Source organism: Mauremys mutica, chromosome 6, assembly GCF_020497125.1.
Source record: "Mauremys mutica isolate MM-2020 ecotype Southern chromosome 6, ASM2049712v1, whole genome shotgun sequence".
In the NCBI taxonomy this organism is placed as follows: Eukaryota; Metazoa; Chordata; order Testudines; family Geoemydidae; genus Mauremys; species Mauremys mutica.
Window position 1 is genome coordinate 30576661 of NC_059077.1, and position 72089 is coordinate 30648749.

The 72089-nt window shown below is 41.0% G+C and overlaps 1 protein-coding gene and 1 long non-coding RNA gene across 4 annotated transcripts; one reads left to right on the forward strand and one right to left on the reverse strand.

Moving 5' to 3' along the window:
* Positions 1 to 4554: 4554 nt before the first annotated feature.
* On the reverse strand, positions 4555 to 17831 carry LOC123372218. The gene is made up of 4 exons (XR_006580171.1): positions 17674 to 17831; positions 12981 to 13094; positions 12261 to 12351; positions 4555 to 5350 (listed from the first exon to the last, which is right to left on the reverse strand). It is a non-coding gene; the product is annotated as an uncharacterized LOC123372218 (long non-coding RNA).
* Positions 17832 to 21093: 3262 nt separating this feature from the next.
* On the forward strand, positions 21094 to 33886 carry ISL1 (ISL LIM homeobox 1). 3 transcript variants are annotated; one of them, XM_045020216.1, is made up of 6 exons: positions 21094 to 21385; positions 22167 to 22356; positions 25142 to 25401; positions 27650 to 27936; positions 29361 to 29528; positions 31646 to 33886. In XM_045020216.1, exons 1-6 carry the CDS (start codon positions 21358 to 21360, stop codon positions 31760 to 31762), a joined length of 1050 nt encoding a protein of 349 aa, XP_044876151.1. In that variant the 5' UTR covers positions 21094 to 21357; the 3' UTR covers positions 31763 to 33886. The 3 variants fall into 3 exon arrangements, with proteins under 3 accessions (XP_044876151.1, XP_044876149.1, XP_044876150.1); XM_045020214.1 differs by lacking the exon at positions 21094 to 21385 and adding an exon at positions 21446 to 21501; XM_045020215.1 differs by lacking the exon at positions 21094 to 21385 and adding an exon at positions 21446 to 21501 and having other exon boundaries at positions 27653 to 27936.
* Positions 33887 to 72089: the final 38203 nt, after the last annotated feature.

The following is a 72089-nucleotide window of genomic DNA, read 5'->3' on the forward strand; positions in this document are numbered from 1 at the left end:
ACCTCTCCAGCACATCATCAACGATCTACAACCTATCCTGGAAAACGATCCCTCACTCTCACAGACCTTGGGAGGCAGGACAGTCGTCACTTACAGACAGCTCCTCAACCTGAAGCAAATACTCACCAGTAACTACACACCACACCACAGAAACACTAACCCAGGAACCAATCCCTCTAACAAACCCCATTGCCTAATCTGTCCCCATATCTACTCTAGCGACACCATCAAAGACCCAACCACATGAGCCACACCATCAGGAGCTCATTCACCTGCACATCTACTAATGTGATATATGCCATCATGTGCCAGCAATGCCCCTCTGCCATGTACATTGGCCAAACTGGACAGTCTCTGCATAAAAGAATAAATGGACACAAATCAGACATCAGGAATGGTAAAATACAAAAGCCAGTAGGAGAACACTTCAATCTCCCTGGACATTCTATAACAGATTTAAAAGTAGCGTACTTCAACAGAAAACTTCAAAAACAGACTTCAAAGAGAAACTGCAGAGCTACAATTCATTTGCAAATTTAACACCATTAATTTGGGCTTGAATAGGGATTGGGAGTGACTGGCTCACTACCAAAGCAATTTTCCCTCTTTTGGTATTGACATCGCCTCATCAATTATTGCGAGTGGACCACATCCACCCTGATTGAATTGGCCCTGTCAGCACTGGTTCTTCACTTGTAAGGTCACTCCCTTCTCTTCATGTGTCAGTATATGTTTGCCTGCATCTGTAATTTTCATTCCAAGCATCTGAAGAAGTGGAGTTTTTTACCCAGGAAAGCTTATGGCCAAATAAATCTGTTAGTCTTTAAGGTGCCACCAGACTCCTGTTGTTTTTGTGGATACAGACTAACACGGCTACCCCTCTGTTGCGAATTATACCTGTAGGCCACACACCGTTCATTTCTAGGCTGAGGCACAAAAACCAAAGATTTACAGAGTGTCCAAACAACAAAGTTTTATTGCGCAAGGTTCAAACAACGTTCAAACATGGTGTCCCCCTGCTAGTCAGGGAGAGACCCAGGCTGCAGATTACATAGAAGCTATATACCTTTTAGGAGTGCATGCTACCCTCGTGGATCGGAAGCCTTAGCCAATAAACAAGCCATTTTCTTATCTTTAGCCTATTACAGCTAGTCATTGTCCTCGTGCTGGCTAGTGCACAGTCCAGCTGTTACCTTGCATACTAGAATTTTTCCTTAATTATGCTGTTGCAGCTGTTTTCCTATCCTCTTTCCTGTTTCTGGCTTTATCTTTCTTTCATGCTGCCCTTGGGAGCTTTGTACGTGATGTGCTCGCTTTTAGTTAATGATGGATACAAAATAGGGGAACTTACAAAATGGAGTCGCTCATGTTAATTACCCTTAACACCCTCTGATACTTGACACCATGCAGGGCACTACATTTAGCCATATGAAGTGTAAATCCATCAACCTCATCAAAAAACTTGCACAGATACAGACATGCATCATCTTCCTCTGCAAGTGCAAACAAATGGATATCATACCAAATGGACTGAAGGTAGAAAAATCCATTGCAGTCGACATACTACACTACTATGGTGAGAGACTGTGCCACACACTCTCAAAGAAACTGAGGAACCACCTGATCAGTATCCTGTACAGCAAACAGGAGAAGATCAAGAATGAGCTCTCAAAACTGGAGACTCTCATACAAAACCAACCTTCCACACATTGAATTAGGAAATTATATTAATGAGACATTAAGACCTACATTTAGAATCACAAAATATCAGAAAAGGGAAATTTTATGCATTATTAATTCAGCCACGTTGCAAGTAAACAAGCCATGCTGTGGGGGACAAAGAGGGGTAGTCTGTGGAAATCAGAGGGACAGTGGGGGTCATAATCCTACATCACTGACCAGGGAACAGCAGTAAAGAGATTATGTATCCCTACATAGTAGGCCACACAGCTGCTATAGTACACACATTGTGGAAAGAGTTGGCTAGACAGAACTGAACCAAGCTGTTGAAATGGTACATAGGGAGAAAACTGGTCTCTGCGGTTGATTGACTCAAATCATGTAGGGCTTTATAGATCAAAGTCATCACCATGAATTGACCTGGAAGTAAACTGGAAGCCAGTACAGTCTACAGGTGTAATATGCTCCATATGGCTAGCAATGCTAAATAGATGAGAAATTGTGTTGTGAACTAGCTGTAGATTGCAAGTGGACTTCAAAGCTAAACCAAGTAGAGAGCACTGAAGTAATCCAGTGGAGTCACAAAGGCATGAATAACTGTGGCAAGGTCCATATCAGAGCAAATGAAGGCAGAAAAAGGCACTCCTGGAAATCTTGGCTACCTGATAATCCAGAAACAGCTGTGCATTGCAGACTATGAACTCAGGGTAGACAAGAGGGACACAGGTGTCACCTCATTCTCTCCTTCTAGTTGTATCATTCCAGCATCCTGAAGGATTCATCCCTATCTCGTCTGGACTGAACTAATTTGCTGGTACTGAAGTTAGGTTTACCAGCCTGTAATTGCCAGGATTGCCCCTGGAGCCTTTTTTAATAATTACATTAGCTATCCTTCAGTCATCTGCTACAGAGGCTGATTTACATTTGATAGTTCTACAATTTCATATTTGAGTTCCTTCAGAACTGGTCACCATCTGGTCTTTGTGACTTATTACTGTGTAATTTATTCATTTGTTCCAAAACCTCCTCTACTGACACCTCAATCTGGAACAGTTGCTCAGATTTGTCACCTAAAAAGAGTGGCTCAGGTGTGGGAATCTCCCTCACATCCTCTGCCAATAAGACTAGTGACAAGAATTCATTTAGCTTCTCCACAACAGCCTTGTCTTCCTTGAGTGCTTGTTTGGAACCTTCCTTGAGTGATTCTTTGGCAAACTTCCTATGTCTGATGTAATTAAAAAAAAATTCTATTAGTTTTTGTGTCTTTTGCTGGTTGCTCTTCAAATTCTTTTTTGACCTGCCTAATTATACTTTTATGCTTGACTTGCCAGAGTTTTTGCTTCTTTCTGTTTTCCTCACTAGTATTTGACATCCAATATTTAAAGGATGCCTTTTTGCCTCTAACCACTTCTTTTACTCTGTTTAGCCATTATGGCATTTTTTAGCTTTTCTTATTGTTGTTACTTATTTATTTGGAGTATACATTTCATTTGAGCCTCTATTATAGTGTTTTTAATAGTCTCCTTGCAGTTTGCAGGCATTTTATCCTGGTGACTATTCCTTTTCTTTTCCATTTGACTAGCTTCTTAATTTTTCCATAATTTCCTTTTTTGAAGTGAAATGCTACCGTGACAGGTTTCTGTGGCATTTCCTCCCCCCTTTCCTCCCCCCACCCCCCGCCCAAGGATGTTAAATTCAATTACATTATGGTCACTATTACCAAGCAGTTCAGTTGTGCTCACCTGTGCTGCATTTAGGAAGACTTGCCTCTTCCCTTGTGGGTTCCAGGACAAGCTGCTTCAAGAAACAGTCATCTACGGTGTCTAGAAATTTTCTCTCTGCATCCCTTGTTGGGGTGACATATACTCAGTCAGTATGAGGATAGTTGAAATTCCCCATTACTATTGCATTTTCTGCCTTTGTAGCCTCTCTAATCTCCCTTGGCGTTTTACAGCCTGGTCAGGTGGAGAGTAATATATTTTTACTGCTGTACTCTTATTATTCAACTATGGAATTTCTATCCATATAGATTCTATACATTATTTAAGACTTTTACTATATTTGACTCTATCCTTTCTTTCACATATAGTGCATGACCTACTCTGTCATTTCTATATATTTTGTACCCTGATATTACCATGTCCCATTGATTTTTCTCATTCCACCAAGTTTCCAGGATGCCTGTTATATCAATGTATTCAATATCCTTGTGCATAGCAGACCCAATCTTACAAACTATTATTCATGTGAGTAAGGCCTATACACATGAATAAGAATTTGCAGGCTCAGGCCCACAAAGCCCATACCCACTACTCTTCTCAAATTTCGGAATACTGTAAATATTAAGGATAATCTTAGCTTTCATTTAATACAGAGGTCCTGTTTCTTTGCAGTGATAGCCTTGAAAATGTAAGCCAGTGAAAATCAATGTAAACTGATAGCTGAGGCTAGAAGTTTGTCACTGTGATTTTTTCAATAACTCATATGTTGCAGGGTTACTCTTTGTTGCCCTGTGAAGATCACAACATGTCCATGTTTGCGGGGAGGGGGAATGGGGAGGAATGCCAGACTAGCTGGTGGCTACAGTGGACTCAGGGCTTCCTAGGCAGCCATTAATGGTGCTAACGTCAACAGTCTCCCTCCCAGATACCAGGCCACAGCTGAACTCCACCTCTGCTGAGCAGTGAGTGATCCTCTGATCAAATAGGGAACAGCTCAATAATGTGAGAAGCAGTGTAGACTAGGGGTTTGGAAACAAGGGACACCTGAATTCTAGTTTTGGCTATCCCCTGTTGCCTGGACCTAACTTCTCTGTCCCAATTGCTCCATCTATATATTGGAGCTAATAATATGTATCTACCTGACAGCATTGATATGGCTAGTGAGTATTAAAGTATTAGTACATTGGGGGAGAGGGGTGATGCAGGAAGACTTTGAAAGACAATAGTGGCCTAAAGACAACAGCTGCTCTAAAGTTGGCATAAAAGGAACATAGGTCAAGACTGAGGCCACTACAGCGAATATCGATACTGCACTCCCCATGCAGTGACACCCCCACTGCAAGGGGCATTCAAGGGTGGAGTTAAGGGATGGTCAGGGAGTGGAGGGAGATGCAGTCAGGGTATCCCTCCCCCTCATCTATTCTCTGTTGCCTCAGCATCCAATCAGGTGATAGCAGCAGGGGTTGCAACTGAAGGTGGCCCTTAAGGCTGCCCAAACCTGCATCAGGGACTGAGCCACAAGGCCACCTCCTCTCTAATCCTGTGTAGCGCCCCACAAAACCCATAGCTAGTCCAAGGGTGAATTTAATTGAGAGAAAATAGTACAAAAAGTGAAAAGAAAGAAAACGGTTCAGAGATGGATTGAACAGGCAGGATTCCATTAAGACGATCCAGGGCCATAGTCAGATCCCATACAGAGACCTTTGAACCTCTCCCCCTCCACCATCATGGCCACATGCTCTGCTTTAAGGAGCTGGTGATAAGGGCCTTTAACTAAAAAATCATTGAGGTGGTGAGGGGATCCCACATCTCTTCTTCAGACAGGCTGGGGCCTCTCTTCCTCAAGCCCTGGCTCCTTGTCTTTGGGCAAGCTGAAGAAAGGAAGCAGAGGACTTTATGTTGGGGGGATGGTGTTGGGGGTAGTTCTGCTGTCATCCCAGCAAAGGACTCTGATTTGTGAAAAAGGACAAAGAAAATCCAAAAAATATAACTACACATAAACTACACACACACAGTTACTGCATATAACTGCCTACACTGGTCCATATTGGTTCCCAATGCAATTACAGAATATCATTATATATACTTAAATTAGTTACATGGTCATCCTTCATTGTAAACCAAAACAGAGATGCTATAGTTTGTTTAGGATGTCGTTTAACACCTTTCCAGTTCCTGTCCCATTCCTACTACTTTTCCATCTTTTTTTAGTGCCATCATAGCTTGAATGAAGATGACATTAAAGAATTCATGAAATTATACTTCATCTTTCTGATATATTTTAAGCCTAAGAATTCCATTCTCAACAGTATTTTGACTGTATCTGAGTCATTTCCAGTCCTAATTTTCTTTTCTGAAAAACCACTTTTGTTAATTGTCAGAACAAATTGGGTTTGTCTTAAGTACAATTTTAAGTAGCTATTACAAATTTTGTTTCTGAAACCAGACACAGTTTAAAAATACACTCAACTAATGCTGGAGAGAAATGCTAATGATAGCACTGTGCTTTGGTTTGTGACTTTTTGAAAAAGATTTACATGTGTAGTGTATATATGAAAAAGAAAAATATATATATCAAGGGCTTTGTCTTACAACCTTTATTCACATAAACCTTTATAACAAATGGCCCAATCCCATGTGAATAAACCAAACCATACATATCAGTAGTCCCATCAACATCAGTGGGACCACTCACATGAATATGTGTTTAGTTATCAGAATAAGGATTTCTAAGCTAAAGCCCAAAACCAGGTCTCAGTACAAACCTGAACCTGGCTCAACCTTACTCATCCAAGTACTCTGTAGTCATGCTTTTGACACAGTCCTACATTATAAGCAAACTAGGGAAATGTGGTCAAGATGAAATTATTCTAATGTGGGTGCATAACTGGTTAAAAGACCATTCTCATAGAGTAGTTACACTCTCCCAGTTTGACAGTGGATCATTGGTATCTACTGGAGCGTCTCAGGGGTTAGTCCTGAATTAGGTATTATTCAATATTTTCATTAGCGACTTGGATAATAGAGTAGAGACTATGCTTTTAAGAGTAGAGGTTGATCCCAAGATGCGAGGGGTTGCTAACACTTTGGATGACAAGATTAGAATTCAAAAGGACCTTGACAAATTAGAGAACTGGTTTGAAATCAACAAGATGAAATTCAATAAAGACAAGTGCAAAGTACTTCGCTTAGGAACCAAAAATCAAATTCATGACTACAAAATGGGAAATAACTGTGTAGGTGTTCGTACTGCTGAAAAGGATCTGAGGGTTTTAGTAGATCACAAATTGAATATGAGTCAACCACCTGATGCAATTGTGAAAAAGACTATTATTATTCTGAGGTGTATTTAAAGGACTGTTGTGTGTAAGACATGGGAAGCATTTTCCTGCTCCACTCAACACTGGTAAGGACTCAACTGGAGTTCCTTGTCCTTTTCTGGGTGCCACACTTCAGGAAAGATGTGGATAAAATGAAGGGAATCCAGAGGAGAGCAACAAAAATAATAAAAAGTTTAGAAAACCTGATCTATGAGGAAAGGTTAAAAAAATGGGCATGTTTAGATCTGAGAAAAAGAAGACTGAGTGGGGACCTGATAACAGTCTTCAAATATGGTAAGGGCTGGTAGAAAGAGGACAGTGATCAATTGTTCTCCATGTTCCTGAAGGTAAACAAGAATGAATTTAATCTGCAGTGAGGGAGATTTAAATTAAGAAAAACTATAAAGGTAGCTAAACTCTGGAATAGGCTTCCATGGAAGGTTGTGAAAACCCCATCATTTGAGATTTTTTGGATGAAGATATGTCAGGGATGGTCTAGATTTATTTGGTTCTGGCTCAACACAGGAGGCTGGATTTGATGACGTCTTGAGGTCATTTTCAGATCTACATTTCTATGCAACTGGACCCTGAAATCTGTTTGAATATGAATTACTCACAGGGGGAAAGGTTTGCAGGATCTGAAGTTGGGCCAGGTTTACAAACAAGGGCCAACATCCAAAAGAATCTTATCTGATTTCTGATCAATATTTTATGGAGTCCTTGCAACATTCAGCTATTTTACAGTTATTCCCCTGAAACCAGGCAAAACTTGCCAGTTCCAGAAACTCTCTTTGAGTTTTGGGGTTCACATGAACCTCCAAATTCAAAATGAAATTAGGTACTGCAGAACCACATAAACTAACTGCCTCGTCTCAAAAACAGAAAGCAAAATTTCACACAGATCCCAGCAAATTGAAATCAATCAGATTAAAACAGACCTGTTAGACTTTGTTCTTACTGTGTCATTGCTTAGGCTCTTTGAGCCTGATTCTCCACTCATGTACACTAGTGTAAACTGGGAGTAACTCCAAGGAAAGCAATGAAGTTATTCTGGAGTAAAATCATTGTAAATCAGGATAATCAGATAATGTGGATAATCAGTGCCCTTCCTCTTCATGTGTGGTAAAAGATTGCTTAGTCCAAATGTACTTTCTCTTGGATAGTAGAGGAAGTCTACTGTTGAAACAAAGATGGTCAATGAGATTCCCAGTCAGAACATTTCCAGGAACTGTATGTCTCTGTAACTATTGTTACAGAGACATACCAATTCAGCTCATCAGTGAAATAAAAATAATGGCTGCTAAAAACACAGGTCCAAATTCTGCCCTCAGTGGCCTGAATTGTGCTTTTTGGGGATAGTGATAGTGAGAAGCAGGGCAGGATCCAAATCTAGGACTCAAGAGGACATGGTCTGCTGCTATTGTGGATATTCATGCTGCTTCTTTTGAAAAGAGCAGCAGGATGGCTCTTGCTTTTCACTAACACACAGCTGGTTATGCTCTGCTCCTCTCCCTCTTTCTTTCCCCAGTGTGGTTCCTAGGAGTAAGGGCAGGATTTCACCCAAAGTCACAAAAATTGCTACTTTATCATCACAATAATATGTAAACAATCTTGTAAACATGTAAAGATGATAGAGGCCTGGGTTCAGCAAGGTACTTAAACATTCACCCTAACTTTAAACTTGAACATAATCCCACTGACTTCATGGAGACATGAGCTCAAAGTTGGGCACATGCTTAAGTGACTTGCTGAATTGCGATCTAACTGCAAAGGAGTCCACTGGGTCAGTAACCAGAGTCACGGGTTATTTTTTACACTGTAAAGAAATGGGGAGAAATCAGAAGCAGGAAGCCTGCTAAACAATCAGTGTGGTCACTAGATGACTGAGGTGCTTATGGAGCACCCAGCAAAGACAAGGTCATTGCGGAGTAACTAAATGAATTCTTTGCATCGGTTTTCACTGCAGAGGATGTGAGGGAGGATCCCACACCTGAGCCATTCTTTTTACGTGAAAAATCTGAGCAACTGTCCCAGATTGATATGTCAGTAGAGGACGTTTTGGAACAAATGGATAAATTACACAGTAATAAGTCACCAGGACCAGATTGGATTCACCCAAGAGTTCTGAGGGAATTCAAATATGAAATTGCAGAACTACCAATATCTGGTATGTAACCTATCACTTAAACCAGCCTCTGTACCAGACGACTGGAGAATAGCTAATGTAATGCCAATTTTTTTAAAGGCTCCAGAGGCTATCCTGGCAATTACAGGCTGGTAAGTCTAACTTTAGTATCAGCAAATTAGTTGAAACTATAGTAAAGAACAGAATTATCAGATACATAGATTAACACAATATGTTGGGGAAGAGTCGACATGGCTTTTGCAAAGGTAAATTCATGCCTCACCAATCTATTTGAATTCTCTGAGGGTGTCAACAAACACGTGGATAAGAGTGATCCAGTGAATATAGTGTACTTGGACTTTCAGAAAGCCTTTGATAAGTCCCTCTCCAAATGATCTTAAGCAAAGTAAGCTGTCATGGGATAAGAGGGAAGGTCTTCTCAGGGATCACTAACTGGTTAAAAGATAGAAAACAAAGGGTAGGAATAAATGATCAGTTTTCACCATGGTGACAGGTAGCAAAGTTCTCCAAGGATCTGTGCTGGAACCTGTGCCATTCAACATATTCATAAATGAGCTAGGAGAAAGGGTAAACAGTGATGTGGCAAAATTTGCAAATGATACTCAAGATAGTTAAGTTCAAAGCTGCCTATGAAGAGCTACAAAAGGATCTCACAAAACCGGGTGCCTAGGAAACAAAATGGCAGATGAAATTCAATGTCGATAAGTGAAAAATAAGGCACACTGGAAAACATAATCCCAACTATACATACAAAATGGCAGGGTCTAAATTAGCTGTTACCACTCAAGAAAGAGATCTTGGCGTCATTGTGGATAGTTACTCAATGTGTGGTGGCAGTCAAAAAAGCTAACAGAATGTTAGGAACCATTAGTAAAGGGATAAATAATTAGATAAAAATATCATAATGCCACAATAAATCCATGGTACGCCCACACCTTGAATATTGTGTGCAGTTATGGTTGCCTCATCTCAAAAAAAATCTATTAGAACTGGAAAAAGTACAGAAAAGGGTAATAAAAATAACTAGGGGTGAGAACAGCTTCCATATGAGGAGAGATTAAAAAAACTGGGACTGCTGATATTAGAAAAGAGAGGAGTAAGGTGGAATATGATAAAGGTCTATAAATTCATGAATGGTGTGGAGAAAGTGAATAAGTAAGTGTTATTTACTCCCTCGCATAAGGCAAGAGCCAGGAATCACCTAATGAAATTAAGAGGCAGCAGGTTTAAAACAAAATAAAGAAGTATTTCTTCACACAGTGCACAGTCAACCTGTGGAACTCATTACCAGGGGATGTGGTGAAGGCCAAAAGTATAACTGGGTTCAAAAAAGAATTAGATAAGTTCATGGAGGATAGATCCATCAATGGGTATTAGACAAGCTGGTCAGCAAGGCTGCCCCATCCCCTGGGTGTCTCTAAGTCTCCAACTGCCAGAAGTTGAGACTAAACAACCAGGGAATGGATCATTCAATAATTGTCCTGTTCAGTTTATTCCCTCTGAAGCATCTGGCACAGGCCACTGTCAGAAAACAGGATACTGGGCTAGATGAACCATTGCTCTGATCTAGTATGGCAGCTCTTATGTTCTTATTTTCTTAAACAGAGTCAAGATTTTTGTTTTTACCTACTTGCTGATCAACATATACATAAATTCAAGATCCTGTGCAGTTCATATTTACAGATGTTGATGAATCTCAGCAAAAAATGTATGTACAATAGCTTTGCTTTTGTTAAGTGCATAATTATTGGAGCTCATACCAAAGCATAACATTGTAATAGGTTCTAATGCATATATATAATTTCAATGCGGGTATTTATTTTCTAGAATTTATCCAGTATCATACTTTAGCAATAGTGGAAAAGCAGTACTGTTTAGTTATGAAAGGTGAGTAATCTGCCCCTAATTAACTGTGTGATATTAGTCAATACACAACCTTGTTCCATTTCAATCAGTGGCAGAACTCCCATGACTACAATTGCAGTAGAACTGGGCCCTTAACTTTTTGTGATTTCGCCCATCTGTAAAATGGGCATAATAATAATTTCCTGCCTCACAAAGCTGTTGTGATGACTAATCTAATGTATCCCAGTCCTGCAGTCCTTATTTGTGTGAAGGCCCAGTCCTAAGCACCTTCTACTCCTAACCCAGTATTAAGAACTGGGGCCTTTAATATTTAACAAATGTAATAAATGTTTAAAGCACTTTGAGATAATCTGTTGAAAGGCAATGTGTGAGTGCAAAGTATTGTTATCATTAAGGCCAATAATTAAACTATTGTTAAAAAGTGAATGTTGATTTTTAAAATCCTTCTTCAGTGATTCCTATAAATGAATGTTTTCACTATATTTATGCTTTGTACATATGAAATACATGATATTTGTTTTGAAATTTGTGGGCATAACCTTTTCTAGATCTATGGACTGAGAGGGCCAGATCCGCAGCTGGTGTGAAGAGCCATATATCCATTAACATCAGTGAAGTTACATTGATTGACCCCAGCTGAAGAGCATAGATTTTAAGGCCACAAGAGACCACTATGTTCATTTATTCTGACCCCTGGCCATTGAATTTCACCCAGTAATTCCTGCAGTGAAGAGATCTTTTCCCCCTACTTTGTAAGTGTACACTATCACCCCCCCTCCCCCATTTCAATATCAATAGAATAACATTTATGCTTCAGACTAATTAGATGTACAGGATGCTGACAATAAATGAGGCTGACCCCAATTATCTTTGAAAATGCAAGTATTACAAAATATAGCAACAATAAAAACATTCATATCTTGACACACGTGGGTGGGAGATGGTGCAGTGCAACATGTGGTGCCAGTATTAGGGTTTCTCGTGTCATACAGCAAATCAATTTCTAAATTAAAAAAAAAAGTAATTTCAGGTTTTAAAAAATCTGATAAGAATTCTCCATCTGCCATGTGCCAGAGTTGACAGCTGCTTCCTTTTACATAGCTAAGATCAACCTGACCTTAGCCAATCAGTCTGTGTGGGATGTATGTTCATTGTTGAACATATTAGTAGAGAAGTATTAAAGCTTGGCAGAATTTTCTGTTCTGTTCCCTCTGTCTTTTGCACTGATTAATACTTATTCCCCTCTATACTGTTCCTGTCTGTCTCATATTTCTTCTCCATGGTAGATGCCTTTTAAAAGTAGCTTGATTCTGGCTGTAGCTGACCTTTTATGGGGTAGTGCTGATTCACATCAAGCTTTTATAGGCCTGTTAGTTTCTGCACATGTGCAAACCAGGGATACTCTCTGACCTACAGAGAAGTTTTTTCTGAAACAACAGTATTTTATTTTATTTTTTTAAATCCATGTTTAGGAAAAGAGAAAATGCTATGCAAATCCAAGCATGACAAATAAATGTTTATACTTACGTTTTGTCATTTGTATTAGGAGTGTTTGTTGAAAAGAATCTAAACAGACAAATGCTTTCTGTTAGAAGGGAAATGGGGAAACTTTCGCTGTCTAATGCAAAAAAAAAAAAGAAAGAAAGAAAATCAGATTTGGCACAGCCTCAGATGCCAAACGTAAACATAAACACTATCTCCCATTCCCTGCCCTTCCCTCCCTCTTTAATCCCTTGATCTTTCCCCATCTCTCCTCTCTCCATTTCTTATTCTGTCATCCTCATTCCTTTATTTCACCCTTCACCATCTGTTTCTTTCTTTCTTTTCTGTTCCCTTTGGCACTGGGATCAGTTTAAGATCTTAGTTCACCTCTTCACCTCTCTGGTTCTACTTATTCCACTCCACCCCTTCCTCTCTTGTTTTCCCTACTTCATTCATCCCTTTTCCTTCCCTAGTTCCACTTTCTTAAATCCTTATTCCTATATCTTTTTACTTCTCCATGCACACAAGCTTCTTCCATGCACATAGGTGTGGCCTTCTGATGATTACCACCTTTCTTACCTCCATTCAATTAAGCACTCTCAACTACAATGGGGATGAGACACACTTTACCCTTGGCCACATCAGCAGCCCCTTTGCTGGTTCTACTTGCACTTCTTTCTAGAACAGCATTAAGGTCACATACTGTAGGGAATGTCATCAAATACCATTTGGCACATATTTTCCTGAGGTTTGCCATTTACTGACCAGGCTTATGAAACACATATTTTCTTTTTGTGCCACTCTGGAGACCAACATTTCTTCTTGTTATGGGGCTAACGATTCATACTGGATAATATCCAACACGCTATGAAATCAGTTCTGAAAATAGAGATGGTGAAAATAGTACAGTGACCCAAATCTGTAACTCAGACATACGATAAATTATTATATTAACATAATAGAATGTAGTTATACACAGCTTCCTGGTATGCAAAACAATATGATCCCATAACATATTTCACGCATAAAGTTTCTTCAGATGTGGAGTTCATCCTTTAATGTTTGTTTACATGGGGAAACAGAAGCTGTATGGAATAGAAATTGATGAATCACTAGATATGTATGCAAATAACCATACATGTACAAATATACATCATATACAGACAGAACAAATGATGACAGGCTTGAGATCTTGCTGCACTTATCTCTGATACATTTATTTCAATGAGGTTGGGCGGAGCACAGAATTACAAAGAAACAAAGCCATAAGTGGCTCTAATAATGGTTATATACTCCACATTAATGTTATTAATGTGCAACATATGTATTAGCTGTATCTGTTGCCCTAATGCTCATTCCCTTTTTATATCTATACATATCCATATAGAACACAATATGGTGATATGATATACCTTTCATCTTCATAAGTCATGGATGGCATATGTCCCACTAGTGGGGAAAAATGCTAAGCTATACGTATGTTGTGCATGGCCAGTCTTAATGTATGATTTATGATTTATTGAAGGTTTTTATTTGCCGCCGTTCAGAACAGAGACCACAGAACAGTGGACAGTACATAAAACTACACTTTTTATTTTCATGAATCAGAGATGGTTGCATGAGGAGCCATTGTTCATCTCTAGTTCACAAAGATAACATGTTGATTACACTTCTTACTCTCAGGATTCTTTTTTACCTTTTCATTTTGTGTTTAGCTACTGTAACAAATTTGTGTTTTCCATATGTACAGTTTAGAAGCTTCTAATGCCGGCATTAGATGATTTTGTCTTCTCATTAGAATATAATAAACTTATGTAATGCTGGTGTGTGTGTGTGTGTGTGTGTGTGTGTGTGTGTATACACATATACATATATCTCCATACACACACACACACACAAACACACCCTGTATGTACAATAATGGTGTAGGTTAGGCACAAACAAGCTTTAACTGTTCCAAGTCCAAACCTCACCTCCCTTAAGAGTCTCACTAACACTTATTTGGTCACTGATTTTGCAAGATTTATGTTTCCAAGCTGTAAGTCAACAGTAGCCAATTCAAAGGGGTAACATTTCATGATTTTATACATATTTCTATTGTATTAATTCAGCTAATTTATTTTAAACTATCTGTCTAAACTGTGTGTGGATAAATGTGTGTTTATTTGAAATAGGTAAATCAAATAATTCAGTAAGAATTAGAAGGCTATAGATGCTAATTTTATTTTATTTTTATGCAATAAAATATACCTGTATAAGGACCAAATCCTAGTGACATATGTATATAAGGTTTAAGGCAGTATAACAGATCAACACCTGTCAATCAAAGATCCCATAACCAATTATCAAACTGATTGTCTTGATTCATATACAGATATATTCCTTTACTTATAATGTCCTTTCTGCCTTTTTTTGTTTCCCCAGCTTTAAAATGTATTAAGAAAAGACAACTGATGCATTGAACAGGCGAATGATCATTTGGAAAGCAAAACCGGGAGTGCTGCTTTCAATAGGGATGATTTAAAAAAGATTTTGGAAGCTCCAAAAATCGGTGTCTAATTGCTTAAAGTAAAAACATCATTTGTTTAACTAAAGAAGCTCTTTGTAACGCAACAGGCATAGATATGACTCAGATAGTTTATACACTTTTAAAATATACTCTCCACTTCGATAAAATCAGAAACTATCTCCCGTTTCCATCAAAAAATTCTGTTATGTGAGATGTGGAAATGATAAGTACTAATAAGGTATTAAGTTTAGCTTTCAAATTCCTACTCATGTAAGTTATGGCTCATTGTCTAAGAACTGAGATATTTTCCTATCAACTTCAGCCCTGATCTCTGCACTCTCCCTAAAGCTCCCCAATTCCCTCCCTCTCCCATACACACTTGAGTGCAATGACTTATTCCACACCACAGTGGACAAAGTATACACCAATGTTCCGAGTTGCAATAATTGCAATATGCTGTTATCCTGGCAGGGCTTCTCAAAGCTGACTTTCCCGAGCCTGTGATCACGCTTGTTTCTGAGAAAGCAGAGAGAATTATTTAGCAAATATGTAAGGACGCAGAATTAGCACACGTTTCCCTTTAAAATTTAAAGATCATACTTTATCTTAAAAACAAGGAGTTTCTTTTCTTTAGTTAATTGACTGGTTTAAGGCCCCGTTTCGGAAGTTGTTTCGGTCCTTGCGCGTCCATTATCTACAAAGATCTCAAAACAAACTTCTTTGGTCATCTACTCAGCAACAGTGGGTCGGGATCTAGAATTCACCTTTTGTACCCAAAGCCATTCTCAAGTGCATGACTTTTCACGGTTTTAAAGGAACGGGAGAGATGGCTCATGTACTTGAAAAAGTGACCATTTTATAAACAGCACTTAGCTAGGCATTATGCGTGGGGCTGTTATGATGAAGCATGTTCAAATATAACTGTACATGTTTAAAGACCCCACCCTTCAACCCCCAGGAAAATGGATGAGACCAGCTTTTCGCGTTTTGATCCCTTCCCTCTGTTCCTCACTAGTTTCTCCCTACCTATCGGTACATCAGTGGTTTTACAAGCGGAGATGTGGTTTCAAAGTATTTTTGTCTAGTTATTAAGCAAAGAGTTCATCAGTTCGAGTTGATGTATGTCTTTGTGCCAGAGACTAAGATGACAAACACCCATTTTTCTCTCTCTCTCTCTCTGGTATATTTAAGCCACTAAAGGGCCCGATCCCGCGGTTCTTAGTCCCATTGGAGTCAATGGGAATCTGTCCTGAGTAAGGACTGCAAATCAGACGCTAAAATTTCACACACACGCGATCTTTCCACGTATTTTAGACAAGGTCCCCGATTTATTTCCTTTACTCGTACACTTCCTGGCGTGGGGAAAGATAACAAAGGGGAAAGTTTAAAGCAATAAATATCAAAGCTACGTCCCCATGTCCCTTATTTTTGGCTACAGCCCTGCTTTTCGATCGCGTTCAATGGATACTAAGTATAGGTAACACTTCACTGACCAAATCTGTGTATTTAAACCTTTCCTTGAGATTATCTCATTTTAAAGCATTCGCTTCTGAACCAATCTCATCATTGTAAGGGAACATTTTTGGATGAGGGCTTGATGAATTTTCTTGCCCCAGTGCAAGATGTTACTTTCCTCCGTGTATTTTTGTTTATAAATTTCCCGATTCTGCCTGGATTAAACCTAGGGACGTTTTAGCTGCCCTGTTTAGTGATAGATTTAATGCTGTCAGCTCTGGTAGGGAAGGGATGTTACTTCTTTAAGTGGTTGGACGATTTAATAAACCGTATTGTACCTCTAAGCTTCCAGAAAGCCACTGACAGTTTTTCTTGTGTTTTGATAGATTTAGTGCTGATATGGTACATTTCTTCTGAACATTCAGCAGCCAGGGCTTGAAGATTAAAGATCGCACCCCTCTGGAGAATCAAGCCCTATTCTCCGGAGAATCTAATAAATTTCATGATTGATTTCTCCGCTGCATTGTTTTGTATTTCAATATTAACAAAAACCCTTCCTCAGCATATTTCATTGGCACAAACCTGATTCACATGCCGGATTCCGTGATGCAATTAAAATAAATTTGAACCTTCAGGAGTCCAAATCCGCTCGACCAATTCAATCCGCTCTGTTTTAGAATCGTCTGTCTGGTCCCAAGCGTTACAGAAAAGTTTTGAACTGACCTTAGTCCACACTGTCAATTCTTAAGGCTTGAATAAACTGTCGGATAACTCTCTCCGCGTGTGTATTTTACGGTAGTGTTGTAGTGGAACACAAATATACCCCGCCAGAATCTAATCTATAGCAAAGAATCAAACGTTGTCTCTGCGGAGACTTTCCTCTACTGTCTGAATAAAATAGAATGTCAATATAAACGTTAGTCTCGTAAATTTACGCCGAAAGACTAGATTAGATCCGGTGATCGGTCTAGCATTTTAAAAGGCAAGTCTCATTCATTAAAAATATAACACGGATTCAACGCAGTGTCTGCACAATTCAAGTTCAGGCTCAAAGTCCAGTTGTGAACTAAATTACCGCATCCCTTTACTAAAATCAAAATGACTGGCTGCCCTTACATTCGTGGAGATATATATTTAAAAAAAACCAACAACCGTGATGTTGTCTTCCGAGACAGTGCTGTAATTATTTTGTTCAGTGGATGAATCTTCTGCAGTTTTACCGCTATCAAAATACATACCTGTGCCTTTGTATGTATAAATAGATACACATTCTTTATGGAATGTAAAGGGTTAATCGCTGCTTCTTTTAAATGCACATAATCTCAACGGAGTCCCTGACCGTGGTGAAAGCTATTGATTGCTTGTATTGCCATACACTTGTCAGAAGACGACCTCTCTCCCCCTTCTGCCCCCCCCCCCAAGTAAATAAATAAGGAAAGAAAAGTACAAGGAACAAACAAATAACAGATTTTCGGAAGTGTCTAAAATACGTACAAATCCCGTTTTATGTCTTCCCAATCACGTGCCTATTGGTATCATAAAAGAGATCCTGCGGCAGCCTTTTTCCTCTAAATACCTTACTCATTGAAACTGGCAGTTCCACTCATTATTCCACTCCCTTAAACCCGATTCTGATGCTGGCTAAATATAGAGCTTTGCCTTCACAGGAACGCGAATCGAATACACAGTAAGCAAATCAGTAGCTGGGGGGGAGAGGGAGGGAGAGAGGGGATCTTGATCAAAGCCTCAAATCCCTCCTTTCCTTCCCAATCCTGGTTTGTTGGGCGGAGACAGGTTTCTCGCTTACCGCACATCATTTACAAAGATCAAGCTTAAAATTCAGTCACCTCCGCCAGAAGTATTTCCACAAAAAAAAGGGGGGGGTGGTGGTGATGGTAATAGAATTAAAACCAGATTGGGTTATTTTCAAACAAACAATGGTGATCCACTGGAAAACAGAGGCAGTGTTTCAGAAATGGACTCCTGATTGTAATCCTCGTCGTGTTTAGGCAAATGGAGAAGAATACAGACCATCTCTGGGAAAAGAACACATGGGCCCGGCACAGAAAAGACCCCTCTATATTAAAGTCACTTGTAAACCCCTTCGATGTTTATAATTAAGATCGGGCGCATTTTTAAAGTTACACGTGTTTTTGTATGTGTGGTCCATCAAGGTCTTCCATTCATTTGCTCCCGGAGGAGGTTCATTAGTATGCCACGTTCAATAAGGAATTATTTTTGACCCGACGTAGAAATTCACAAAAGGTCAAAAAATGTGCCTGCGCTTGTGACATTAGGGGGATAAATGCCTCTTTTGAACACAAGAGGTCGCTGCTGCGATCGTGTATTAAAAATATTGTCTAAACGGCTAATCACTGCTAGATTTAATCTGCAACAGCCACATTTTTAAAGAGTGTGAGTGGGTTTTCTTGGTTCGTTTGTTTGGTTGGTTTGTTCATGGGTAATGGTAGAAATGGTATAAGGATGGAGAAAGAGAGAGGTCTGAAAAGGAGAATAAATCAGTGATAAGACAAAATGTGAGCGCAAAGGTTATCAAATGATCGTGCTAGTATTTTTAATGCGATATTTCCATGCTACACTTTTTATTTTACAGTCACTGTGTAATGGCCTGAACTCTCCCCAGGAGTGTCCCAGACAAAACTCTCACAAATATTCCTCAGTGAGGATGACTCTCCCCACCCTGAACTGACTATAGGTTTGATGTATATATTTAATATTCAGTTATGGAATGTCTCCTAATAGATCTCATAGTGGATGATAGTTGCTTACAATATGTGTGTGAGTTGTGCACAAAATAAGTGTATTCATGTGAAATTGCCCATTATTAAAAGTTTGCCCCAGCCCCATGCCAGCTTGTTTGTTTGGAATTGCTACCATCAGCAATAATTCTTGGTCATTGCTTGCTGGGCTGCAGAGCGAAAACACCGCAATGTGGGGCGGGGGTGATTTAAAAAAAAGTAAATAAATAAATAAAACCTCGCCGGTTTCGAGGAGAATTAAATGGTCACCTAGCTACAACTTCAACTGTTCATTTAAATGTTAAATATGTGAGGTGTGTGTATTTACAACATCTTTGTCTTCTGACATCTTGCACTCCTACCAAGACGGTCATCTTAGTATCTTTACAGGAACCTTCGATTCCCTTTCTATTCGATTTACCTACACCCTCCACATTGCAAATGAAAACATCTTTCAGCCTAAGCTAGGATTCCCTCGAGGTCGTTTGCTTAGTAGTAGCATAATAATCATCACATTTAAATTTAATAACTTTTTGACCATTCCATCGCAACACAATTTCCATGTGTGTACATATAGTCTAGCTGGACTGTTGTTTTTTTCTTTTATCCAAACTCTTGCCGTGTCAGTTTCCTTTAAAAGAAAGGGACGCTGGGGGAAAAAAAGAAAACATGTAGCTGATAAACATTGTTTAGAAGCCTCCAGCTGGAAGGCGCTTAGATAATAAGGTGATGACGGCGGTATAAGAACCCATATAGAACGAGACAGAAGCGGGTTCCAAACAAACCCTAAAAGAATTGTGTAAGGTATTGTTTCATTTTGCATAGTGGAGTTATAACGGTCTGAGGAGGATACAGCTTCACATATTTAACAACTAAGAGAGGTTCAGGTCATAGTATAATCAAAGCCTGAATTTTGCAAAGATATAAAGAAATGGGTGCCTTAAACTTTAAAAATATGCATGTGTTTTACTAGATTTGAAAGCTTTAAATAATTGAGAGTCAAATTATTAAGCCAGCAGCCCCTTAAGCGGTCACTGAAATTGGTTGTGGAAGGTTCCATGGCCCTAAAGTTACAAGGACTTTAGTTTTAGGAGTGCCTGTGTACCGATGTGCATAACTGAAAAAAAACACAAACAATATTATTGGGGACCAGCTACACAATATTTCTTATATTTTAGTTCCCTTGAGTAACTTAATGAAATGCTCCACATTTCTCAAAGAAGAGGTACATTTAAAGACTTATATTACCTCCAGCATTTGCACTGCTGTAAATCCAGACAAAACATAGTAAAAAGGGGGTAGAATTACGTGTGTGTGTGGGGGGGGGGGGGGTAAATTAGTACGTTTGCCACGAAGAGAGACTCTCTGAGCTTCACTGTACGTGTATATCCATTATAGTCGAACCGATGAAAGAGGATAGACCTAAACTTCGGCTTAAACTAAAGGAGACGTAAAAAGGGTTTGAAAAGGGGGGGAAATAGAAAGGAGAGATTTTAAGGGCCAGTTTAAGGTAAATATTTGTATCATCTTCTTCGATCTCGTGTTTAGCAGAAATCCATAAAGCAGTTATTCACAGTTGCAAGGGGGAAAAGGAGAATGGGAACGACAATTGAACCTTGTATATGTGGCTTCATACAGCGAGTATTTCTTTTTATCCCCTGACAAAAGTAGGTGAGCCTCTCATCTAACTGGGGCAAATTCTGCTGCCTGGCAAAGGCAGATACCAAGGAAGGAGATAGCTGAAGCCACCCCCCGCCCCCAAAATATGGAATTATAAATAGCGAAATGTAAATAGCCAGAATCTCCCCCACCCCTCCAAAAAAAAAAGTTCAGTGGGGAGGGGGGTCTGACAAGCGCAGCAAGAAATGGAGCAAGGACGGTACTGTAAAATGAAGGGTTCCAGGGGCGCGCGGAAGGAGACCCGAGGACGAGTGGCCAGAGTAAAGTCTAAAGGGGAACACAAACGAGGGGTGGGAAAGTTACCCCCGAGCCGCTGCAGCAGCGTTGCAAGGCTACAGCGACTGAAATATGATAATCAGAACAGCTGCTCTGCGCTGCCTTCCACCAATCGGCGCGGGCCAGGCTTGACGTCCCCGCGCGTTACGTCAGGCCAATGGAGATCTAGCCGAGTTGGAGCAGAGAAGTTTGAGTAAGAGATAAGGAAGAGACTAGTGCCCGATCAGCGCTGAGTCCGGCTCCGCAGCGCCTCTTCCAGTCCCAGCACACGGGCAAAACTGGACTGCCCGGCAGCGCGAGAGAGGGCAGTGCCGCCCGGCCAGCAGCGCCTCTGCAGCCCGGCTGCTGCCCAGATCTCACGCTCTGCTTTTCTTTTTAGCAACCGCTTTAAAACCTACTTTGGGGTCTTAACACGAAAGCGCACACCACCATTCCACTGTGGACAATACCCCCTCTTACAGATATGGGAGACATGGGAGACCCACCAAAAAGTAAGGAGGATTTTTTTTTTACCGTTGTTGGAATCAATGTGCTGTCTGTTGTGACCGTGTCAGGCAGGGAGCTGCTATGAGCTGCTCATCTGAACTTCCCTGGAATGGTAGAGAAGGTGCCTTTGTTGCCATGCCTGCATGCTTGCTGTGTTTTAACCTCTTATCCTTGTATTTCCATAGCCTTGGGTCCTGGGCGCCTTTAAAGTTTGGGGCGCAGGCAAGATTTTAATGGTACCTCTGCCCCGGAGATTTAGCTATCTTCGCGTTAGACTCCAGTGGGTCTGCCTGAATACACAGCACCTAGCCCATTTAGGCGAATTAGCATTAGGCTTGCGAAGGAGAGCAAGTGACAACTGGAATGCTGTCTAAGCTTGCTCACAATATCGAGCCCTGTGTTATACGGGAGAGGGGTTTAAACATCCACGCGTTCAGTTCCCAACGCTTCCAGCCAAACCCTTTTTAATTTATATATAAAATGATTTCCCCTGGAGCGAAGAAAAATGCAAAACGAGGGAGTTTGGGTTGTGTGCAAGGCTTGCAAAATTAGAAGCTTCACACCGAAGGCTGTTCACATCTGCATTTTAACATACGTTCCCCGCCTCCTTTCTAAATGAGGCAAGGTTTTGATGGCACACTTCAATTACCATCCAAAAGTGCAATGCTCTTTAAAAAAAAATCTAAACCTTCCAGAGTATGCCCTATAAGGAATCGACACTAAAAGTGTGTTTATCTCTGTAGGAGAGTAAACGGTTAGTCAATCATGTATTTATTTTCATTTCAGAAAAACGTCTGATTTCCCTATGTGTTGGTTGCGGCAATCAAATTCACGATCAGTATATTCTGAGGGTTTCTCCGGATTTGGAATGGCATGCGGCGTGTTTGAAGTGTGCAGAGTGTAATCAGTATTTGGACGAGACCTGTACGTGCTTTGTTAGGGATGGCAAAACCTACTGTAAAAGAGATTATATCAGGTACGCCATTTACGCTGTTTGATTATTTGGTTAGATTTTACTGTATATAGAGACAGACAGAGGGAGAGGGCTTTTTTGATTTGTTTTGTTTTTTGGTAAAAAAAAAAAGTTAGTTCTCCAAAGGTACACGGAGAAAAGTTCTAGTCAAGTTTATTCCATAAATTAAAATGAAAAATATAAAACACTCAAAGTCAGAAATAACTAGTGTTTGTAAGGACTTCTCCTGGTAAAGCACAATTTCCTGCAACGTGTGCTGTGGTCCTAACAAAGCAGGATAGCATCTAAATATATATTTAAATAGTATAGCTATTCAGGCACAGAGCTGATCGCTTTTAAACACATACCTGCATCTCTGTGTGTTTGTTGTATGAGTTACAGGAAGGCAAAATCATATACAGAATTAAGACACTTCAAACATGTATGCAGTAAAAAAAAATGAACGGACAAATAAACCTATTTACAGCAGGGCCTATTTAAAAAAAAGAAGTTGAAGTTTACAATTCTGTTCTGAAGGAAGATCCTTTTATTGTAAGGTTAAAAGATAGACTACAATGTTTCTTTGCTAAAATAACTGGCAAGTAATCTTTTTAAATATTAACCCCTTGGTGATATCTGACTGCCTTTTCTTTCTTATCTTATCTGTGCTGATGAATTAGACAGAGCAGATCAAATTGCCCATCATCTGTTCGCGAACAATTGGGTATATTTAGATAATGGAACTGCTTCCTTCCTCACATTAAAATCTGGTAACTGATAAAATGTGAGAGTTGCCAATCCTAACACTATAGCGAAACCAAAGCAGAACTTTGGGGGTGTTTATTATTTGCGCTCTTGGGTCATGTTTATCTATTGCTAGCCTTTGGTGTCATCTGCTAGGTTTGTATATAGCAGAACTTTGTATATTACCTATACTGTACGGCCAAAACATTGTTACAGAAAATTTCAGGAATAAATATCACCCATTACAGATACCTTTGTAGATTCATTTTAATTCCGAATTAGAACAAACCACTTGAGTTCCTCCAATGCATATATCATAAATAGTTGGGTCCTTAAAGCCACGTTGTGAAATTATCCTCCAAGTTTTGCAATGTTGAGAACAATCCACTCCGTTCTTAGCTTTACTTTTAAACATATCTGGGAGCGGTGTTTTTATTTTACTTTATTTTATTTATTTTTTAACATTCTTCTTTGACTCTTTCCCAGTTTCAAAAGAGAGAAAATGTTTAGGAGTGTGATCTGGTCGTTTCGTTCCTGTGTGAATTTCATTGATTAGGGGAAATGAGCAAATAATTGCAACTTTGAAAAGTTTCAGCAAAACAAATTTCATTTGTTCAAATTATTTAAAATAAAGAAGTGTACAGTCTGTGCTTGGCGACCTTGAATTAGACTCTGAGCAAATATTAAATTGTCAAGCATATGCGCAAAAAATAACTCCTGTGCCTATTAAGCTATAATATTTGGAGATCGAGCAGTTCTTTCATTATTTTTCATGAGATCTTATAATTCAGAAATTTTAGATCTGAGTAGAAATTGAATACATTGTGTGTGACACACACTCTGCTATACATGCACACACAAAGAAGGTGTAAATGTGTGTGTGTAGACTTACACACAACAGAGATTGTGTGCATTATAGAGGGTATTTAGAAGAGTATCTGTGTGTATACATATTGTAAACTATTTAGGAGTGTGTGAACACGTATATACGTATGTGTGCATATATTTTTAGAATTATACTAACTTGCCTTGTTAATCAAAGAGGTTAGCTAAATAATATTCAGTTTGAGCCGATACACCGCGGAGCTGTGAAATCTGACTCAGAACTACAGCTAATAGACATATATCTCTGTCTATGTAGATAGATACTGCTACCTGAAATGTCCCCCTCTTTCCGTATCGAAGAGGACTCAAGCTACAACACAGTAGCTGTTAAAGATGTATAAAACAAAGAGGCGAATTATTTGCTCTGTTGAAATATCAGTAAGGAAGTTTTCCTTTCGTTTGTGTTTGAAGGCTTTAGCGTTCAGCTTAAGGTGGTGCTGGTGGGGAGAGTGGAAAGATTGAATTAGCAGAAAGGCTGGAACGCGGCAGCATTTAAAACGCACTTTAATAGAAAAGTTACGCGACAGAAAGAAGGCGGAAGGTAGAGAGAATCTTGAGACCTGTAGTGCCTAGAAAAGTTCCTCCTTCGGTGTCCTGAGAAGGGAAAAGTAGAACTCTAGCTACTGGAAACCCTCGTGTGCAGGAGGCGGCAAAACTCCTGAAGGTTTCATTCAAAAAAAAAAAAGAAGCTAATAGGTTTGTGTTTGTGCAATGGGTGTCACTCTCTGTCATCGGAGCCAGCCTTTATTTTACATATTATACACAAGCGGGTTGCTACAGCTCTGGAGCAGCGTGGGGGCAGCCAACGTGCCCTGAACCCAGTGTGAGAGCGCCCGGTGCCCCCCGCCCCCCGCCACCCCTTTGCTGGGCGGCTCAGGCTGTGGGGCAGGAGAGGGGTTAGGAAAATCCTTCCTGAGGTTTTGTGTTTGTTCCCCCCCCCCAGTGGTGCTTGCGTGGGGGGGGGGGGTCGCCTGAGCTCTGCTGCCTTTTACAGCGGCGAGATCTGGGCATTGGCGGTAACTGAATCCGTTTTATTCCTTTCCCCTTCCAGCTTCTGTGCTGTAAAGGCTTGTTTAACTAGCGGGCGGCGTGTGGCGAGTGGAGCAGGGCCGGGGGGCTGCACACGACTGGGGGTGAAACCTCTTTTCTCCTTCTTGTCTCTGGGCCGGGCCCTGCTCAGGTTATACGGCATCAAGTGCGCCAAGTGCAGCATCGGCTTCAGCAAGAACGACTTCGTGATGCGCGCCCGCTCCAAGGTGTATCACATCGAGTGTTTCCGCTGCGTGGCCTGCAGCCGCCAGCTCATCCCAGGGGACGAGTTCGCGCTGCGGGAGGACGGCCTCTTCTGCCGAGCCGACCACGACGTGGTGGAGAGGGCCAGCCTGGGAGCAGGGGACCCGCTCAGCCCCCTTCATCCCGCCAGACCGCTGCAGATGGCAGGTACTCCTCCAGTCCGCAGAGAGAGGGAGAGAGAGAGAGAGGGAGCTGCTGCGACTGCAGGCCACAGCCACTCTGTGCATCTATCGGCTCTGCAGCGAGAGCGGCCAGGGCTTTGTTCCAGCCCTCCCTTCATTCCTCTGCCTCTGTGTGTGTGTGTGTGTGTGTACCGTACAGCCCTGTAGCCATATATGTGCATGCATGCGTCTGGCGTGTTCTATAGAACACGTGTGTGCCGTGTAGATCTCTTTATGGATGAGCCTGCCTATAGAAATGCTATAACCACGCTCATAACATGCACATATAGATGACAATATAACGGCACATATGACAACAGAACAGGTATACACACACCTGTCTATATCTAGGTACACCCATGTATATATCCGAAAGCATATCATTTTATATCTATCTCTAAAACATTATATGTGTGTATGTATTTATATAAACACACTAATACATTATAGGTGTATATAATCTCGTGTTTATATAAATACTTGTGTACACACACACATATAAGCCAGTTTTAAAACCTTTGAAATCTAGTGGTTCGCTGGAAGTACATACCTAAGGTATTGTATGTGCGTTTGTCTAATGAGAGCCCTGGGAGAACCAGTGGACTCTTTGGGGCATAAATTTCCTCTTTTGAAAGTGGGTTGGTTAGATAGCTAGATAGATAATCTAATGTGTATATAGTGCTTCTATATTAAATCACAAATACCTTTCCATTTACCCCCTCTCCCCCCCCAAAAAAACCCAAAACATTTGGAACAGGTTGTTTTAAAACATTGGGAGAAAGGGGGTCCGAAAAGGGATAGACTTAATAACTACAGGCGAGCACTTAGGCTGTAATTTAAAACTGTCAACAAGCTAATCTTCACTAATTGCCTTTTAAAGTGATTCTGCCTTCTTGAAACGTTTTATGTGATTTGATGAGAATTTCATCTTAAACTCTGCGTTGCAACTTTAGACTCGACCCAACATAGAGGTTTACTTACACTTTTAGTTTTCGACCTGTGCAGTAGATATTTATAGAAACTGAGCTTTAGGAAGGGGAACAGCTTTCACGGACAAATAAACAACACAAGATTGGAATGGAGAACTGCTATTCAGGTAACTAACGCCAAGGGATATTTACAAACCCAGCCACGTTTCTACGGGCACAGCTGCCTCTTTTGAACAGTTTTCAAGTGACCTATGTATATATAGCCGAGAAACATATAGCTAATCATTCCAGAATTTCGGACAGATTATGCATATCCCTTCAAGCATATTTGTGCATGTCTTATAAGGAATATTGTGTCTGCAGTTACAAAATTACCAGTATTGGGGGATCTTGTTCGGTCTTCATCGAATGTCTTTGCTGTTTTGTTGTGTCCACGGAGAAATAGAAACCCGATTTGACAGGACAAAATTGAACACTCCTTGGCCAAGCATTTTAGTAATGTTTACCCTTTATTTTTGGCCAAGTGACATTTAGGGTATTCTAGTAAATTTAATTTCTGAAGGAAAAAAAAAAGAATCCATGCACTATCAGTAAAACGATGTATTTCTAACTTTCGATTGACAATGTCCATTTGGTTGCATGTCCCGACGGTTTCCATGAAAATAATCAACCGCCATGCTTTCCCTTCCCCTTTTATGATTTTGCAATATCTTTAGATTTTTAAGGGACACGGTGACATAACTTCACCTTGAACCTCCACTTTTACAAACAGCCCCTTCTCTCGGGATGTGCCTTTCACATACAAGGTTTTCGACAATGGATACGTTTGCTTTGTTTTGGAGCAGTAGTGTAAAACTGTTGGTAGCCGGTGCATGTAATTGTGCTCGAGGTCTCAGGCCATGTTGTGATAGAGTCTACATACAACAGGCAGGCACACAAATTATGCAAAGTGCTCCCGTTTAAAACTTTTAAGCTAACTATCTACTTTTGTGGTTTCTCCATAAATAAATACTTCCCCCCCCCACCCCTTGACTATTATTAAGTAGAATATTGCTTGTCTGTCAAAGATAATACAGGGTTGATCTTCTGTTTGTTTGTTGTCCTCCCACCCCAATCATTTGTACAGTAAAAAATACCAATTGTGGCGTGATTCCATCAGCTGGTAGGGGAGAGATAAGGACAAGAACTCAGCTGAATGCCAATGGCCTTTTCAGTAAGGATCTACCCCAGAACGCCAGACTCTCTGTAGATTCTCTGCCTCTTACTTATGGGGATCCTGTTCGTTCCTCCCCCCTTCCTTTGCAGCAGAACCTATCTCTGCCAGACAGCCCGCTCTTCGACCCCACGTCCACAAGCAGCCCGAGAAGACCACCCGAGTCCGGACTGTGCTTAATGAGAAACAGCTTCACACCTTGAGGACCTGCTACGCTGCCAACCCCAGACCCGACGCGCTTATGAAGGAGCAACTGGTGGAAATGACTGGCCTCAGCCCGAGGGTCATCAGGGTCTGGTTTCAAAACAAGCGATGCAAGGACAAAAAAAGGAGCATCATGATGAAGCAGCTTCAGCAACAGCAGCCCAATGACAAAACTGTAAGTGGCTGCAGCCTGTGATCCTAATGGAACGTTCCTTCCTGAAGTGGAAATGATCCTTTGATCTTGAAATTGTACCGAGACCATCTCTGACCAGCCTTCTTTGGGGCTGGGTTTTGTCTGGGCAGATAAATGCCGCTGATTATGTGAGAGCTCCATTTTTAAAAAGTACAGCTGTGGTACAAGTTGGTTTGCCTTCAGATTACTGTAAATATTATTCACGTATTCTGTTGTCAATGCAATTAAAATAGACCATAGCGAGAGGATTACACCGCCTGCTCAAGCGGACACGCCTTTTGGTGGGGCGAAGGATTCAGTGTGCATTAGAGTAAATGTGAGTTGTGACCCGAAGAGTTTAGGGGATGTAATTAAGCCGAGCATTTTGTAATATTTATTTTGCAAATGCGATGGACTCCTTAACGGAAACAGACGCATTCCCCCTCTTCAATGGGGGAGTCAAAAACACAAATCCGATGCATTTTCTTAGCACTTTCTATATTATAACGTGCATATTCGTATAGGTGAGCAACTGCACCCAATGTAGGAAAAGACAAATGCAAAGGAAAGATTTTGATTTGTCATCCTAGTCACAGTAATTTCAGCGTTACATACGTGTGCATATGCACATATGATGCAAACAAGCTGTCTCGCGTTTAAATTGCAGGATTTAGCAAAACAAGTTGCCTTGCTCCATTTTGCAACCTTTCCCCCCCTCTCCCCCCGCTTGAGCCTTTCAAGAAGCGACAAGGTGGGTGAGGTAATATCTTTTATTGGACCAACTTCTGTTGGTGAAAGACACAAGCAGCTACTTATTCCCTTTATATTCAGTATATTGACTGACCTGAAAAAGACTATGAATTCATAAGGCTGCCTAGTTAAATGGAATTTAAGGAGATTCATTTTGCCGTGTTAGGATGCAATAAAACACAATGTTATCAGCACGCTGTTCCTCAAAACTCCGAGTCATTTTGTACATAACAGCCGTAGCATTTAGAATACACAAAGGTTTTTCTAAAGCTACTCAGGCACCCGAGGTTGGTAGCGTAGAGGTTATGCGATCCAGTTAAGGTCACAGAGAAAGCCAGCATGGATGCAAAATATAAACCCAGGGTGGTTAACCCTTTCTTGTTCCTTGCCATGCATGCATCGCCAGGCAGTGGTATTTGGTGTAAGTAGTTAATAACCTTTTAGGCAACCGGGCATGAAGAAATACAAGGATTAAGGAGAAAGAAAGTAAGCTTCCAGTGTGATAAATGCAGAAATAGGCTGACCTATAGTAGAATAGGGTAAGACATTCACAGCAGATTAACTATGTAAATACAGGCGACTGTATAGATAAGATAGAATAGCAGTTTATTGACTCAGCGCTTATATACAATAAAGTTAACAAAGCTCATTAACATCTTTTGGTCGGTTGTTTACAGAATATTCAAGGGATGACAGGAACTCCTATGGTGGCTGCTAGTCCTGAGAGACATGATGGGGGTTTACAGGCTAACCCAGTGGAAGTGCAGAGTTACCAGCCTCCTTGGAAAGTACTGAGTGACTTCGCATTGCAGAGTGACATAGATCAACCTGCTTTTCAGCAGCTAGTAAGTGTTAGTTCCCAGACTGAATATGCTAATGTATACACGGGGCAGAATATTGGGTATTCTCTAAACTTGGTGTATCTGTGCTGTGAGATATGAACCCCAGACTATAAATGCATTCCTGACATTTGCATTATTGCAATATGTCAGTACTTAGAATAAAATGGATTTTATATGGCTCCATTCAAAGCCCACTTGAAGTCAGTAAAAAGGCTCCTATTGATTTCAATGGGCTTTGTATCAGACCCATAAACAAGGTCTGAAATAGTAATTAAGATAATTATAGTCACAGAATTTTAAAGCAAATCTATGGTGGAGACTAGCATTAAAAACTATAAGCAATTCATCATTTTACTCTTTGTAAACTTACAACAGCAATTACTAACATTGGGTCCACATTTTTTTCATTTTGCCTATGTAGTACAGAATTGAGTTCAACTATATGAATATGTCAGCCAGACCGATGAGATTCTTAAAACAGAGAGGGTGGGAAAGTGTAAATCTTTCTTTAAGTATGCACCACTAGGCAGATATTTATATCTACCCCATCTGAAATTATATCTTATATTTTATAAAGGGAATTGTTATTACATAGTCACATGCAAAAGCCAAACAATATTAATGGACTGGCTTAACCAACAAGAAGACAGAAATTTAAGAATAAATTCTGTTCTTAACTCACTTCCTTATGCCTACGTCATTTGGCAGCTCATATGGGACCATATCATCTGCAATACTTAGGCTCAACAAGGTGAATTAAGGACAGAAGTTCAACCTTAACTCAATTTCCTGGCCTAAGTGTGTTTAAACCAGATCTTTAAAATAATAAGGTACGTTGTGTATGGTTTTTCAGTGATTCACAGTGATAACAAATAATAATGAAATATTACCATAGAGGTTTTTGATTGGTCAAGCAACTTTTCAAAATGATCCCTTGGAAAATAAAAATAAAGGTTTGAGGCACCAATGTATATTTCTAGATCTTTCCCTTTAGTGACCCACTCATTTTTATGATGTTTTTTCTCTTATTCTGATGCTGAAGAATGAATGGAATGCTATGTCCATTTGGAATGCCCTGTAATTTAGCAGACTGTTCTGTGGATGCTATGATACAGATCGCCTTGGTTCTAGAGCATCTTCTAGTCCCCATGCTTAAACCAAGCCGTCCGATAGGCAGGGGGAAAAAAGAAACAACAACAAAACAAAACAGTGACCTGCTTTGTCTGCTTTACTTTTTATGGGTTAATGGAACAGAAGATCTTTAAGTCTTGGGATAGACTGGCCGTTGGTGGGTACTAGGTCTAGCAACAGAATTCAATATTTTGGGATGTAATCAGGAGGCAAAATTTGCCCTATATTTTTAATGTCAGCTTGACCAAAAATAGAGCATATAGATTGAAAAATGGATGCCTCAGGAGCATTTTGTAGCATGGACACGGTGTAGTGATTGTTCAAGTGGCTGGTGCAAATTTCAGCTATGTAGGCAGGGCCTTAATCACAGAATCTTCTAACCAAGAAGGAGCAAACTGAATTGTGGGTGTATTAGAAATGCTAAACTCTCCATATTATGGACACTGTTAGACTAAGATCTGATCTCCAACTCACAGTGGCTTTGGTTACCCTTTTTACCCAATTCACTCTCATTTAATATGGACCCATGGAGTCCGCATCCCACTTGGGGAAGAAGATGGCTTGTTGAAAAGAAAACACATTATGCTCATAGATCCTTGTGCCATTTTTTATTGTATTATGCACCACAAAGGGGAGTGGGAAGTAGCCTTGCAGTTTCATGTCAGAAAACACATAAAGTTCTTAAATAATTGACTGCAACATACTGTTGGGAATCCCAAACAATTAGAATGCAAAGATTTCTGAAAGACCTGAGAAAACAGGTCTAATTAATAACAGTTTTTGTCAGTGAATTGATTTGGGGACTGATTCAAAAGTCATTCAAGTCAATGGAAAAACTCCCATTGTTTTCACTGGGATTTGGATGATGCCCTTTGTAGTGCATGTTGCTTATGTATTTGTGTTTCTTTTTCTTCTCCTCCTGCCTTTCATTGATAATTATAACTACATTTGTAACCTCCCCTCCCCTCCCCTTATTTTCTTTTGGGCAGGTTAATTTTTCAGAAGGAGGACCAGGTTCCAATTCCACCGGAAGTGAAGTAGCATCAATGTCCTCTCAGCTCCCAGATACACCTAACAGCATGGTAGCCAGTCCTATTGAGGCATGAGGAACAATTAATTCAGATTTTTTTATTATTATTTCCCCCTGTTGAAGAGAGCGGGAAAGTTATCACGTTGGGACTCTGAAACTTAAAAGTATTTAATAAACCTGTAATGAACCTAGCAAAGAATGCTCCAGAAGTGCACGGAGTCTTGTTATAAATGACAAGGTGAAATGGTAGCAACACTGTGAAGACAATCATGGGATCTTACTAGAATAATAATAATTTAAAAGAATAAATAAACACATGATATCCAGTGATCACAGGAGCATCGAAAAGACGTTTTTGAAACGTAGAGGATTTGTATTTATGGATCTCAGAAAAAAAGAAGCATCTTTTCATTTGACTGAACATAGAAAGAAACCAAGCTAGAGAGACTGTCTGTACTCCATCCTAATCCAAATGGTGCTGTTTCTTATTGGTCATTGCCTTGCCAAAAAGGAGCTCCAATAGGTTTCACAACATCAGGAAAAGACAATCTAGCCCCGCATGGTTGAAAGATTCATTGCAGGAAGCAGGAGCTGCATTGGTTTGCAATGGTTTTTTTTTAGTTGACTCTTAAGGGGTTGTTTCCTGGGTCTCTTATAGCATGTACTGTAGCTGGGGTTTTGGTTTTGGTTTTGCTGAGATCCATCCTCTATGGAGAAGTCTGAAGCGACTTTAAAAATAGGTTTTTGAATTCCTATTTAAAAACCGACTTATAAAGCATTGCAACAAGGTATACCTCTACTTTGCCACAAAGCGTCTCGGGATTGTGTTTGAATCGTGTCCGTCCAAGAACTTTCCCCCCCAAAGATGTGTATAGTTATGGGTTTAAACGACTGTTTCTCTCTCTCTCTCTCTCTCTGGAAATAAAGAGGAAAAAAGAATTTTTTTTTGGTTTGCTCTTGCATTGCAAAAATTATAAAGTAATTTATTATTTATTATCGGAAGACTTGCCACTTTTCATGTCATTTGACTCTATTTTTTGTTTTTGTTTGCTGAAGTAAAAGAAAAAAGAAAAAAAAAGAAGAAAAAGGTTGTACCGTGGTCTTTGAATTATATGTCTAATTCTATGTGATTTTGTCTTTTTTTCTTAAATATTATGTGAAATAAAAGCGCCATATGTAGAATTATTATATCTTCAGGACTATTTCACTAAATAAGCGTTTGGAATATAGAAAAATAAAACTGATAAAAGTTCCCTCTTTTCTATATTTACAAGTTCGCAGCTAGATACCTGAAATAAAATATTGCATGCGAAGTCGGTATTATTGAAAATACGGAGTGTGATATTTTATTGCAAGTATTAACGATCAGCTTGTAAATTTCAATTTCGACAACTGTATCAGGGCTAGTTTGATGCCTTAGCGTTCAATTGATAACGTTACAAACTTTCCCTTTCCCCTCCTCTCCTACCCTTTAAAAGTGAAACTACCCTAGGCATAACCAGACAATGCTGAGAAACCTAAAGAACTGACATAGCCAATAGAGCTCAGCTTTTCTGAGCTGTATTATTTAAAAAAATAAGAAGAAAGTGCTGTATACCAAAGCCTCGTTAAGACTGCTGAAGTGACCTGTATTTGAAGTATAAGCTCCTGATAAAAGGGACATATTTTGCTTAGTAAGTCAAGTATGACTATTATTTATCAGTGTCTGCTGTCAAAACGATTGAAAAATGCTGCAGGAGGAATAGATTTGAGGGGATGTTGCTGTGAAATCTCACGATTGGTGTTTCTCTTATTTTCTTTCGACTTCCTTTCCCCGCCCCCCTCTCCACCTTTTCTTCCATTTTTTTAATTTGGGGGAAGGGTGGAAGGTAGTGGTTGAAAGCTAGAAACGTGGGGGATTTCTTGGGGAGGGAAGAGGGGAAGAAAACCACAGGAAAGGGTAAGGGTTTTTTTTGCTCCTTTTCAAGTATTCCCTCGTGTTCACAGCCATTACAGGACAAAGGCTCACTTAAAAAAAAATCCTTAACAACTGGGATACACAGAGATTTCGAGTCTGACAAAGACAGGTTGGGTTGCATGACCGTTTCTCCAAAGCGTCATGTTTTCTTAACATAATCTTATTCTCTCTTAGCCTCCCTCCTCCACCGCCCATCATCCCCACCCACCCACCCCGAGCTAGGTAAGCTATAGACAAACCATTTCGACAGTGGGGGGGGAGTTAAAAGTCTAATATAAGGATAGAAACTGGATTCATTTTGTATGCTCAAGTGTAATACATTTTTGAATACTTGATAAATATTTAAATAAATATGAAATCTACCTTAAACCGTGTGAGGAGTAACACTTGTATTTTCACACAGGATCGTAGGGTTGGTAAAATTCTTTTCGGGAGGGGGGAGGTGAGGATGTCATTATGTCATTTGGTTCAATGCATGTTCTACTGTTGAAAAGAGGGAATTTAGTACTCAGTTCCAGGGAGAGCGTCGCTTGCCGAGCATAAGCTGCGGTTAAAGACAAGACTGTGGGCTTTTCTTTCACTCTTTCTGCCAAACCGGGCTGCACCCTCTTAATGTGGACACAGGAAACAAAATAACTTATCGTTGCAAATGCTGGGGGAATACCATTGCACTGGACTTGCTTGTTGAGTGATATGTTTAATTTGTGGCAAATGCTCCAGTTCACCCCTCCTTGAGCAAGAAAATCTCCCACTGAAATCAAAATTGGGCCACGGTGATCAGGGTTAGTCATAATATTGCTGCGCGTTAGAATGTACTGGCCTAGGAGTTTATAGACAAGTCAAAAATGGCAAGTCTCTTATTGTTCCGGATTACAAGGCTTTGTTTTGATATTCTCTTTTAACTGTTATTTATACAAGATTCATGTCTGAATTTGACATTTCTAAGTAGCCATGTGTCTCCCAGCTACGGGTACAAAAGTCCATTCCGGTTTGCTCTGGAATATAGAATACCGTGTTCCCCACTGCACAACTTCTGGGAATTGGTGGCAATTTGACCTTTCGATGTGAAGATAAAATGTGTAATTATTTTTCCTTATGAAAAACAATCCCGGATTTCTTGTATATCTTTTGTGGACTACTTTAAATGGAGTCTTCTGGAGCTGAAATGAAATTTGCCAATTTGGGGATTTTAAAAAAATGCATTTAGTACACTGAGCTTTTGAATCCCTCATTACAGTTATCTCGATCTTTTATCCTAATTGCTAAAGAGATGCCAATGTATACATCTGCATCTGTGTGTGTGTGTGTATTGAATCCACAGTATGAAAGTGTGTCACCTCTCTCTGCAGTTTGCAAATGTTTCACACAGAGCTTATTGGAGTGCGGTGAAATAGACTGATCGGTGTCATTCTACTTGTGTTCGTTGTATTTTTTGTAAAAAAAAAATCAGATTCGTGTTTATGTTCATAGTTCAGCACATTTTCTGATCTCTTTAGCTTAGTTCTAGATTTTAAGTTTTACAGTTTTGCCTCAAGAAGAGGACTCCCAATTTATATATATCCCGAGAGAGTGTGTTTAAAAATCTCTTCTAATCGTATGCCTTTAGATTGCCATTATGATTCCGGAGCCTTCCCCAACTCATTGCTCTGAGTTCTTCTTTCTGGATAATATGATTTATTCTCTGCAGCATTTCTAAAAAAGTATAGAGCTCTTTTCCCGACACAAATCTCTCTCTTTATGTGTTTCATCCCAACTCTTCTGCCAGGATCAGAATTATCCTTCAAGTAGACTCAGTTTTACACGCTACCAGGCAGCTCTGTGTTCCTAGTGCTCAGACCTGGGGGCAAGAGGGGTGTTAAAGGATGAATTAGTTATATTAAGAAGTGCTGATTTAAAAAAAAATGAAGCTAAAGATAATTTCAAACAAGTCTCGTGCTGTCTGAAGATTCCTGCATTCTTGTATTTTTCTTTGTATCCCTCCTCCTCGGGAGCTTGAGAGACATACACTGCGGGACAAATTCTATCCATACAAATGTATGTGAATAGTTCATTGCTAGTGACTTCACTGAGAATACTCAGGTGAGCCAGGGCACCACGATTTATGAGAGAGAGAGAGAGAGAGAGAGAGAGAGAGGGAATCATTGTCTGGCTGCATTCATTTGTTCTATTCCATTCGCTAGTTTTTCCATGCACTTTAAGAAACGGATGGTAATTAACAAAACCAGCAGCTATGTCTCTTTTCCCGGCTCTTGTCTCTTGATAACGAACAACTTGCACTATCAGTGTTCAATTTCAAAGTGTTTTGTTCACATGAACATCTTGTTTTGCTCTTATTAAAGAATTGTTTTAGTTCACTCTGAATTTTGTCTGCCCCAAGGTCATATTCAAAACTGTTCTCATTTCATGTTTTTCTAGGTAAATCTATCTCTGAACACCCCAAACCAACGTTTGGATGAAACGCAGGCGATCTGGCGTCTGAATTTCAATTTTAAGACAAGTCAAATAGCTCAAGAGTAAGTACTCGATTTTATGTATATATTTGTAAATTTCAATTTGGGTCACCTAATTGAAAAAAACAAACAGCGTGACCTTTAAGCGCGATCTGTGTGTGGAGGGGCTGCTCATTAACACCCTTTTGCAAGATTTCCCTCTGATCAGTTTAAGTCGAATAAAACCAGCAACACTACAAAGTAGCTTTCAGGGGGAAGTAATACCAAGATTGTTTTAACAATGAAAGTCACATGCTGCAGCAATTTCTCCATGTTTAAAATCCTTAACATATTTTACAATATTAAGTCTCACTGCTGTGTGGTTTGTGTTTTTCAGCTGAGCTGTGAGTAGTTCCTAAAGGGTGCTGGAAAGAGATCCTGTTTACTGATTGTTTCTGATTGTTGTTTTCTTGATAACAGAGCAAGCCACTGAATGGCTGTTTGAGCTCAGGCGCCACAAACATAAACTTAACTGCTAACAATGTCCCGGTCCGTGATGGAGGATCTATCCGCTCCTCCCAGGGACTCCTGAAGTGTAGACAGAGAAGCTAGTTCATAAGGAGTCAGAAAGCAAGAGAGGCTGGAGTGGGGGTGGGGGGAGAGAGAGGAGACTTGCGATAGGACTGACCAGAATGCAGTAGCGTTGTATATTTCATTGTCTGCACTGTCATTAGCGAGGGAAGCTGATGCAAAGTTCATCTGCCTGTGTCTTGGGAAAGACTTGTGTGATTTATTTTGCAGACATCTAGCCTTCCTGACCTGATTTGTTTATGATGTTATATTTGTATGTAGTTCCCCCCCCCTTCCTTTTATTTTCATTGTATCGTAACCAGATACGTGATTTAAAAAAAAATCAAATTCTAAGGTGACACTCAGCAATTTGGGCCCGATCCTGTTTGTAGGGAAACTAAAATGAGTTGTTGCTATTATTGACAGCAGGGAGAGAGGGATCGGATCCCCGCGCGGCTGTCTGTCTTTGCTGTTGAAATTGAATTGATTCCCGGTAGCTATGGAGTTCTACGAGGGAATTTGCAAAGATTAGATTTCAGGAGTAAGTTTATTTATACCCCCCCGCAGATTGGGACAAAGCAAGGCAAGGAGCCGTGAGAGAGAGATAGAAAGGGAGGTGGGGGAGGTGTTGGGAAATAGAGACACTGGTCAAACCAGATCTCGGCTCCTATCTATGGGGCAGAGCTTGAGAAGCAATGGGAAGAGGAAAATAGGGTGTTACTGTGTCTTTTCTTTCGGAGGCTGTTCAGGTTGGTAGATCTCCGAGGCTAATCCAAACAACTAGCTTGACTTGTGAGGTCCGAAGTCTAGACAGAGCTGGTGGCTCGGCGGCTCCTTATCTGTCTTTGGAATCAGCCAAAAAGACTTTCTTAATGTCCACAGCAGCTCTAGGATCTGCCAGGCCAGGAGCCACCACACCTCGCAGACAGGACAACAAATACACCACCTGGAGGCTTTACAGCTCGCTTTATTGTTCTAATGGTGAATGTTTCAAAACATTCAGCTGTCTGTCTCTCCCTCTGCACCTCGCTTCCTCTCCCCTCCCACAGGCGAAGGGTGTAAACAAGAGCGCACGAGTTTACTAAATAGCCGGTTTCTTTTAAAAGCCTCTCTCATTTGGGGGGAGCCTCCACCTGACTGCCAGAAAAGGGAACGTGCTAATAGAGACCTCGAATCGTGTCATGAGAGTCAGGGTCAAAAATCGGGTTCCGATCGTGTTGCTTAAGTTCAAGTTTTGGGGGGTGGTGTGGGGGGGAGGAAGCTAAACTCCCTCTTACTCCTTATCGTTAGGGAGCGATCGAACCAATTCAATTCAAGGAGAGGAAGTCAGCTCAGATCCCAGATCTTCTTTGGGAACTGGAAATTAACCTCTTTATACAAGGTTTGTGGATACTGCAGTCAGTTAAGGTGGTTTGATGCAGTTTTTGGTTATATGTCACCCCGATTTTTTTGATCTTTCAAATTTTGTTGGTGTCCTCGTTTGTCTGGGCGATTTGTAGATGTATATTTCCTTATTGTACAGTGAATGAGTCCGTAAGAATTCTAGTTCTATCTATCCAGCACAGACAGGAGCAGATTCGGATCGCGGCAGCGGTGTAAATCCGGAGTATCTCTCTCGGAGTCAATGAAGTTTCTCGGGGTTTACACCGGTGTAATTGAGATCAGGGCTATAATCATGCTAGTCCATTTTGAGAAAAGGAAGTTGATTGCTATAACCACAGAGCATTGCATACTATTTGCAGTAGCTATTGTAATTGAGCGTACTAACCTGAAATTAGGAAATTTGTCTGTGGCCAGCAACTCAATTCCTATACAATTTGGAAAGCTGCAGTTTGTGGATGACTAGTGTTTCTATGTTTAGACTTCATAGTTATAAACACCTTTGTGTTTGGAGCAGAACAATTACAACTTATAACTTTCCTAATCGTTTTTCATCAAAGACATTTAAACAAAATAGGAGAATCTCCAATGTTTCCAGGAATTCAGGACTAAGATAGTTACATTTTCCCCAGAAAAGGATTCTTAACAGTAATCCTGGCACTATTTTTTTTCTCATGGGTAAAACTTTCTGTTTATTTTGATCTGTCACAAATACAAGGTGTTGTTTGAATTGTGTTAAACTTAGCAGGTATATAGAGATAATATTAGACAGGTCACTGGGCATGATAAAGTAAAATATGGTGGGAATTAACTTGAAAAGTTTATGAAGGGTTTTACTACAGCTCATAAGTTATCCTTCCTATAGAAATGTGATGCTATGGATAAGATCTTATAATGAATGTGACACTTTTAAAATAAACCAGGGTTTGGAGTCCAAATATTTTATCCCAATATTAATATCAGGATACAAACTATGGGTCCAACCCTGAAAATGCAGAGCAGAATTCTCCTCATTGGTGTACCTAGTCCCATATAATTAATTGGACTACACCTGGGAGTAAGGATTTTCAGAATCAGGCCCAATATATTAGTTCATATAGGGCCTTCTGCTTCCGTTAAAGCCAGTGGAAGATTTACCCTTTACAAGTACGAATGCTTGAGCACATAGCTCCTAAGGTAAATAATCATCTCTGAGACTGTCCTACTACCATTGAAGTCAATAGCAAAAGCCCATGGACTTCAATGTGTAGGAAATCAGTGCCTAATTTTGTAGTTGAAAATACCAATTTTTCCAGTCATTTTTCTCTACTTTGCATGAAATATTTATTTTACCATATGTAGCCACACAATATTTACCATCCAAAACTATTAACCCATCAGTACATCACTAAAAAGCATCTTATTTGGTATAATAATTAGAAACCATGTTGTGGAACCAAACAGTTCTTCCCTTACTCAAGTGTAGCTCCCTAGCAGACACAATTGTAGGAATTCCTATTTCATGAATCACTGGCAGGACAATATGTTTTATGCAAATTGCCTAGATATTATTTTAGAGAACTTAGCGAAACTAAGAAAACAAAAACAATCCTCCCCCAACAAACAAACAAAACTAATTTAACATCCTAAATACTTCTGATGTTCTAATTTCAATGCACTACCCCTTTGTAATATGAAGTGGATAAGGGTTTTCAGGATCGGGCCCTATGTGTGTAAGTTTAAGAGTTTACATATAGAGAATGATCCTGAATTCCTTCCACACCCATTGAAGCCAGTGGCAATTTGGGATGTACAAGAAATCCAGGATTCAGGCCAATAAAAGAGAACTGAAAAGCTTTTTAATCCCCCCCTGTCTAAATCACTATCGCTGAAGCAGTAGAGTAATTTTACTCACTTGACTTCATTATCACTGAAGTCAATTAGGTTTTGCTAAGGAATTCAGTGGGAGCAGGATTGAGCCCCTAATGGCCTGTGAGCTCACCTAGTTGCACACCTCTACCCCGATATAACGCCACCCGATATAACACAAATTTGGGTATAACGCGGTAAAGCAGTGCTCCGGGGGGGGGGGGGGGGCTGCGTGCTCCGGTGGATCAAAGCAAGTTCGATATAACCCAGTTTCACCTATAACGCAGTAAGATTTTTTGGCTCCCAAGGACAGCGTTATATCAGGGTAGAGGGGTATCAGTTTTGTTTAAAGAATGTTTCAGTTCAGTTGTCATTTTGAGACTCCTTGCCTCTAGAGCTGTGTAATGTAACGGTGGGGTTGGGGTGGGGGAGGAAAGAAACAAAACGATATTCATACAGAAGCAGTATATTAAAGTTAGTTGGATACTTATACTTCGCCATTTTTTAAACAGCAGTTTTGTAAATTCACATCTATAGACGTTATAAATTGCAGCACCTTGAACTGGTAAACCTTCAATGCCATTTTTATCTACCATGTAAATATACGTACTGATGTATTTTAGAACACAGACTGTAGGCCCCAATCTTCAAGCCCTCCATGAATCGAACACACATTGACTTCAGTGGAGCTGTGCCTCTTTACTTAAATTTGGCCCATTGACTTTCATCACTTTTCAAAGTCAAATATCTCTGCTGATGAAATGTAGGTAATGCCAAAAACAATTAGGCTATATCATGGACTGATCACATGCCAAATTTCTTTTAATATATTGTATTAATATCATTTTTGGGTACTAGGAGTTAAAGAATTAGCCATTAAAATTGTCCTGGAAGGAAACATTGTACGGGGAGACTTTGGCAAACCAGTAAAGTGCCTAAAACCACTATGGCTTATTGTTAAAAAGCAACCTAGTCAGCAAGCTGTAAATTGGCCATTCAGCAATCTCAGCTTGACCAAGGCAGGAGGGGAGGGGGTTTTGGGTGCCACGGAAAGGGAAGTTACCAAGAGCTTTGGGTTGAAAGAACCCCTGGTAACAACATGTCACCTAAATTCTCAGCTCAGCAGTTTGTAGATTCTTTAAGATTTATTATGTCTTTTTGAAATGTCTTGAGTTTGCTTTCGCCAGCTAACTTCTCAATTCATAGCACCCAAAACACAGGAGAAAATGAAGAGACAATAGAAAATCTATTAAGGTTTTAACTACCGTGAACATTAGTTTTATAACTATCATGTTATTAATTTTCAATTTTATATAACTTATTTCCAGTAAATATTTTGTCTATTAAAATGTTTTTCTTGTTTGAATCATCAGCTCATTTATTCAGAGATTTATTTTACTATTCTTTACAGTACTCTGTGTTTGGGCAGTGCTTGGTGAAATCTCAGGCACTCTCATAATAAACAGGAACAATAATCATAATAATTAGAAGCATAAAAAGGCCTACTTGGTGACTTTAGCACATGGACACAAAGCCAGCTCTTCTAAGCATTTAGTTTATTCATCCACACACAGGTTCAAATTCGGGTCTGCTTCTGCTCCCACCCTCATTGCAAAACTCCTGACAAGTTAATGGGAGAAGAATTGGGCCCCGGAGTTCACTGTGCTTCTCCAGGAAAAATGGGAAATAAGAATGAAAGGCATGAGAGAAAACAGCTTAATCACTGACAGTACATTTGTTTTATGCTGCAAAAAGGGAGCCTTTCTAAAACAAAAAGCATAATCAAATATTTGGCTGAAGAATAGGTTTATAAAAACAATACACTTATTTAGTAGGTTTTTGATTTCGTCACAATCAGGAATAAGTTGTGTGTTTAGGCCAGTAATGCTAGTAGAGGTGGTGGGAGCCCTTCATTCTACAACCTGCTTCAGATCAATATCCTTTTTGGCTAATTAAGGCCATTAGGGAAGAAAGAGTGTCAACTGCTGTTGGAGCACATCAGTGTTTCTCTTAGGGAGGGCATATTTCTCACTTCACTTATGGATGATGTGGTGCAGCCTTTACTGAAGCAATCATCAACTGATACTGACAACCTGGTATCTGTTATCTTTTCCTGGTTAAAATCTGTACAGAGTTGTGGCAAGACAAACAACTCCCAAAGTATGTGGGTGCTGCAGATCTTCATCAGTCCAGGTATAGATCTAGGAAGAATATTGAGGTTAGAATTAGAAGATCTCCCAATGATGGATGAAGATCGGGTGTCCATGCTACTACTGATTATCTATTGCATGCCTTTGAGATGGCTGAGGTGAGGTACTGTTGATGGGTCTGTGAATCCTACTGGGAATAGACAGGTCTGTAATTCAGTGGGGCTGTTAGAGTGTAGTTCTGGGCAATTGTACTTCTGCCCAAGAGTTCTGTCATGTGGAGTCTGCAGGACTCAGCCCTCCTCCTCATGGCCCCTCCTCTTGTTCAAAGTACATATGGGTCTATAGGTATCGCTAGTGAGAAGACATAGTCTATCGTGTTTACAGTATGCTAATAGCACTAAGCATAGAGGGCCCAGATTCTCTGCTGTACAAGAGATCTAGCCAGCCTTAGCAGTGTGGAGGGGACAGAACAAGGGAGAATCTGGTCCTAGATATCTGTCTCATCCGACTCACTCATTGCTGTCTAGTGCCACCCACTGTTTGGGTGAGATTGAGGAATAGATGAGAACCGGCTGGCTGAGCGTAATCTGGATAAGACTTGAGGCTGGTAGGTTGAGAGAAGCTGCCAGCAGATATGGCAAAGATTGTATCTGCCCTTCTTCCTGAGGGTGTGTTTCTGTCAGTTCACAATCCGGAGGTATGACTGAATTCTCAGCTATTAGTTGATCATATTGCAGCAGGTTGAAGGATGGCCTTTTCCCCATCATTTGCTGTTCAGAAGGCTGTTGTCGCTTCTTTTGGATGTATACCTCATTCTTAGGATCCTGGGCCCCGCCACTTAGATTGCTGCAATGCAGTCAATATTGCATCAAATAAATCACTCTGAACCGAAGCTTGGGCAGAATGCTGCAGCTGCTCATTAAGTTGTGTATCTTGCTGGGAGCACATGACACCGGTGCTCCTGGATCGACACTGGCTGCCTATTAGTTTCCAGGTGGAGTTTAAAGTGTTATTTTTGACCTACAAAGCTCTAAGTGGTCTGCGACCTGCCTACTTGAGAGAATGATTCTCTCCCCATGTGATATGGTCACAGCTGCAGTCAGTGGGAGGTGCTGAAGTTGAAGCCCCTTCAGTATAAAAGAAAGGCAGCTGCCAGCAGTGTGTTTTCTACAAGGGTTCCTCTCCTTTTTAACCTTCCCTTTCCCCTTTGGTCTGCAATAGCTTGAATATGTTGACCTTCAGGGCATACTTCAAGGTCCGTCTATTCACCCAGACTTCTGGGGGGAGGGAAGGGCACAGGAAGGTTTGGTAGCTGTGCTGAAAGAGGATATCAATTATGGGTTTGATTCTTTCTCTGGATAGTTATTTTCTAGTTTGGGGATGAGGATTAGCTGCTTAATTTTTTTCTATCTGATTTTATTTTTAATTTGTGGCAAAGGTGCCTTATGCCTCCACTTCAATTCTGGCCCCTTCCATGCAAGAAAGGAGAGATCCATCTACACAGGGGCCCCTTCACACACAGATCGGGTGGGGGTAGGGGTGGGGGGGGACAATTCCCTCCCTGCTTCCCACCCCCCTCCCGGCAATGAAATTTCAAAAGACACGATCTCCTTTCTAGAGTTTGTCTGAACTATCCTGTAGGATTCAATGGCAGGGATATAATTCTGTATTGAATTCTATAGGATGGTCCAAACAACTTATAGAAAGATTATCATTTTCTATGGGACTTGTTCAAAATGGTTAAGTAAATATAATTAGTGACAATTGATTTAAATCATAAAGAGATCTTTTTGGCTTGAGTAGCAGGAGAAAGCATCTTCACAGTAAGAGACTGGGATAGAGAGTGGAAGAATTTCCCCAGGGAAAGAAATGGAAACTCTGTGGGTTGGGACATTTAAAATTAGCCTGGACAAAAAAGTAAATGGCCAACAGGGATAATCCTACATTGGGAGGGAAATACTTTATCATCATAAACATTTATTCAAAGCTAAAATGGTGCTAGGTATTTTACAGAGAAGTAAATTAGACACAGTCCCTGCCCCAGAGATCTTAAGAATCTAGATCTAATGGTAGACATGACACAAGTGAAAGCAACAACAAAATAGGAACAGTGGGATAAGAACACAACAATAATATTGGATGGTTTCTCACAACCAAGAATTTATGAGGAGACTCAAAATAAGCTTGATTCTTAGTTCTGTTTGTCAATGCTGCCTACAGTATCTAGCAAAACAGACTGACTAATTAAATTATATTTTTAAATAAATGATTTTATTTTAAAACAGATTATTTAACAGTAAATTAATCTCTTAAGTGGACAGCATGGTTACAAATGGAAAACTATGGATATAATTTTATTGCTGACTCTGTGGAATGCTTGTATTTCAGACTGCATTCAGCAGGGGTGGCCAACCTGAGCCTGAGAAGGAGCCAGAATTTTCCAATGTATATTACCAAAGAGCCACAGTAATACGTCAGCAGCCCCACTATCAGCTCCCAGCACCTCCCATCCACTAGCAGCCCTGCTGATCAGTGCTTCCCCCTCCCTCCATGCACCTCCCGATCAGCTGTTTTGTGGCATGCAGGAGGTTCGTAGGGGAAGGGAGAGGAGCGAGGGCATAGCAGGCTCAGGGGAGGGAGCGGGACAGGGTGGTATGGGGGCAGAGCCAGGGGTTGAGCAGTGAGCACCCCTGGCACATTGGAAAGTTGGCACCTGTAGCTCCCCCCCTGGAGTCAGTGCCTATACAAGGAGCTACATATTAACTTCTGAAGAGCCGCATCTGGCTCCAGAGCCACAGGTTGGCCACCCTGGCATACAGCATTCTAAAACTGAGGGCCACATATTCAAAAGGTAGGCCCTTACTTCTGTGGATGTAAATTTATAAAATACCTGGAAATATATTCCTATGTCATTATCCTCAATAGTATAAACAATGTGGTACTCCAAAACAAAACAAACAGAGTAAAGGTATTCAAAGTAGTAGCTCAGATCATGAGGTCTAGCTGGATCTTGGTGTGGGAGGCTTGGGCAGGGACAATGGTGTCTTTAGTTTAAACATCCTTTGTGCTCCTATGATCCTGGAGCCAGTCAGGTGCCAATTCAACCCAAGGTGCAAATTAGGGCAGCCTCAGGGCTGCTCTAATTTATGAAGACTGATGATAGCTCCCTAGGGGTCATTGTACAGCTGAGGCTCATTGGAGCATAGCATTATCTGTCCACACTTCATTCCATCCTGAATGTATCTGCCTCCCACTCCTGACACACCCTATGTGCAGGAGGGTTGGGTAGAGAGTCCTATTTCTGTCCCTTTTGCCCCACTCCCACAACACAGGGTGGCCAGAGCATGCATTGAGGATCTGACCCAGGATGTTTTAAAATGCCATATGTCTACTGAATAAGCTAACCCTCCTCAAAGATGTTTTGAAAGAACTTGTTCTACACTTAATCACCCAAATGGTCAGTCTGTTTGCCCCTAGAGAGTTTCAAGGTCATCATGAAAAAGTTGGGGATTTTCCCACAGCAAGGCTCAGTCTCTGTGTGAGGTTTGGAGATTCTGCTTGGTCCAGTCTTTTATATCAGAGTACAGAGGCAATGTATTGTCATTTAGGGACTGACTGAAAACCACCCAAGCTGCCTGTCTGTTGGCTTAGTTATGTTTTACCTATTTTAATATTCAATAAAGTTGTGGCCTTTTCTTCTTCCAGCCAAGGTGTGTGTGTCTTCATTTGAGTGTGCTTTCTGCAACCTTAATTCTGTATTTCTCGTCCTAAAATATTGCCAGCTTCTCTTTCATTTGTCTCTGTCCTGGCTCTGTTAATTCTTTGTCATGATGTGCTAGAGTCTAAATTGAGTCAAATGTGGAAAGTAAATGTGACAATGATATTTTAAAAAGAACCTCACAGAGCAGGAAAATCCTACTTTCTCAATATCTGGTAATTCACGCAGGCCTAGAGTGACCAGACAGTAAGTGTGAAAAATTGGAATGGGGGTCAGGTAATAGGCGCCTATATAAGAAAAAGATCCAAAAATCGGGACTGTCCCTATAAAATCAGGATATCTAGTCACTATACACAGACCAATGGTCACATTCTGCCTCAAATTATATATTGGTCAATTCCAATGATTTGAGGGCAGTTTCCTGGGGGATAAGTCAGGACAGAATTTGCTCCTTAAAGTTTTCCTTGGTGGTCTGATGCAATCATATTTTTAAAAGTCAGAAAAAAATGCAAGGGTCTATTTGGAAATCTTTATTCTTTCACTAGGAAAAAATGCATGTGTTTGTTTTGATATACATCACCTGTTATGCTGTTGGCTGTACCTTCATTAAATGCTGTGCCCATCAGTTGTTTTATTCCTATACCATTGTGCTGGGCAGGAAGTGATGCTAATACATAATGCTTAGGGTGACCGTAGTTCCCAAAGGGGAAACGGGACACCACCCGAGCCCTCCTCCCCTCCCCAGCCTCTGCGGGGATGGCCTGAGCTGCTCACTTTATCCCCCCACAGGGCTGGCCTGAGCAACTCACCCAAGCTTCCCTCCTTCCCCCCAACGGGGCCAGCTGCTCGCCCAAGCCCCCCTCCCCACGGGTGGGGCAGGCAGGGTTCAAACAAGCAGCAACTAGATGGAATGAGCATATTTTCCAAAGGCTGGGGCTGCTGTTGCTGCGCGTTCGAGCTCTGCCTGCCCTGTGCTTGAGCCCTGCCTCCCCCTTGTGTGGGGCTTATATCACTGCTCCCCCCCCCCCTGCATTTTCCTGAGCATCCCACTTTTTCTGACAAAAGTGGGCACGTGTCCCATTTGCTCTTGCCAACTGATCAAGTCAGGACAAATGGCCACTTTTGCCAAAAAAAGTCAGGACAGAGCTTAAAAAAGGGACTGTCCTGGCCAAAACGGGACATATATCACCCTAATAATGCTTCAACTATGCAGGAACATGAGAGAAAATATTATTTCTCTTTCAAAAGTCTGCTCCTGTTGAGTTACAAAGCTGCATTTATTGGTGAGGGAAGGATGTGAAACTCCAGGGGGTGAGGGCTACTGCATACGGGAATGGCCAGCTGCCACTGCACGTGCTACAGAATCAACCAATCACCTTTGTCCCTGTCTCTGCAGGCAACTTGGAACTGAGCCCTCCAAAAACTGCAGCCATTAACAACAGAATTGTGTACAGATTTGTTAAGGTCTGAACTATCAACACCTGAGTCCCCAGAGTGGTGTAGACTCAAACTGCAGCTAGCCCGGTGCTGCCATGAATGGTTATGATCGATAATAAGCTGAAGTGGTGTGTCATTGGAAACTGGACCTACTAGATGCCATGGAGGAAAAAGCACAAACTATGAACACCAATGCAACCTTCCCCCTGCCCTCCTGCACGTCCTACTTTTGTGGTTGGGCATAGTGCCCAAGGAAATGGCTGCACTCTTAGGCCAGTGCTGGCCCTGACCATGGCTGTCAAAGTGTATACATGCCTATGGATGTTGGACTGGTCTGGCCAGCTACGCTTCTCTGCAACATACTGAGGTACCTATGTAAGGTCATATGGGTTAGCCACCTATTTTTGCTTGTCCCTTGAGTGGTTGTTTAAAATAGGTTTCATTGTAATAGCTGTCATATTTCCTGGGCTAGCTATACCTCTGCCCGCTTTTTGGTCTCTCTGTGTGCACTCCTGCAGACCACAGAACTTGTGCCTTACCTCTCCTGGGGTAAAATTTCACAATTTTCCTGCTCTTAGAGCAGGCCCCAGGCTGCAACACTCTGTATATCAACCCTGCTTATCCAGCAGGTCTGACAAGCAGTTCTTCCCGCTGGGAGTCTGTGATCATTGGTGTATATGGTTAGAGCTGGTGAAACAATTTTTGTGGAAATAGGTTTTTTTGGTCAGAAAATGCCCTTTTGATTACATTTCATTGAGAAAACTATGGAAAAATCTATTTTGAAAATGTTATGTTCCATTTCAAGATTTTTGGAATGGAAATTTTTGATTTTTTTATTTTGAAATACCTTTTGGTTTTGAAATTTATTTAATTTTATATAAAAATATAAAAATAGTAGAAATCAGAGCAAAATGTTTTGAATTTATTGAAACAAAACATTTTGACTGACCTGAAATAAACTCTTTTTGGAATGTTATTGAGGAAAATAGTTCCAAGAATTTTGGCTTTTGATCCCAATTTTGAACAATTTTTTTAAAAATCTCAATTTATTTTTTATTTATTTATTTATTTTTACAGAAAGGAATATTCTTTTTCCAACCAGCTCTAGTGCAGCCTACTTAAAACCAAAGTATTATTTGGAAAAATGAACAAAGCATAAGAGAAAAAGGATTTTAAAATGCCAAACAGTCCACACACATATATATCTTACCTAAAGGCTTGCCATCCCTTGATGATACCTAGGCAGGCCTAACTTCTTTAGACACCCTAGTTGGATGTCATGTGTCTCAGTCTGATTCCCTTGAACAATTCTCCATTCTCTTGAGAGTGTTTTTAAACTGCTACAGTCCTTTTGTTCTTCTGTGATCCTGGGATTTGGCTCTTCTGGACAAAACCAGTTGTTCAGGTTGGCAGTAAAAATAGTCAAAGCTGACGGTTCAGATGTTGTCCTGTAACAACCCTCAAGTGTTTGGTGAGGTGTGGCTTACCTCAGGTCATTCTTTTCTTACCTGCTTGTTTTTCTTTGCAGCTCCCTATTAATCTAAACTAATATATTCATACACTAAACATCCCAATAATCAGATCAACACAGTAGACATACATTGTTACAGAAAAACTCAAATTCCATCACAACAGCCTATATCAAATCAAAACCACAGGCCCAAATTCTGAACTGGTGAAGATTCCAACAGGAGTGACCTATGCACATCGAAGGATAGAATTTAGCCCAAAGCATGAATCTGCCTGAAGACATTGTAGAGTATTTTCTCCTCAGACGCTCTTCACATTTTTGTTTTTCTGAGGGTACTATAGTCTTTTCTTTTTTCTTTTTGTTGTGAATAGATGAGAGTTCTCACCGACCATAGCAGTGTCCTAAGGAAACAAAAGGAAACGTGCCTTAGATTTCTGCTGTGAAACAATGTGATTAAAGTTATGCTTTATTTGGAAATCACTGTATAGAATGACCTATCATTGCCCTGTGCTGTGGACAAAATGGGTTCCCAAGAAGGAAGTATGGATGAAATGGTCTGATCCTGCAAGGTGCTAAGCACTCCCATCTCTCACTAACTTCAGTGGGAATTGAGAGTATTCAGCACCTCACATATCCAGCTCTGAACCTTTCAGGGTTTGGCCCTAAGAACCCCAATCTGTTTTCATGTAAATCAATGACAAAACTCTCATTGACGTCCATGGTGCAGGATCAGGGCCTAAAGTGAACAGAACTGAAGAAAGATTGTTAAAGGTATAACATGAACAGTAATTCATCAGTAATATTTATGAGTCTAAGTCAGCCTTGCAAATTTTTACTCACCTACTTGTCTTGGGCCATTTTTTTTAAACAGGATAATAAAATATCATTAGTTTTTTCATTATTAATCACTATGGTAAAGGGCAGACAGAGATGGTACATTTTAATGACCACCATACAAGGCTGGGTTAATATTAGAGCTAGTCGAATAATATTTGCAAATGATTTATTTGATGATTTATCCCAACATTTCATGAATACATTATTTGTGAATACATTTTTCATCTAGCTCTATGGACAATTAATATTATTCATATACCCTGCCCATGCTATTTTTTTCTATCAGCTAACAGATTGGTTATTCACTAATAATTTTGTTTTGTTATTCAGTCAGCTCTAGTTGATGTACTAGCCTTTTGCTTCTGGAGAATGGAGTTCAAATATACTTCAGGCCACAGCTAAAATGAATTTCCTATATGGAGCAGCAGTTTAAGGACGCTCTAGCATCCATCACAGAGGCTCAGTAGCAGCAGCTGCCAACACCATGGCCAGTTTAGAGAGGGCTAGCTGAGCTGCTCTGTTCTCCCCTGTGGAGTTACATGGGGGGTCCATGATCTCAGAAGTCCTCCCCTCCTAGGTCATGTAGGCTGGGGACTTCCATGTATTTTCCCAGGAGGAGTTACCCTTTAACACGGCTCCGGCATCCTCCAGGAAAAAGGGAGACTTAACACCAGTACTAGGAAGCTGGGAGAGAGGGACAGTTGAAACCCTCCCCCCAACCCAGAGTCAGGACTTTAGGGTCCCATGGTCCAGAATAACATCTTCTCTCAGCAGTGCCAGGAGGCAGTGTCCCTAAAGCCTTGGAAGCCCCAAATAGATCAGCAGTTCCAGACTCTGAGCTTTGTAGGGTTGAGAGATTCACAGAAGGATGTGGACAAGCTGGGTTGCTGAGCAGGAAAGTTAGGTAATGGGCAGCCCTGACACAACCCTGAAACAGAGGTGCACCAGAGTGTATGCTGCATAACTGATCAATGGACTGTCAGCCCCCTTCCAGCTGATGTTTGTTAGGGTCTCACCCTGCCCCCTTGGACAGCAGCTGTAGGGTCTCACTGGTTTCCCTTTTCCTTAAGGAATGGGGAGCTTGTGTGGAGGGAAGGGCACATCCTCTGAGGGAAAAGCTTATATTTAAATCACACACAAAAATCTACACTAAAAGAACATTGTAAAGGCTGCAAAGTCAAACACTTGAAAGTTAGGAAATGCCAGAATTAAGGTTGTCCAGAAAACCTCAGTTCACTCCCCTTGTCTGTACACATTATGGTTAAGGCTAAGATTATGTCATGGAGGTCACGAAAGTCATGTAATCCGTGACTTCCAGCAACCTCCATGACAGTGACCGCAGCTGACCAGCCGCTGCCGCTGGCAGGGGGTCCCCCCTGCATTGGCTCATCCACTGCAAACAGCTGGGGCCCCTCCACAGCTCCCAGCCACTGCCACCAGCTGCAGAGGGACCCCAGAGCTGCTCAGTGGCCACGGGTAGGGGGGGCCCAACTCCCCAGCCGTCACTGCTCACAGGGCCCCCCCCGCACCTGCTCATCCACCGCAAGAAGCCACCCCCACTCCCCGCAGCTCCCAACCACTGCTGGCAGAGGAACCCGGGAGCTGATCAGCAGGCACAGCCATGGGTGCGGGAGCCCTCCGCAGCTCCCAGCTGGCAGCAGCAGAGGGACCCCAGAGCAGCTCAGCACTGGCAGGATCCCCCCTGCAACTCCACTGCCACTGCGGGTAGCGGGTGACCTCCCCCCCACAGTTCCCAGCCCCACAGGGCAGTGGGGGGACCCCTCCCAGTTTCTGGGCAATGGGACCCCTACAGTTCTCAGCCACTGCTGGGGGGAGGGTGGGAGCAGGGTGCTGAACCCTCCTCCTTCCCCATTTTGTCAGGGATGTTTTTAGTAAAAGTCCAGGACAGGTCACGGCTTCCATGATTTTCTGTTTATTGCACATGACTTGTCCCTGACTTTAACTAAAAATATTCATGACAAAATTGTAGCCTTGATTATGATACAGTCCTTAATTATATGATGACATATTTTTTTCCCACCGAACCACCACTTAATGAGCAGCTATTAAGTATTTTGTGTTCTCTTTATTGTTCAGTGGGTGGCCCCATGCTTTATTTACTGCACACTCTTTGAAAACTGCTGTGAAGACAGCATTATTAGTTTCCTCATGGGCTTTTCTGTGGAGCTCATCACTACAGTATCTGAATGCTTCACAAATAGTGGATGGGGGAAGCAGTAGATGTGATAGATCTTGATTTTAGTAAGGCTTTTGACACTGTCCCACATGACATTCTCATATGCAAACTAAAGAAATGTGATCTACATGAAGTTACTATGAGGTGCATGCACCACTGGTTGAAAGACTGTATTGAAAGAGTAGTTATCAATGGTTCACTGTCAAACTGGGAAGGTATACCTAGAAGGGACCCACTGAGGTCAGCCCGGAGTCCAAATTTCAATAATTTCATTAATTACTTGGATAATTGAGTGGAGAATATGCTTATAAAATTTTTGGACAACACCAAGCTGGGAGGGGGTGAAAACACTTTGGCGGGCACGATTAGAATTCAAAATAATCTTGACAAATTAGAGAATTTGTCTGAAAGCAACAAGATGAAATTCAATAAAGGTAGGTTCAAAGTACTACACTTAGGAAGGAAAAATCAAATGCACAACTACAAAATGGGGAATAACTGGCTAGGTGTTAGAACTGTAGAAAAAGATCTGGGGGGTATAGTGGAACACAAATTAAACATGAGCTAATAAGGTGATGCAGGTGCAAAATAGGCTAATATCCTGGGGTGTATTAAGAGGAGTGTCATCTGTAAGACACAGGAGCTAATTGTTCTGCTGTATTCGGTACAGGTCAGGCCTCAGATGAGTACTGTGTTCAGTTCTGGGTGCCAGACTTTAAGAAAGATGTGGATAACTTGGAGACCGTCCAGAGGAGCACAACAAAAATGATAAAAGTCTTACATAACCTGACATGAGGAAAACCTGACTTATGAGGAAAGGTTAAAAACAAAACAAAAACCTGGGCATGTTTAGTCTTGAGAAAAGAAGACTGAGTGGGGGACTTGATAACAGTTTTCAAAAATGATAAGAGTGGTTATAAAGAGGACAGTGATCAATTGTTCTTTATGTCTACTGAAGGTAGGAGAAGTAATTGGCTTAAACTGCATAAGGGAGATTTAAGTTAGATATTAGGAAAAACTTACCCTAATATTGAGCTTAGTTAGAAAATATATGTACACAAAACAGGGGAACCACACCCCCATTTTGTAGTGTACACCTAGGCTATCGGGATAGTTAAGCCTGGAATTGCCTTCAAAGGGTGGCTGTGAAACAGCCAGCATTGGAGGTTTTTAAAAACAGGTTGGAGAAACACTTGTCAGGGATGGTGTAGGCTTATTTTGTCCAGTCGCAGAGCAGGACACTGGACTTGGTGACCTCCTGAGGTCCCTTCCAGTCCTACATTTCTATGATTCTATGTTCATAAATTTGTTTTGTTCAACACTCCTGTGAGGTGAAGGGATGGTATTTTCCCCATTTTGCAGATGGGGAACTGAGGCACAGAGAGATTAAGGTCAAATAGTCTGTTAATTTTGAGTTGCCATTTTGAAACACCTACGACCTGATTTTTCAGAGAATGTAGCATTATATAGGACTCAAAGTACAGCTCCCAGTGACTTTAGTTGCACCTTTTAAGTATTCAGCACTTCTGCAAATCAGTCCCCAGGGTCTCAAGTCAGGCATCCAGAAAATGAGGAACACACAATTAGTGACCACCTGTGAAAAGTTTGGTTTCATTGACTTCCCTAGAAGCACACAAGTATTCTATGGCAGAGGCAGGGGTAGAAATCAGTAATCCAGGGCAGCATTCAATTTTCTTAACTCTGAGACCCTCCTTTCTCTTCCTGCAACCCCTGCCTCATTCACTACATACCTTTCATCTCCTGCAACAAATGAAGCAGTGGCCCTACAGGCAAGACTTCTGTGACAAAATAGCATGATAATCATTATCATAATACATTGCACAATGGGGTGGGGAGATTAAGGTTGCACAGGCAACCTTAATTCTGGCATTTCCTAATTTTTGAGTGTTTGACTTTGCAACCTCAGTAATGTTCTTTTAATGTAATTATTTTCATGTGTGATCGATTGATAGATCAATTGATAGATCGATTTGTACAGTGCTCGGTAGAGGACAGTCACTATGGAAGGAAAAAACAAGCAAATAGATAATTGGGTAGCCTGATAAAAGGCTGTGAGCCCAGGGTTACCTTTTCTTGAGGAGGGGAAGGAGGTGAAGAAAGGCCAAATGTGAATGAGATGCAGGAGGTTATGGTCTGAGAGGGACTTTTAAAAATGTAAATGCCCCCCTCCCCCATCACCATGTAAATAATGTATAACACTCTAGCTGTGCACATGGTTAGCCCCTGCAACCTCACAATAGTTATTCCTTTCACTCGCCTCCTCCCTCCCCCTTTGTCTCCTGTTGTTAGGGAGCAGTGACTGTCTACCTGTATGTTTATACAGTGCCCAGCATAATGGGGCTCCAGTCCTGACTGGCGTCTGTGGACACTGCTATACACACATCTAGATATAATTTCATGGGTAAAAAATTCAAAAATGCTTAAATGATTTAGGAGTCCAAGTCCCATTTACAAAAGTGAGGTAGACAATTAGGAGTCTAAATCACTTGGGTGCTTTTGAAAATTTTATCCCATGTACCAACAGTTTGGTTTACATCTTCTGACTATTTAAGAATTTAACAGATGTTGGCCCTCTAATCCACAAGTGGTTCACCCTATCCTAGAACCCACATGACCTGAGGCCTTAGTCTTGGTTTCCGGTCCCCATCTGATCTTCTCATGCTGTGGCGCCAGGGCCTGGAAGTGAAGCTTATTCTGAAACAAAGTAGCAAAATCAGTCTACTAAGAGCTACAAAAATTGTGCTTAAAAAGTGTAACAGGATTCCCGACTTTATTGTGCAATTACTGTAAATATAGGTTGACACAGGTTAGCTACATTTACACTTTCCATTTAGACCAAATCCCTCTTTTATCGATAGAGTAACTTTTTAAAATTAAAGTGCTCGGTAGACGGAAACACTGCTGATGAGCGAGGGTCTTCGGAGTTCTTGGCAGCTCCAGGTTCTCAGATAACAGGCATCTACACCACTGATCATATGCTTCTTCCAAGCAGCACTGCATGCATGGTTGTGTAATGAAAGTTATATAGAAAAAAACTGTGCACATGCTGTTATGATATCTTTCAACTACACGGAGCTGGTCCTAGAAGGAATAGAGCTAGACAGACATTCATCTACTTTTCTACTGTACTTTCACATGAGATTGCATCATAGCCACCCACGAGACATTTATTAGCACTCTGATAAATTGCTGAGGTGAATGACTATATCCTGAGACAATGTATCTGTGCTACACTGTCTCTACGCTATCCTCATACAAACACTAGCATTGCTAATATTTACTGTAAAATCTATACTGTCTATTTTGAATGAGAAAATGCATCATCATATTGTCTATACTGAAAGTCACACTTAGTTTTCCTATATTTTCTACAGTAATCTTCAGTATTTAAATTTCTTAAGACTGTTGGTGTAATAAAACTGTAATGACTGCATAAAGGTATAGATAATAAGGTCAGCTCTCCAACCCCACAGGAATAAAGGTTGGACACCGGCTTTTAATATATGTTAAAAGGTTAAAATTGAAGGACATAAAGTAGTATAGGAGAAAGCTCAGATACTATTGCAGACAAATACTTAGATGGGAAGATAGGTTCAGAGGTCGTTAAGAATGTTTCCAGAATCTCAATTTCACTTTTCAGTGTCTCTCATATTTGCGGTTTTACCGTATTTTACAGTAATTGTAGGGAGGTGAAAGTAGGTCCATGTGACATAAAGATATATTTGAGTAAATTACAGTGGCTGCCCCTTCTATTTGAAAGATGTCTTTGCTATGCACAATCGAGTGGCTGTTTAAAAGTGATAGAGTAGAGCTGCTCCACACTTGAATTTTTCACATCTGCACCTTTTAACAATGAAGAGAGTGGGACACACTCTGCTCTCAGTTATACCTGAGTATCCCCATTGAAGTTATTGTGGCGGCAGCATCTGTGTAACTGAGTGTAGAATTTGGCCCACTGTGTTGAAGTTCCTCCATTGAAAGCTGTTCCACCCCTTTTGGCTTAATCCATGCCCCTTCAGTGGAATGTAATCCCACACTTGTGTAAGTGTAATGTGACTCGAGTTGCAGCCGATAACTGCATGGAGGAACACAGAGTTTGCATAGCTTAAGTGCAAAGCCTCATTATATGTCGCTCTTGTGTAAATTACATGAACAGTTGAGTCAAATAAGGATCACATTCTTCTCTCATTTTGCTTGTACATATCCCTTTGACAATAATGTGAGTTCAGCACATGGACTGACAAACTAATATATGTATCATGCCATATACTCCATTTTATCATGCAATTTAATTTTGGTAATAATTTAATACTTTTGATGGGCTATTTCTGCAATCTAACATTGTGTACAGCACCATTCACAAACTATTTTTTTCATGATTCTGACCCAATTTAATAGCAGTATCAAGTATCTTATCGATTTAGCACATTTCTTTCAAAATACTGAAAGTTATGAAAAATGATACACATGGGTAGTGGTTTTATTTATTCATATATTTTTAGGGATTTGGATTACAAAATTGGGCAAAATTTCATAGAGCATTTGTTTTTAAGTTCAAGACTATTTAGAATTACAATGTTCAGACTTTCAATAGAGGTTGAAGCAGGGTGTTTCATCAATGAGCTGAAAAAAACAAAACTGTTTTTCACTCCCATGTGTTGACTTTTATTGTGAGTTACGTTGCAATGCACATTCTGCCAGGCTCTTCACTTACACCTGATGCTGTAATGTGATGTGCATAAATGGAATGGAACGCTGAGCCTGTGTAACCCTTGAAACAAATGGGGGGAGTCTGTCCACACAGCACTCCTTTCAGTATCAGGACCTCAGAGTCTACATTTACTTTTAAATTGCAATGTATTGTACAGTATAGAGGCTGACAGTAGTGGCCAGTGTTTCCAGCAGCTCATTTGGTGATAATTTTTGCTAGGTGGCAGCTCTTGGTTCTTTCAATGGCCAGTTGAAAACCTTTGATTTGTAAACAGACTAACAGCAAGGGATGAAAATCTGAGCCACTGATTTCACTGGCTTCCGGTCAGAACAACCTGTCCAGGTAAGATGGTGTCTGGCAACAGTGTGGTAACTTTTCTTTTCCTCCCCAGATTTTTTGGAAAGTTGAAATTGCTGAGGGAATTAAGCTCCTCCTTCTGCCCAACCCAAGTTAAAGTAATGTTGTAATTAATAATTAGTGGCTAATGACTTTCAATGGGACTCATGGGTGACCAGAGAGACTCCGGATATGACTCTGATTTTCATGTAAACAGGATGCTTCAGGATATTAACATAATTTCTATTGCTCTAAGATTTTTCATATGAAGAGGTGACTTTCCTATCCACGTACTTTATGCAGAGTCAAAAATCATCCTTCCCATCTGCTTCTTAGGGTTTGACTTTACAATAAATAAATAAATAAATAAATACAATGGACAATATAATGTCCACTGCAAGTCTTTTCTTAGTTTTCCTATCTCCGGGCTACTCTTGCCATCTAGCCCAATAGATAAGGTACTGAGCTGGGAGTCATGGAACCCAGGCTCTATTTGTAGCTCTGCTACTGACCTGCTGTGTACCCTTTGGCAATCAATTCAGGAGTTTGGTGCCCATCTGCATATTTAGGCTCCTAATATCCTTAAAAGTCTGGCCCTTCACTGCTCTGTGCCCCGGTTTTCCCTCCCACTTTTTGTCTGTCCCGTCTATTTAGAACGTAAGCTGTTTGTGGCAGGGTCTGTATGTTGCTGTGTGTATGTAAAGCCCTAACTTAGTTGAGGCATCTAGCTGCTGTAATACAATTAATAATAATGGCGTGTCGCAGACTTGAGAGATCTAGAAATTATTTACTTTCTGGCAAAATATGTTGATGGAAAAAACATTTTCCCTCTTATTTTCACTAAAAACTTTTTTCAGGAATATTTGGGTTTTCATTAAGAAATGGAAAACACAGAAAACAGTTATGTTTCAGTTTTTGGCAACAGAATACCAAATGTGTTTGGTTTAAAACAAATGTTCAGTTTCTCAATGACAACCCAATTTTTTTTTAAAATAAAAAGGACATTTTTAATGAAAATTTCTATTGTCAAAAAAGCTGCTTTAAACCCCCCCGCCCCAAAGGAACTCACTAGGTATTTATTCTGGCATGCAGACTGTCTACAAAAATAACATTGTGTGTATATATACACTAATGTTAGCTATTCTGAGGACTGGAAATGCTTTTCAAGTGAAGATAGCCACTACAATTTAGGAATGAGAGCACTGATGAGCCTACAAACTATAATCTTACATCATAATATGTCCATTTCTGAAATAGCTGATATTGGAGAAGCAGAGAACTTCAGATCCTACTTTTTACAGTCTCTTTTCCTTAATTTCTATGATGAATTGGGGAAAAAACACCCATTTGTGAGGAATGTTAAGCAACCAACACTTTTATAAAAACATGTCAAGATTAATTGCTGTTTTCATTCATGAGTGGTAGAATGTTTTTGAAGAGTCTCATCTTATTACATTCACTATTTCATATTCACTTGTTTTTTCATTGCTCAGATCCTCATCAGTAATGTGCATAATGATGGGGTTTTGATGACAATATTTATCTGACTAAGAAAATCAAACTAGAAAAGTATGGCAGTCTCAGTACTGGAAGAAATTAGAATTTTTTTCCCCTTTGGTTGCTGCCTTTTTCAAGAAAATTGACTTACTGATGTAACTTAGCTTGATATTTTTTAAATGGATAGATTTATCTCTGTGCAAGAGTGTAGCGGAGCAAAGACTCACCAGTGCAGCACCTCCTGCTGGTCATCTGGGAATTAGCTCCTTTCCAGCATATGGAGCGCCCTCTGGAGGCTCTCCCGGATCCGGGTGCCCTTTACCTTGGGGTTCTGCCCCAGCAGTACCCCCATGCTCTGGGTCTCCCCTCCCAGGGGAACCTCCAAACCTCTAAACCCACCTTGCTTCAGTGGCTACTGCTAATCACCATCTAGCCCCCCTTCACTGGGGCAGACTGCAGGCTGTAATGGCCACTCATCATTGGCAAGAGGTTAGGACCTGCTGCCTTTGCCTATCCTCGGGCTGCCCCTCTGCAGCCCCAGTACCTTTTGGTCTTAAACAAGGCCTGCAGCCTTGGGGTTTACCAGGCTGAGCTCCCCAGCTCCCCTTGCCCTTCCCCAGCACTGCTCTGCCTCAGGTACCTTGATCCCAAGCAGCTTGCCCTTCTCATTCCAGGGCCAGCTGGGCCCTGATTGAGCTGGCGACAGCTGTGTCTGCTTCCCCAATCAGACTAGCTTGGCTGCTTTTACTCCTTTGCTCCAGGAGTGGGGCAACTGCACAAAGTTTGAAATTTACCCCTGCATAGGGCCAACAGCTGACCTCTATGCACCACATAAGTCATCGAAATGGGGCTTATGGGGTTTGTAATACACAGGCCTCATGCTGGTCCTTTGCCCTAAAGAGAATTTCACCAAGACCTTTAACATGGAGCCTACATCATGTACTGGGTCTTGTTTCAGCCTCTATGAACAATAAGTGAAATTCATCCTATGTTAATAAACTATAGACTGGCATATTCACCATTATCTAATAAACTAAAATTATTAATGGTCAAATTTTAATAGAAGATGTTATCAATTCATGACAAAAATCATTACATCAAAAGTTATGGAATTTTTAGGAACTCCAAAAATATAGTATTGCCAGTTCTAGTGATTTTATTAAGTTTTGCAATATTTGGTGTTTTTCTTAAAGCTCCTGCTGCTTCCACCACGTTATTATCTGAGAATTTCAGTATTCATTACAAAATTAAGTGTCTACCACTCATAGTTGCAGAGACAACCTTAAAAATGTGAAGTGAGTGCAACCCAAAGTGTCTGAAACCAGAAGCTGAACCAAAAGAAACCAAACTGCATTCATTTAAGAAAACACTCAGGATTTGTAAGCCAATCTTATGATTTCTGAGGCTTGACTCAAGATTTTTGAACACTTGGAGCTGGCAATATTAACAAATGTTTGGATTAGCTTAAATGTTATCAAGTCCTGGATGAAACTTTAGACAAATGGAAGAACTGAGCTACATAACTTGATGTTTTGTGTGTCTTAGTTCTTGAGATTACCGTACATAGGTTTAAAAAAACCCTACTATTTATGCAGTGAATTTTCAACAGGTTGTACCTGTTTTATAGACTGTCCTTGAAATAACCTATACATACAAGCATTGCCTTGTTATTGATGGTGTTTTTTCTTCCATTTTTTGATCTTTGTTCTATATACAGAACTCTCATTGATATCAGTAGGAATTTTGTCCATCAGTTAAACAAAAGTATTCTAATTTAAAACCTTCATCTTGAGTATAAGGGACTACTTACATGCTTAATTTTAAGGATGTGCAAGTTCTTTGCTGAGTTGGGGCCTTAAGTTTGGGTATATATCTCACTACTTCAAAGAACAGAATAGTAAGTAATTTAACCATCTCAGGATGAGAGCAGCATATATGTACCAAAGTAAAAGACAGTTGCATGAAATTTTAAAAAGGTCTGGTGAGGTCATAAAGTGTTAGAGGGGAAACTAAAATGAAGAACCTCTGACAGAAGCTCTAAAAACCTTTTCCTTTTTTCCTGAGAAGGCAAACAGCATTCTAGCTTCTGATTGCTTTGCTTGAGACAGTCTTTAGAGTATTCATTGTCTCCTACTGTTCACATGTATGTACTGAACAGTAGGAAGCTCACTCATTTCCAATGCACACTTTACAGTAAAAGGACTATTTTGTTCCATTTCTATATTCTCATTCTCATAATCTATTTTTTCCCTATGATTTCAAAAATGTCTAAGCAAACGTTGGTAAAGGGACATTAGTTTTTGTAGTACAGACAAAAAGAAAGCAGTTTAGATGGAAATCATTCTGTCTCTTCAGATCACTTCCCTACTATTATGAACCATAAAATTAGGAAAAATCTTCAAAAATGAGCATGCACAAAATAACTAAATGGAGATTAAGAGCTTTGTGAACAATACCATCATGTCTTATGCTGTGGATCACCAAATTTTCAACTATGTTATATTTGAGTTATCAATAGGGAAAGTGAAACAAACAAACTAGCTGTTAGTAAGTGGTGAGGGGTGAACCTTAAAGCAGAGGCACCAAATATATTAGGAGGAAAAGGGGGTGAACTCTATGTTTAATTATGGTCTGTGGGCCAGGTTATAAATTCAGGGCTATACACTTCCTAGAGTGCCTGGAGGATGCCCACTAAGGGGTTTTCACAGAGATCAAGGGCTGAATATCCAGCCTTGACATAGTAACTGGATATATAGTTTTTATTTATTCAGTGCCTTAATGCCATATTTATCACTTGGTGAGAAAATCTGCTCCATTTTTGGCCGACCACTATTCCAGCCCTTTGCTTCTCTTCCTTTCCCAGCCTTCTTTCTGTTTCCTCTCTCGCTTCCCTGTCTTTGTGAGTCTTCTCAGTTCTTTTCTTTGCATTTTCTTCCCAGAAGCAACTCCCAATTCCCAAACCATCAAGCTCTACTCCCTTCCTATTCCACCCTTTAGTCTACAGTGATTCAATAGTTGACACTGAAGTGTAATCATTGGGCTTTAAAGATGACACTCCCATCAGATTAACAGAGGACAAAGGAGTTCATACCTCTGAGCAGGGCCAGCTCCAGGCACCAGCAGGTGCTTTGGGGGGCCAATGGAAAGGGATGGCACGGGAAGGACCTGCTGCCAAATTGCTGCCGAAGAATGAAGCGGCGGCGGTAGAGCCGAAGTGCCGCTGATTGTGGCTTTTTTTTTTCCCGCCGCTTGGGGCGGCAAAAACGCTGGAGCTGGCCCTGCCTCTGAGTTATTGTTTCCAGACTGTCTGCAGACTCAGAAAGATTGTAACCAATGCTGTACTATCTGTTCATATTTGGAAGGTTATTTCTACAATCAGAAGGATTAGGAACATTTTTTAAAATCAGCAAAGAATCTTTAAAATGAAAGCTTTGATTCTGTGGAATCTCACTATGTCAGGCAGACAATATAAATATAGCATGTAGGTGAGATCCTGCCCACAGGCCACCATATTTTCTATTCCTTCTTTAAAGGGGTTAGAGATTTGGTTAGATTTGTATAAACATCTGAAAGTTTATATGTCTGTCTAAACCTGTCAGGTATCGATATTGATATGGTAATCTGATGAGAACAGTTAGATGAGATTTCCAGTTTGTTTTGGCTCTGGCTGGATTAGAAATGCCAAGATTGAACTCTGTCATCCTCTTTTGCTACTTGCATTTCTAGTCCCAGCTGAAAACAGGAAGCAGAGGCATGCTTAAAAAAAAATAAAAAGATGCAAACACCCAGATTCTTCTACGCATAAAGCTTACAATAAGAACATATGGCTTCTCTCTGTTCTGAACAGCAGCATTTTAACCTAATTGTCATCACTCAAGTTAGGTGTAATAATTATATCCATCTGTTAACATGGTGGTGAGAGTCTATATAGCAGATCTGGAATAGGAAGAATAGATGGGGGCGGGGGTGATACTATGCTAACATTGTTTAATACCTAGCTCTTATATAGCACTCTTCATCTGACAATTTCAAAGCACTTTACAAGTGCGGAAAGATCCATTACCTCATTTTATAAATAGACAAACTGAGGCATAGAATAGTGAAGGGATTTGCCCCAGGTTACCCAGCTCGCAAGAGCTGGGAATTGAACCCAAGTCTCCTGGGTCCCAGTTCAGTAAACTACCCACCCACTTTGCCTCCCTGTTAGATAATAGCATAATTACATACAATTTAATAATGAAGTGAGTTTCAGTGAAATACTCTGAACAAATTAACATGTAATGATAAACAAAGGAGAAACAGCAGGGAGCATCTGCTATAGATGAAAACTTTCTTCAATTAACCATTAAGATGTTTACAACTAACAGAGGCTATACATAAGGGAGACCATAAGATCCCTTTTACCAGGTCTCCTGCAGAAGCATAAAGCAGCTTGAAAGTCAGATTAACTGGTTCCCTCAGGACTGCCTGTGTAAGAGCAATCTGTGGTGGCACAGAGCTGGTGGTAGTTCTATGCCACTTTGACAAAAAAAAACCTTAATACCAACTGGCAAGGGGGTTACAGAAATATTCTGGTTCACCAAAGAATGTCACGTGCACTCTTAAATGAAAGACAGGATCACAGTTGTCATTAATATCTTTGTGAAATGTATGTACAAATACTATGTAAGGCATTATGTATATACACTGAAAACACAAGTCTGTACCAAGGTATCAGTCACCAGTAGAGGTGAAAACAGATTTTCTGTCAGATGAGACACACTTATTCACCCCCCTCTCTCTGTCATGATATAAATTAAGCATGTAAGCTAACACAATGAATGCACAAAATCAACAAAGTTGTAAAGTCAACAGGGAATCAGCATACAGGAAAAAGGAAGTCATAGGTAGTTATCCTGGCAGTGTGTAAAGACAATGAACTTTGGGGTTATATCTATGAGGCAAAGATGACACCTCATCACCCTGCCCCAGGAGGTAATTAGTGCATTTGAATTAATGAAAAACAGGATCACAACCCATCTTTGTTGAAAATACTGCAGAAGACTTTGGGGAGATAAAACAGGTGGTCTGTTAAGATTAGTCTCTAGAAAGCATGCTATGATTTTGTTTCCTATGTCACTTGAATCTCAGATAAATGCATTATTGTTGTCACAATAAATATATCTCAGTTAAGTGATGTACTGGTCCTGAGGTGAATCTTACAAGCCGGTGTGTATGCTGTTCCTTTAGGGGCAGCAGAGCTGGCATTTCTGTGGGTGTTCAGCGGATCAAGGGCTGGATACTGCAGGGGAACACTTCAAAGGGACTCAGAGAAACTGAGGTGCACCTATTGTTAACCTGCAAGGCAAAGTAAGGTTTGGCATAGCCCAGAGGAGAGCGCTTGAGTGGCTAACAGGCTGGTGATGTCAGGGAGATGACACTCAGCTAAGCACAAACAAGGCTCATTCTCGCTGGTGGCAGAGGGTAACAAGGTGACTCACAGTCATTGGTATCTCAAGAATTGTCAGTCACCCCTTGTTTCCCTAGCATAGGAGGTGTCTTAGGAGAAAGGGCTTGGGCCTCCCTATTCCCCAGCAATTGCATACTGTCAGACGGTAATGGGCAGGCAGGTAGGTATAACTTGGAGCAGACATTAAGGACCATCCTATCCCCCATCTGGATCAGGACCAGAGTAACAAAGGTAACAGAGATCCTCTCCTTAACAGAGATGACACAGGGAGGGTGTCATCTCCCTGACATCACAAAGTTGGCTACAGCTAAGGATCTTTCCCTAGTATGCAATATAATAAAGGAATGACTTTCATATAAGTTTATACATATTTTCACATTAATCCTATATGTAAAGCATACATGCTACTTGTGTAGTATTCACACATAAATTGCCTGTGCTTTGTTCCATTAGGAAGATCCATCAAAAAAGAATACAATCCATAAATGAATATTAGAGTTGGGCTGGAATACAAGATCTGAAATCCTCCTCTCTTCAACTTTGGGGAATCCAGATGCAAATTTCCCAGCTCAGGCCTATCTCCAGTACATGCCCAAACACTAAATCTAATCCCCACTGAACTTTAGACACATTTGAACTGAGATCTAATGCTAGATCCAAATTTCATGGCTCAGGCTCTACTTTACACTGATTCTATCCTACCATCCCTAGTGTCATCAGTTTCCAAAAAATCCTATTAAAAATTAAGTTTGTCCCTTCTCCCAGAACTCACATTACTTTCCTGGACCCAGCATCTACCCTGCCAGACTACCTCTGCTTGCTTCCTTCTGCTTTTATACCAAGCAGCTGAGTCTGATAGGCTATTGTGACCAGCTGTATGTACTTCACACCATTTAACCTTTCTGTATCTCCTTCTACGCCACTGCAGAGCTGCCTGGGAAACAGAGCTGCCCAGGACTCAGCCAACCAGGGGCTTCACAAGACCCAGCTGGGTAGGACCCCCTATCACAATGAGGAAGGGCTGGGGAATCCTAAAAGATACCATAATTAATGTACAGCAGTTTACAGTTCCCATTGATAAGTAACAAGAAGTGGTTAGTACAGCTTCATAAGGAACAGCTTGAAGATCTAAGAGGGAAAAACAACAGCCTGCACTTGGAATGGAAAACTGGGGCAGGAACTATCCATGTTCTATGAAAAAACAAGATTATTAGTAGTACATTTATATGTTTGTATTACAGTAACAACGAGAGGCTCCAGACAAGAATTGAGCTACCCTACGCTAGGGGCTATGTCACATATGCTCATTTTCTACTGTTTGACTCTTTATTCATTAGAAAAACAAAAACAAAACAAAATAAAATAAAAAAGAGGTTCTTCAACTTTTCTCAAAGCCTGGAGTACATTTTAATGCCGCACTGTCTCATTGGATACTTCCTCTCTCATTCATAACCACACAGCCCTGCTCTCCTCCCTGCAGGATTATATAACATTTTTTGGGCCCAGCGCTGGGTGAATAATTGATTTGTCAGTTCACTGTAGTTCTGAAAAATCAGAACAAAAATTGGTTCAGGTCAGACTGAATCTGAAAATTTCAAAAATATTTGGTGAATCAAAACATTGACAAAATTTTTGCTTTGGGTTGAAAAAAATTGTTTTGTTTTGTTTCTGGGCATTTTTTCTCCTCCCAAAATGAAAGGAAATGAAGGCCTAAATTCACAAAATAGCCAGAGGAGGAGCTGCCCACCTTATAACTTTTAACACAATGGATAAGGCACTCATCTGGGATGTAGTAGACTCAGTGTTTCATTAGCAAACAGTGAGGCTGAATGAAGGTTCCATTGAACAAATGGAACTTAATTAAACCCTATGCAATGCTCTGTGTTGCTTCCAACCCAACTCCTTGTGTTCCCTCAATAATAGTTCTTCCAGGTAACATAGGCTCTCTGACTCCAATTCTACTGATCATGATACTCTGAGGTTCAATTCTCCCCTCTGCTTGATGCATAGATGCAATTTGAACTTGGATTTTCCACATTACAGGATAATAACCTAGCCACTAGCTCATGGGATATTCTGGTGTGGGAACTCTGTGTCTCTTCTGTTGAAGCTGTTCTATGTCTACAAATAATTAAATAGCCAATAGAGCAGGGATTGAGTCTCCCATATCTCAGGTGAATGCCCTGACAATCAGCCTATGAATTCATTCTCACTTACTTTCTGCCCCAATGACAATTCAAATATTTATACAAAGTGGAACAGCTTCAACAGGCGAGACTGAGAAACTGCTGCCCCAGACAACCCTATTAGGCCAGTGGCTAAGTGATTCTTCTTCAGCCTGGGAAACACAAGTCCAAATCCCTTTTCCACTTGAGGCAGAGGGGAGAACTGAACCTCAGTCTCCCACTATACGGGATCATGGGCCTCAAACCTGGGTCCTCAGGCACTACTTAGACCATGGCTGCCACTCAGTAGGACCCCACCTGTAGAGAAGGGGACCAGTGAAGCTGTAGCTTGCAAAGGGCCCCACCTATGAAGCTCCTGATTCGGGGAGGTGTCCAGCCTCACCGATTGGCTCATTCCTTAAACCAGAAAGAAGTACAGGAAGTTGTCTGAGTGCAGTTAGGTGAATCCCTAACTGGCTGTTATTATGGACCCTGCCTACTTGCCTGACTCCTACTTTCTCTCCTGTTCCTGCCTTTCTTATCCCAAACTCCTGCTTTCCTGCCTCACTCCAGGTCCCTGCTGATATGCTCTACCCCTAACATTGACCTTAGTTTCAACACCTGGCTTGACTTCTGACTCTGGCTCTGACCTTTGGCTTGGCACTTGACTCTGATCCCAGCTCTAGTTTCAGGCTCCTGTCTCTTACCAGTAGACACGACCATCCATGCACCAGTCCCTATGCTCACTACAAACATGGAAAAGTAATGGCAATAAAATATTTAGGTGGTTTTATCTCTATTTAAGGCTATAAATGGATACCTACAGGTGCCGCTGGAAATGAGGTGAGCCATAGGACCTGCCTGTTCTCTGCAGATCACCATCAACCACTCCAGGGACCATCAGTGACCCATGGCTGACAGTTTGGGAGTTACTGTACTAAAATACTAAAGTTTCAGTCTTCCTTTTCAGGTAAACTCCAAAAAAGTAGTGCCTGCTGGCTCTATGGCAGACCTGTCTATTTGGAGGGAAGCTTAGCTTGTCATGGAAGCCAACTAAAAAGTAAAAACAAACAACCCCATGAAACTCACCTGACTAACTAGTAACAAAATATTCTTCTCTTGAGGCATAATGGTTCTTAAATTTACTGCCCCCCTCTGTGACTGTGTTGGAAACAGGAGTCATTTTAGGTCTAGATTCACCACGAGAAAAGGTAGTTAAAATTCTGGCAATTATGAAAATGGACTGGAGCTTGGGATCCTTTTATAATGGCTAGCAGGGTTTTCTCAGTTCAGTTTTCTGAGGATTTTTTATATTTGATTTTTCAGCCCACTTACACTATAGGGAACTTTAAAAATAGAAAACAAAAGTTAGATTTAGGAAACTATAAAGGAAGCCATTATTTTGGCAGGGAAATTTGGCCATGTTTTCTTTTCTTTTCTCTTATTAGATTTTAAACATGTTTAGCACTATATCTTATTATCAAAAACAGACTAGAATTCAAGCAGAGCCCTCAGTTTTTCAAACCTGTAAAATGTTTATGTATGCTCCACGGGAAGTGGACTACTTTGCACCACTGTGTTCTTGGCTCCTAAGTTCAATGATTCTTCTATAAACATTTTCAAAATAAAAAGGGTTTGGGTAGTAAAAAGCCCTGCCTTGGATTTTGTACCCAATCAAGAATCAAGTTGCTTTAAGATTTTGTCACTTTATCACTATTTTAGGCTCTTCAGGTTAAAATATGAATAGATTATTCCCTCCCCACCTCACTGTGCTAATAAAACATGAACATTATTTTTTGCCATTTATTTTAGTAAAGAAAAGATCCTTATTTAGCTTTGAAATTTTGCTCAATTAAAAAATATGAGTTCTTGCCTTCCATGGGATCCAGGGTATTCCATGATCTGACAAGATGGCACTTGGGGTAGAGAATTTTCTCTTGTCTAACTAGCAGCTAATTACTGGTTTTGCTGAGCTCTAACTGACAGATTTGAAAATATCAAATCACAATGACTGGCCAGTGTTTGTTTAGAGGAGGTGTGTAGGTGGCAGGGGAGGATAAGGGAACCTTATTGTTCCTTGCTGACCAGATTCTTCTCACCCATTTCAACGTAGGGTTTGACTCTGTCTGGTTCTGGCTTATTCTGTGGGCTCAGGCTGAACTGAAAGTATATGGGCTGGTAAGGCTGTGGTACTAGGTACACACTGGGATGTGTGGCCAGCTGGCAATTCTTGCTTTTAAACCTAAAGCTAGGTTTGACACTAGTTTCTGCATCTCCTACTAGCACATTGGCTGTTATAAGCAAATTTTACAAAGGTTAAAACATTAATAAAACACAGATACTGTTTCAAAATTTGATTCACCCATTCTGATTGTCCATCCATTTGGTGGTGATATGTTGTGGAGAAGCACAGGTCTCTACCGAGAGGTGGAATAGCTCTTGCCAGAATTGGGAGACTAACTGCAGTCCACAGTCAGACGTGACGTTAGAGGTTATCCATGAAGCTTGAAGATGCAATCAAAGAACAAATGGACTCTCATTTTCATGGTGAGGATCTTCCGACAGGGCACCAAGTGGAACATCTTAGGAGATCCACAATTACCTAGTATGGGTGTGTGATCCTGGGAACTCTAGAGCATAGTCCATCAATATTGACTCCTAGGGTTGGGAAGGAGTAGATAGTGGGACCAAGGCATGCAAATGTTTAGTGCAGGGGACCGTTGTCTGGCAGCATCCCTCACAAGAGCTGGTCTAGGACCAAACAGAGGCATGTAGCCTTGGTCAGCAGAAGTGCTGCAAAATCATCTGCCACTGCCTGAAGTGGCCAGATAGAGGCAATTCATGGCACAATTAGAGAATCATGAGGTGAGGTGGAGCTTCTGGGACATAAACACGGTCTCCGAACAAGAGTATTCCACAGAGACATTTGGGTCAAGGCTGGCTCTGAGTGACATTTGTTTTGCTGCAAATGTGACATTATCTAGCAAGGAACTCACCAGAGCTAGAAGGTCAGTGTTACCAGCAAATTAGCAAAATGTTGGTGCTTCAAGATAGTAGAGGGTTGTGATGGTGTTTCCCCGCTATTGAGGCACTTCCCTTTGTGGAACAGCACCTCAGTGTTGCCCTTATGGTCCCCAGGCAGGTAGCGTAAAGTAAACTTACAATGGGGAAAAAACAGGGACCATTGGATCTGGCGTTTGATTTAGGGCCTTTGCAGAATGCAGGTATTCCCAAGTTTTGTGATCAGGGAACACCTGAATGGGGACGTGCACGCCTTCCAGATGATGTCATCACTCCTCCAAAAGTAGCCTTGATGGCCAGTAGCTCCTTGTTGTAGTTCTCACAGCTTTGTTCTGTGGGTGTTAGCTTCCTGAAGTAAAAGGATACGCCTGCTGTTGTGATAGTACGGCTCCGATTGTGTGATTGGACACATCTGCCTGAACGATGTAAGGCTTGGATGGGTCTGGATGCATTAACACAGGTGCTGAGGTGAAGGCCTTTTTCAGTTGTTGATTAGCCAGTTAAGCCTTTGTCATCCAGACAAAGGCAGAATTTGTTTGGAGGAGTTGGGTAATCAGGGATACCACTCTGGAAAACCCTTTGATGAACTGCTGATAGAAATTAATGAACCCCAGGAAACAGTGGATGTCATGGATGGTTTTTGGTGTGACCTAGTCCATGGTGGCAGCAACCTTCTGGGATCCATACTAATTTCTTCAGGAAATATGACATAACCCAGAAAATCAATGATCATGTAATCAAACTCATATGTTTCAGGTTTTGCATATAAGCCATTTGCCCTGAATTGTTCCAGTAAATGTTGAACATGATGGTTGTCTGGTGCCAGGTTCTCTGAGAAGACAAGAAAGTTGTCCAAGTAGATTTTGACAAATTGGTTAGGAACATCCTTGAAGATGTTAATGAAATGTTGGAATGTACGCAGAGCATTGGAAAAGCCAAAGGGCATAATGAGGTATTCATAGTGGCTATTTATTCCGAGTGTAGAACATTGGGAGGGCAATGAATGGAAGACAATATGGATTAGGTTGCAGGCACCGCACAGATCAAGCTTGGTAAAAATTTTAGCTGTGCCAATCTGTTCCAGAAGTTCATTGATCAATGTTTTGTTTTTGGTAGTAATGCTATTCAAGGCTTGATAGTTGACATGGAAGCACAGTGTTCTTTCCGTGTTTTTGAAAAATAGGATCAGAGTTCCAGCAGAGGATATGGAGAGCTGGATGAAGTTCATGCCCAGGTTCTCATCAATATATTCTCACAGGACTTTGAGCTTGGGTTCCAATAGAAGATAGATACACTCAAAGGGGATTTTAGCTCCTGGGTGGAGATCTATGGGGCAGTTGTAGGGCTAGAGTTGTGGGAGAACATTGGCCTTCTTTTTATCAATTATGTCAGCAAGATTGTTTACTTTGCCAATATTAGGGGACTAACATTTCTTGATGCTGACATGGTACAGCAAGTGGAGGTCTTCTTCCTTGGGGCTGGCTCTGTCTCCACTATGCTGGGTCTGGTTAGGCACCATTGCTGGCAGAACCCAGAGTAAAATCATACCTCCTGTGTTGCCCAGAAAATGATTAGGTCATAGAGGGAAAGCCAGGGGAGGTTCAGTATGACTGGGATATGGGGTGAAAAGATCAGACCAAATTGCAGGGTCTCTTGGTGATCCAGGATCTTGACCGAAAGAGGTACTGTGTCACAGGAGCTGGGTTTGGAGGACAGCATACTGTTGTCTACCATCTCCACCCAATCTGATGCAAGCTTCCTTCATACACGTAGAAGATTAGCTTGGGTGAAGGGCATGTTTATGAATTTTCTGGATGCCCCAGATCCAGTTAACATGAGCAAGGTGCTATTCATTTGGGTGTGGCTGGGGCCTGTATCCAGATTAGCAAGTGGGGCTGACAGGGATTTGCCAGTGCAGGGGCATTCTTGGGTAGTAGATGGGGTCTATTTGGGATACCCAATCCTCTAGTTATGTCTTGCTCTGACCCGCTATCAGGGTTGGATGAAGTTGTTTATTGGCTCGATAGTGGACTGAACTTGTGGGGGCATCCTGAAAAAAAAGTGGCCACACCCAGACACAGACTATTTCAGTATTCGTGCTTTTTCGCCTGGTCACAGGGCATCTTGAGTAGCATTGATTTTCATGGGCTCTGGTTTGGGACTGGGCAGAGTGAATGCTCAGGGGGTTTCAGTAATATACTGGGGTCTGGTGTAAGTCCTCTCCTTGTCCAGGCATCGCTCAAGCAACCAGTTGTCACTTTAGATACAAAGCTCAATGTAGCATGACAACTCAGTGAGAGGCCACCTGGAGCCAGCTCATATTTTACGGTGTCATTATTCAGCCCTCAATGAAAGTAGTAGATCTGTATTGCCTTGTTCCAGGCAGTGTCGGTGGCCAGGTGCTGGAATTGGGCTACATAGGCTGAGATGGACCATGAACACTGCATGAGGAAATCCAAGGTTTGGTTAATCAAATATGAGAAAGAAGGATTGGATGAATTCTTCAAAATTGTCAAGAATTGGGTCTGCCCATTCCACAAGGGGTGATACCCAGTCCAAGGCTTCTCCTGGTACTAAGCTGATGATCAGCTGCACCTTTGCATGGTTGTTTGGGTACATGGATGGCTGCATTATGAAAAGCAAGTAGCACTGGTTAATGAACCCACAAAACCTCTGACAGTCATGATCAAACTGCTCTAGCAAAAGGAATTTCAGACCATGCTCTGGGGTTGCCACTGCAGCCGGTCCCAGAGAGTACAGAATGGTCAGGACCTGCAAGGAGAGAGATGCATTTTCCTGCTCAGCTGGGTAACTTGAGTCTGGTGTCTCTGGAGCAGGGGAGCTGTCTCTGGAGCTGAAGTGCCCAGAAGCTCCACCAGGGACCCAGCACTTGGCGTAGCAGTCTGTGCAAACTATCAGGAGGTCAGTAGATGACTCCACAAGGCAAGAGTGGATTCAGTGCATGCAGGTACATAATGGTGTAGGGCCAGCTGGTAAGAGCAGACTGTGTACCTGTGGCAGGAACCGGGGCAGGCATGGTACCTGAGGCAGGAGTAGAGGCACGCTGGAAGACCGGGCAGTCTGTAATATAGCAAAGCAGAGGGAGAATTCCCAGCCGAGTGGTGACATTGAACAGATTGGCTTGCTGCTCTTCCTGTGGGATTTAATAGCTGTCTGAGGGTCATATGACCAATTCCTTACTTATGGAT

Coding starts and splice junctions, on each gene's coding strand:
- ISL1 (XM_045020214.1), top strand. CDS start 21,462: ATGAGCTGCTCATCTGAACTTCCCTGGAATGGTAGAGAAG. Junction 21,502..22,166: donor TCCCTGGAATGGTAGAGAAG/GTGCCTTTGTTG, acceptor TTTTCATTTCAG/AAAAACGTCTGATTTCCCTA. Junction 22,357..25,141: donor TGTAAAAGAGATTATATCAG/GTACGCCATTTA, acceptor GGCCCTGCTCAG/GTTATACGGCATCAAGTGCG.